The sequence below is a fragment of the Schistocerca piceifrons genome, unplaced genomic scaffold (assembly GCF_021461385.2).
Source record: "Schistocerca piceifrons isolate TAMUIC-IGC-003096 unplaced genomic scaffold, iqSchPice1.1 HiC_scaffold_906, whole genome shotgun sequence".
NCBI classification, from domain to species: Eukaryota; Metazoa; Arthropoda; class Insecta; order Orthoptera; family Acrididae; genus Schistocerca; species Schistocerca piceifrons.
In genome coordinates, this window is record NW_025729175.1 from 445,892 (window position 1) to 517,980 (window position 72,089).

Sequence of the window (72,089 nt, forward strand, 5' to 3'; positions counted from 1 at the left end):
TAGCTGATTATATGCTTTACCATTTGACAACTTAATATATGCTCAATGTAGGAGTTTTTACTTCTAGGTATTTCATTTGAAATTGATCTACCACTCTCTGATGACAGAGTGTCATACTTTACATACAAAATTCATGTTACTAATCAGTACATACTTAATTCTTTTCTAATTTGACATGTAGTTATTCTAATTTGACATCTAGTGACGTTATTCTACTTATGCTTGTTCTTTCCAATACTGCCAGGTTCTATCTAAAAATATTCAATAATTCATTCAATATATCTTTGATTTATTTTCAGAAACACATCACAAATCAAGTAGCACACACTCCAGGCAAATGCCGGGATGGTTTCTTTGAAAGGGCACGGCCGCCTTCCTTCCCCATCCTTCCCTAATCCGAGATTGTGCTCCGTCTCTAATGACCTCGTTGTCGACGGGATGTTAAACACCAATATCCTCCTCCTCCAAGTAGCACATCAGAACAAGTACAGGATTCCACAACCAAACGTTCTCTGCCACCACCCTATATTTTCTGGGATGGTTACTAGTGATAGGCCACAGCCAATACCCAAGATCATTATTTTATTTTACCATCTGTGCAAAATTAATGTGTCTGGTAATATATTAGGTGTGTACACATAGCCCGTTGTTCTCATTGTTCATTATTCTATCTCAAGTTGTATTCCAAATAAGTCGGCAAAATATGGTATAAAACTATGTGTTACGTGTGATAGAAGAATTTTTACCACTTAAATCTGGAAGTCTATGAAGGCAAACAGCCTGCTGGTCCACATTAAGTACCCACTGACACAGAGAATGTATTGTTACCACTAACTCGACACACTGACAACACATGCAGAAATCTGATGATGGACCACTATTCTGTACGTAAAGCAGTCGCTAACACTGATCATCGACTCACAGAATGGGAGATAAATTCCACCAGAACTGCTGTCAGTAAAGGGTAGGATGGTAAATATTAATATTTTATCATTAGGAGGGAAACCACGTAAAAACTTCCTTCATTGCTCATATGTTCCAAACAAGAAACAGAAAATGAATTTACTGATGGTACCTGCCACCCATAACAACATGAGTATAGTCACTGAGAATGATGAAGTGAATAAATGTGAACTGATTACCTCTACATCCCCACAAAAGGTGATGTAGATGTTATCTCTAATCTGAATACTCTGTTTCAAAACCAAGCAATTGATGGCCTGTTAAACTGTTTTTTAACAGAGCAACAAAGGCTCAAGTAACACACAGTGTAAATATAAATGACTTAATACCAATGAGAAGATTTCTTACAGATCTGAATATGGTGCTTACAGAAGCATATGAGTGTGAGTAACCATACGTGAATTACTAGTGCACACCATAACCTGAAGGAGAAAATACGAGGTTTTGTAGATATCCACATCAAAAGGAGCAAGTGAATCAAGATAATAACAAGAATGTCACTACTGCTGTAACAGGAAAAACATATACATACAGCATTGCTGCCATCTTTCTTGCAATCTTATTTGTAAGAAACATACAGCAATGAGTGCCCCTACTCTATATGTGAGTATGGCATAAGAAACTGGATCTGACTGTGGTTAGTAAAACACTAGTGAAGTTAACTTAAGTTGATCACTTAGTATAGATGGGACTGTAATCATACTGTGTGTAACCAATGCATATTGAAATATTTTTATGTTAAGCAATATATACACTTAATTTTACATTTATAAGTATTTATAATGTCTTGGAAATAATGAACTAATAATTTGCTTCATGAATGTATATTTTATAGAGCTTACAGCTAAAAAAGAAAACGTTAAAATTGTTTTTGTCACAAACTATCTGACATAGGATTTATCGTGTGACAACATCAGACGCGTGTAATTGTAGGTTCAAAAAACAGTCACACTGTTACCACAGAGTATGTACAATAAGCACACAGTCTGCCCCCCTGTGACAGAGAGTTCATTTTGCTGTCGTATATGAAACAAATCATACATGAAATTATCGAAGACATCTCATGAGATGGAGTCTACCAACTTGGAGTGAAAAATTATTAATGCAGTTGCTAGTTATCGCCAATGTATTTGAGTAATATCAGAGAAAGATTTGTCCTTTCCCTGAGTTAATACAGTGACAAAATGCATTGTGGTAGGTAACTATGAAAGGACATTGAGTTACTGAGGTGAATCCGACATGTCGCTTTCGTCATAGGCTACTAAAATCCTTCCAAATACTAAACAAAGTTGTAATTCTTATTCGTGAAACATTATTGACATACATATATGTTTGTCTATGCAGTAACTCATTTGTATATGACCTTTATAATGAAAATCTTTGATTGTCAGAGGAATTGTATCTATTATGTACCGAAAGTTTCAAAACCCAAAGTGGTAGATGAAGCTGTCATACCAAGCAACTCAGAAATATTCAACAGAAGGGAGTGGACCATGCAGCAGAACCAGTCCATGGGTGGGTAGCTGCTGCAACAAGGTCTCCTGGCTCAAGGTAACGTTATTGGCTGACCACAAAGCTGTACCCAGCATGAACTGCAGTGTACACACCTCTAGCAGTCAAAGTTTCAACCGATCATCAACACCGTCATATGATTAGTATTGTAATAGGATGACCAGAGCAGGTGACGCGGTTGGGGTTGTAGGGTGTGGGTGGGTAGAAGGTGGTTGCTTTTAGCAATCTCCTCTTTATTGTTGGTTCTTCCAACACATTTTCCGGTAGCTCAGCCCCACCGCTCGTGTCGTGGTGGAGATGTGTTGATGCGCACAGCCCGGGGAATGCGACGCCGTGCTCGGTCAGCAGCTGCGCAGGCAGTAGGAGGTTAGCAGCATGAGGTCTGGCCTAGCTCGCCTCCTGCAGACGCTGCGGTTAGTGACGATGCCGGGAGTCACCGGTGCAGCAGTGGGCAACGCCCTCCGCCAGCCAGTCCTCGGGGACAGCGTCACTGATGACAACGACGTAACAGCGACTGAACAACCAATCAGTCGAAACGATGCCGACACCCACCTCTAATGCCCTTCAATAGTGCAGACCGCTGCTGAATCCGCTGGTTACATAGCGCTGTGTTTATTAGAATGTTCTCGATAACTTGGCTAACGCAACCGCACCGGCCCGCGCCTGTGTAATTCTGCTAATGCTGCATTCTGACTGTTGATGGCTGCCGAGCACGTACACACATACCGATGCTCGTTGCAAAACTGTGTCACCTGCATAACGCCCCGGCCAGCCTTCATCTGCCGTCTGCCACGAGGCTGGCGCATAGCGCACTGAAACACACTAAATCACAATTTTGCACCATATTTCCTAAAAATAACCCCTTGTCCCCTACAGTATGATGAATGAATTCAAGAGTGAGGTAATCTTTGTTAATGCTGTCACTGTAATTATCTTGTAACTTGGGACTTGCAGTGACTATCAGTGGTAAGGTTCTTTGCTTTCTGAGAGTTAATTATTGTTCTTTTCAGATTCTGGAAAGATATGTCCGTCTTATGAGGCATTGATTGGGCATTGGAGATCTAGTACATGTTTGGCTTTGAGGTAATCCGATGTCAGCTGGCACTGACTGGGGAGCCTTAGCAACAATACTAGGCTCACAGCAGACTAGGGCCAATAGATTACGTTGACCGAGATTTGATAGTAGGAATGTACCTTATTTGGGTAGAGTGTTGGATTTTGTAGTAGTATGGGCCACTGTCATTGCATTTGATTGTATGATAAGTATAGAACATTTATTTACTCTTCAGAAATTGTGCAAGAGTATTTTATTTTATAGTGTAAATGAATGTTTCTCATGAATGATTTTTTAGTTTTTAAAGTGGACTGATAGGATATAATGTTTTTCATTTCATGTTTTATCTTTTTTATTTTTTGTTTTAAATTCTTATGCTTGCATGTAAAAACTTAATAAATGTTTAGTTTTAACAAATGTTTGAAAGTGCTATTTTGCCTTTTGCAACCTAGCCCTCACTTAGCTGCCCACTTTTACAGGGGTTATGGGTGCAACATCGTAAGTTCTCCGTGGTCCCTGTCTCCCCTCTACAAGATGCCTAGACATACCTTTGAAAACCCACTCAAATTAAAGTGTATGATTACTGATAGATCCTTTATCACCTGTAGAAGATACAGTGCACACAGGAGAGGACTGTACTAGAGACGTCTGCACTGAGAAGTGATCACCAGTAATTACGTAAACACTCATTTAAATGCACCATTTTCTAACTGACAACTGTGGACTCTCTTTTCTTGGGAGGGAGAGGGAGCAGAATGCATATGCCTTTTGTGTACAGCTGTGTCTGGTGAAACATAGCAAAGTGCAATAACGCCATTTCCTATAACTCTACTTCTTAGATAATTATTTTTCTTTTCTTTCAGTGGCTTACTCTGAGAACTATCTATGACCATCTGTTTTCTTTTCCTTCGAATAGAGTTTTGTGTAGATATTTCCTTTGCAAACATCAGAGGCACGTTTGCTAAGGGAATAAACAGTCACAGCTTAGAGTTCATCCACTGTAGTGTCTGATGTGGTTTATCCAAACTATAAAAATAACTAATAGAAGAAGCTAATCATCATCCTTATATGTTTCAGCACTAATAAATGTGAAGTAATCTCTCATTTAAACAACACTGTTATGTCCATCATTGAACTATTAGATTACAATTCCAACCAGTTTCAGAGAACAATGCTTCAAAAGTTCGGTGTTACAAAGGAATACCAGCAGTATAACTGTGTCAATAACTTTTCACAGTGTCCTTAACTTTTCACTGAACAGACAACTGTAGAGTTCCTAATGATGAAATAAGGCTTTCTGGTGAAGCACTAAATATTTTATGGCTACCCACACAACTAAGGGTGAGAGAGGTAAAAAAGATTTTTGTAAGAAACTTCCTGCTCAGTTGGAAAATAGGACAACCAAAACTGCAATACTGAAATGCCTTACTGTACAATATGTTCATTGACATTTAAGTGTTTGTTTTTATTTCATGATGTGATCAATTCACATAAGGTATAAGTCAGTTCTGTAAAGACTTCTCTCCCTTATATACCAGTTGTGCCTGTAGAAATAACTGTTAAGGCATTTAGAAGTTTATCATTAAGCCAAAGTGAACAACTTAAAACCATGAATGGGAACTAAATATATATACACAATCATAATAAGCACACATTACAATGAATTTAATAAGTTTGCTACATACTAGTGGTATGAGTTCACTGAGGCACCGAGTCCAAAATCAATAAATGAATTTATCCAGTTTCAAGTACAGGAAAACAATTCCCTGCATATATGTAACACTCTGGTTTAAAACAATTTTTCTGAAACAAACTGTCTTCATTTTGTATGGTGTTTTTTTTTTTTACCAGTTTTGTACTTTTATTTTCTGCATGCACCAGCATTATAATTATTGGGTCAAATATAATTCCATCCTTTTGGCAAGATATTTATATTCACTGTAACCTTTTACTTTCTGTCTACCATCCAAATCAGCCAAATGTATCTAATAACATACATGATGATAATATCATTAATTCAGAAAAACAAAATTTTATGAATGGGTGCACATGGTGCAACACACTGCCAAGATATCTAAAGAACATATAATTGAAATTTGTTTTAAATAAAGTTACACCACACAGGAAATGAATGCGTAGCATAGTCCATAATACAGGAACTGCAGCATTGCAGTTGTGAGGCAACAGAATCCAGAAATTGTATCCTACAAAATCTGCTAACGGCAAGAAAATAGTTGCACAACTATTCTGGTAGAATATCAAATTATGGGCAGCTAAAATAATCATACAGAACCAACAAAATTGTTTGAATAAACATTTAGAAATACCTCTTGTGAAATGGGAAGAATAATGTTTACATTTCAACAGTGAATTTAGAAAATGCAAAGAGAAAGAGGCAGGTAACAATCATCTGGTATTAAAATGTCATACCATTACTATCAAAGGAAGTTTTAATCAAGAAAACATGGCCAAGAGGCAGCTGGACAAAAGAGCTGTTGAGCGTACTACCCAGGATGATGTTCTGGACTTTGACAACTTCTTAACTGCCTGGACCTTCTGGATTCTTTCCACCCACACCAGTTTTTCTGGACTGGACAGAGGGAACTCTCCTTGCAACATTTCTTTCATTCTCTAAATTCCATTGGCCTCAACCTGCACTACTCTGTGTCTTTCACTTGCCTCTACACCTTCTCTGCTCCCTTTCCAGTCCCAACACACCCTTCTGTTCCACAGGTGCACATGTACTGTCTGTTTCGATTTTCTACTTTCTCTGCCCTTGCCCAGCCTTTCCCTCCCTCCCAAAAAATAATCACCAAATGGTGCAACTTGTTACTCACTATCCTATTTCCTCAAAATTCCTGGATGCTCCCATAGGCAGCACTAGTAACTTCCCCCAACCCTAGATTGCTATCATTTGCACTCCCCATCCCATGCCTATCGCCTGCAAGTATGTGTATGAGTGTGTGTGTGTGTGTGTGTGTGTGTGTGTGCATAAGGAATTGACTAATTTGAATGACAGGTTCCACCTATTCATCCTCTGTAAAATTACAGAGTAACAGCACTCACAATCACACAGTTTATGGGTGCTTATTTCTTGTAACTTCTTATTAAAACGACTACAATCAGATATTTGTAATACTTTCCTTTGAAAAGTTACATTTTCCTCTTTCAAGAATTTGTCTATGGATTTTTATCAGCAATAAAAAAATGAACCAAGTATGTGCAATACTTGCATCTCAGTCACTGCATAAGATGCAAGCAAACAGTGATATACTGAGGTCTTGCTACTTCCCCAGAGTGATATTCTCAGCTATTTATCCTAATATAAATTATAAGTTCTTATTATATGAAGTTAAAAATCACATAGTGCCATGACCCCTTGCATTTTTATAATATATCTACAGTATCTGTACATGCAGTGAAACATTCATTGGGGAATTATGTATCTCAATTTTTCTGCCATTTTAGTTTTTATCCCAAAAAGTGCATTAAATACAGTATGAACATATAGAATATGTTTTACTATATATAAATTCGTTAGATCTTGAGCAAAATACTTCGGCACCTGCAACAGGAACTCAGTTCATGTTCTCACTGCTGGGCATGTCTACCCATTTATTCCAAAGGGTGGCCACCTCAGTTTGCAGTCACCTGCTGACTTGTGTGCTTCATCCACTACCAGCAGCTGTGCCAGTATTTTCATATGCTGATTTTATTACTTGTCACACTAGTGAAAGGCAAAAGACTTATTAGTAATACTAGGATAACCTGTTAATATGAACATTCGCTAGCTGTAGCTTAGAAGTTATGTTTGTGAATAGGCTTCAGCTGTTGATATGCACTTCATCTACTGGGCAGTGATTCCACACAACCAAACCCTCATGACTTCCATCACCCACTACTATACCATAATATCTGTGCAGATGTAGGCCACGTTATTTCACTTTACCAAATTATCACCTACCAGCCTAACCTGAACCTTGGGCTATGCTACAGATCAGTCATTCACCATAACGAAATGCATATGCAATTTTGTTATGGTAGTGTACAGTTATACAGACAAAATAGTTGTGTTAACACATTGGCAGTTCATATGTGTAAGGAAGTAGCTTTTGAAATGTAATTTTAGAGATAAGTGCTGAAGATTATATGGGTAGATCAGTTAACTAATGAGGTGCTACTGAAGATAGTTGGTGAGAAAAGAAAGTAACAGCACAACTTTACCAAAAGATGGGACTGATTTATAGCACGCAGCTTTAGGCATCAAGGAATCATCAGGTCAGTATGGTAATGGAGGGAAATGTGTTGGATAAAAACTGTACAAGTACACCAAGGTTTGACTACTGTAAGTAGGTTAGAATGGATATAGGTTGCAGAAGTTTAAAAGATATGTAGAGGCTTCCACAGGGTACACCAGAGTGGACAGTTGATCCATTTGGTCTTTGGATTGAAGAAGATGGCACTAATGACAACAATAACATCATCTGGAAATTCTACCATTTACAGTTTTTTCCAATTCACTGAATTCTTTTCTTCCTCTATGTGGTTTGTACTTCTGCTGAAAAGGTAGGCGGAGGAAAGTGGAAGAGCAAAGACATGTAAATTTGGCAAGAATGATACTGACAAAAATTAATTTTTTGTTGACAATGATGCAGATCCTGTTTATGCACAACGAAATTCATTGGATGTTGATAATACCCCAAGTGTGGCTTAGCACTGTTCTACCATCAGCTAACTTTATAAGAATTACAGATAGCCCTAGCTACACATTGCAGAGTCTTTAATGGTGGCAGTTTAAAAATTAAATCTGTATCGACAAGCACCTGAAAGGTGGTTACAGTCACTGGTTAGTTTTACTTTGTAACAAAAGGAAATCGAATAATAAGTCTGTTTAAGGGTTAGCAGTTTTTTACCCTCATGTTGAACATGGGGCATTAGCACTGTTTTTAGCCTACTTTATTTCCCTATAAATGTTTTTGTGTATTTATTTTTAGCAAGGAGCACAATTTACATTCACTGAAGGAGAAGTTGGAAATACGTGACAATATACATCTACATCTATACTCAGCAAGGCAACTTTGTGTATCAGTGTCACTTCTCCCTTTTTCTGTTCCACTTGCACGTGATTCATGGGAAGAACGATTACAGGTTTGCCTTTGCGTGGGCTCAAATTTCTCTAATTTAACCTTGACAGTCTTTTTGTGAGATAATAGGAGGAAGAAATATTTCAGCTGGCTCCTCCAGCATGTACACTTCACACATTCTCCCAACTCTAACAGTGAACTGTGTCGTGATGCTGAATACCTTTCTTCCAGCATCTGCCAGTATAGTTTGCTGAGCATCTCCAAGGTGCAACCGTGCTTACTAACTGAACCTGTAAGAAAATGTGCTACCCTTCTTTGGATGTACTCTATCTTCTCTACCAGTCCTACCTGGCACAGATATCATACTGTTGGTTCAAGTATTGTTTAAATAAGTGTTGTGTAAGCTGCTTTCTTTGCTGATGGACTAAATTTCATGAGGATTCTTCCAATGAATCTCAGCCTTGTATCTGTCGCACTTATGATTAATTTTCTGTTGTTGATGCATTTCAAATCATTTCATACACATACTCCTAGATACAGAGGCTGTTCAGAAAGTAGGGAACGTTTCCGTCTGATGCCACAAAGTGCTCGCCGATCTCGTATACTGTAGTATGTGCGTGTTCGGCAGCTCAGTCGGCATCCATCCGTGAGAAAGGGAACGTCTCTGCATGTCTGGTTTTTTTGATATTCGAATTTGAAATGTGTGCTGCAATCGAAAATACCCCCAATTGTGAGGTGCAGTCTGTGATACGGTTTTTGTTGGCAAAACACCTAAAACGTATAGAAATTTATCGTGAACTGGGTGAAGCGTATAGAAACAACATAATGAGTGAATGTTCCATCCAGAAATGGTGCATTAGGTTTAAAAGTGGATGAACCAACATTCATCATGAAGAGAAGAGCAGACGCCCAAGCATTGTGACTGATGATCTTGTCACTACAGTTGATGAAACGGTTCATGAAAATTGTCACTTCACAATAACGGAGCTTTTGCTTTCTTTTCCTCAAGGTTTGTGGACTTTGTTGTTTGAAACTGTCACTCAAAAGCTAGCCATAAATTTTGTGCATGATGGGTGCTCAAAATCACCATGAAGGACAGCAAATGAGGGCAACGTTGACATTTCTGGAGGCCTATCACAAACATGGTAATTCATTTCTAGATCGGATAGTAACCGATGACGAGATTTGGATGAAACACGCCAATTGCAAGACAGGTGCAAAGAAAGTTGTTTCATCCATCATACTGTATCGAAAATCGAATTGGTGTCCTGTCAAGTCCAGAAAAATTTCTCTGCTGAATGATTTCAGTTGCTTTTCTATCACTTATTTTGATATCTGTCATTTTTGCAATGGTTTCAATTAAGAACTAGAGAGTGATCTTCCTCTGAGAAACAGTTTTGGACAAAGACATTCAATATTTTGAGCTTTTCTGTGCTGATTTCTGTTTCAATACAGTTATGGTCGTAGAGTGTGTGCACAGATGGTTTTGATTCATTTACTGATTTAAAGTAAGACCAGAACTTCTTAGGATTTTCTGCTAACTTGTTGGACAGTGGTTTACTTTCATATTTGTTGATGCTTCATGCACAGTCCCCCTTACGCTAATTTTGGCTTTGTTAATGTTTATTTGTCTGTGCATCTTTGGCTTCATTTAAATCTGTAGCGAAGTTCTCTTTGCTTTTCTGACAACCTCTTAACAAAGTTGTCAAACCATGGTGTGTCTTTTCCATCCCTCACAACTCTGCTTGGTACATGCTTGTATAAAGTATAATACATGATGTTCTCAAATTTTGTCCACTGATGCTCACTGATGTCAATGTTGGGAATGAAATTTTAATGGTGATTTGCCAGGTAATCTGAAATTTGTCTCTTGTCGCTCCTCCTACACAGAAAGATCTTCCAGCCTTTCATGCTGTAATGGCCTTATGATCACTAATACCATGTTCTACACTAAATGAGTTGAAACGTTCTGGACTGTTTGTCACCAGCAGGTCTATAATATCATCCCCATGAGTCATTTCTCTGATTTACTGCTCAAATTAATTTTTGGACTAGGCACTTAGAAAAATTTTGTGTGATTCTCTGTCTCTACTACTCATCATAATCACTAAAATTTATAACATGACCATGGAAATTATACATAATATTTTCCAAGCGTCCTCTCTGCTGTTCTGCTGAAACTGTTGCTGAGGCATGGTGTCTATAAAAGTGTCATATAAGCATGTTTGATCCACCTTTAACACTTATCTTCACCCAAATTATTTCGCATTCTCAGTGTGCTAATCTCATTAGATATTATCATAGTCAGTATTATGTCAACAAAGGTCAAGCATCAATTTAATACTGATTCTTTAAATGTTTCATTAAGAAAAAAATGCAGAGAGATATTTCCTACAGCTTAGAATTAATGAAAAAATGTTGAAAATTAATGTCCCTGAATTGTTTATATGAAAATTCTTACAGGTTTTTAAATAAAACAAACATCATTAACACTCTGAATCTTTATTTTCCTTGTCTACTTATTTGCAGCACGCCTCTGCTACAGGGCTCCAACTTATGGTGTGTAATGTGGCAGTGTGTATTATACATAACTATGTCAGTTCATAGAGAGAACATGCTGTAATCAAGTTTCAAATGCAAAGAGTTTCTACACACATGGAGCTCCTTCTTCTTCCACATGACAATGGCAGGCCACATACGAGCAGTGCAACATTTCCAACAGACCAACGCCTTTGGGTCACTGCCATCAATCATCGTCCACACAGACTCCACTTTGGCCACATCTGATTTTCAAAGTCAGTCTTTCTACAATGACGGTATCAACAAAACCTCATCTCTGAGAGGAATGTATTCATTGCATGGTGACTATGCTGAGATATAAATATGCAGACATGAAGAATAAAGATGTGCTTTATAGCAATATGTAATAAAGTTTTCTGAATACATTATTTGTATTTACAACCAGGGCTTGTAATTCATGATGTCCTTATCAATTTGCTTGTCAGTACCAATTGCTGGGTTCTTCCTAAAGGATACCAGTTGTACAAGCTGTCTCACAGAAAACCAATACGCCTCACGTCCCAGTTAATCATGTTGAGTCAAATTGCTTGGGAAGTGGTAACACTGTCTTGAAAGTTTGCTACACTGCATTTTATTGGATAATTGAGTGCAGCTGTGTGTTCATGCATCAGTTGTGATGAGCTTGTAAGGTTAAGTTGTCACAGAAAAAGGCCAGTTTCCATTAGAACAGTGAATTGATATTATGGAGTGTTAGATAAAGGCAGACTCCATCAAGAAGTCTCAAAAAGTGTTTCAAGCAAAGTATCCTGGTAGAAAATTTCCCACAACAAGAACTATTCAAGATCTGTACAAGAAATGGACCGCTGTAGGATCTGTTCAGAATGTGCAGAGCAATAGGCAGTTCACAGTAATGACCCCTGAAATTATAGACAGAATTTGCATGGTCATTACGAGAAGTCCCCACATGTCAGTAAGGAGGTTATTACATCAGGTCAATGTATCTTATACATCACTTCATTCTGTACTGAAAGATACAAAATCAAAAGCCTATTCTGTGAGTGTGGTGAAATAGTTGAAATCTGATGATCAGGGAACAAGAGGTCATTATTGTAACTGGTTGTTAACATCAATTGCTACTGACTGCTGGGACCCCTTGCTTTACTTCATGTTGGATCAGGCCTGGTTGCATTTCTCAGGCTGAGTAGACTCCCAGAATTTCTGATTCTGATCACAGGACAATCCACATTTTCTGTGTGAAGAATTTCTCTATACAGGTTGCGTTGTCTGGCATGTACATTACTGGATACATATTTTTCCATTACACATTAAACAGTGCCAAATATCTAGACATCTTTTGACTGTTTCTGCACACAATTAACAGATGCAGAGATGCTATATGCAGTAACCAACAAGATGGAGCAGCTGCCCACACATCAAAATGAAGTATGGCCCACATCACCAGTGTGTGCCCAGAAAGACTTGTCAGTAGAGGCCACTGGCCCCTTCGGTCCCTGGACATAGCATCATCTGATGTTTATTTATGGGGAACATGGCATGCCATCTGATAATGAGGAAACTGTTTTGTTCAAAGTGAAAAAATGCAAAAAGGGAGTAAAAAATATCACGTACAAATGAAAATACATAAATAAAGCAAAAGTAAATGGTTTACATCAACTATTCTTCTATGGTCATCTCAAAGAAGATAATCAGAGATGTGTGCAAGTGAGTATGGTGAAGTTTTACTATCAGTTCATTGTGGGGAATATTAACTGCTGAAAACAATGCTTCGGTATGGCAAAAACTGTATCATTACTATTTCCTTATAGGTGTATAAGGGATTTTTATGGAGTTGTGTCAGAGAGGGATCTCGAAGAGATATTCACAAACTTTTACAGCAAACAAATGAAAGACGAACAAGATATATATATTCGCAAGTGCTGCCACAGTTTTACATATTATATATCATCAACTTCCTGAAGATGTCAAGTAAATACCAGGGCATTACAAAATATTCATGGCATGACAAAAATTCGTGTCCACCATATTACAACTTGTTTACTTTAGAAATTCTCCAAAGGACATGAGATATAAAAATAGGTCAGAAAATGCAACACCAGGGCACATATGCACATTAGTTGAGGACCACATACACCCATATCCAACAAAAAAGGTAAATAATACATCAAGAGATTTACAATATTTCAGTGAGATGCTTAATATCAATATAACACATGACATGTTCATGGAAATGAGCCTGAAAAATGGGATTCCAACTTTGTGGTTAGGAAGCCACAACTGGTACTACTGCACTTGTGGGGAGTTATCAGAACAGTTGAAAAGTCAATCACTGAATGTATGTGAAAAATGTTAGCACCAGCAGAGTATATAGTCCATAAGAGGAAAACAGGAAGTTCACAAGCAAAATGGAAACCCTGTGTAATGTCTGTAAGATGTGCAGATTATATGGAGAATCTGCAGCTGTCAGAGATACCAGCACAGGAGGCATTCTACTGCAGGCAGCTCACCATTAATGTCTTTAATACCCACATCAACATGAGGGACAATACTGCTAAATTTTGATATATCATGAGGCAGACTAAGGAAGATCTCAATGAAATTTGCTCTTTTATCTTAGATTACATTACTAGTGCATTACCAAGTTCTATTAAATACCTACATATATTTTCTGATGGGTACCCAGACCAGAAAAAAAGATCACTGTTATCAGATTTTTCTCAAACCTCGTTACTGCTGGAAGATTTCAAAATGTACAGAAATATTTTCTCGTATGTGTCCAGTCTTTCGTGCCATACAGCGATGATTTTGATTATCGAGATGATGTGTAGAATTAATAGTAGCTTCTATCAAGACTAACATATTGACTTTTAACATGGTATGAACAGCAGACGTTTTTGATTTTCCTACTTGGTGGCCAAAGTACTTCAATAAATCAGTACTTTCAGAGGAATCTGTGGGAAGCAGAGTAAAGAAAGATGAGAAAGTAACAGTCCATATCAGTAAATTTATAGAATTTCAGTGTGAAGAGGATCATGTCATAGGAAAGAATTTCACTGATGGACTGTTTCCTCATTATTTTAATCTGTTGCTTTCTACAAACAACAGTCCATTGTTGCCATGTTCTCCTGCTTACTCTCAGAACTATGTGGAAGTATATGGAAATTAATTAGTTGACATCAAGAAATTGTACCCATACATACCAACAGAGTATCATGACTTTTATAATCAACTACCAACTAGATCCTCCACAACAGCTGGTGACTAGTTAAGTTGATAAATCTCCATACACAAATATAAGAATTTTTTATGCCCACATCTCTTATTGAATTTCTAACATTTGTGTAGCTTTAGGATGCAACAGATGTGCCATAAAATTAACATCTTTTTTCTTCAAACACAATGTCCTGTGTCGAAAATTGTGAGTCATAAACAATATTAATTTCTTTTGTTACTAAGGGTTCCTGGCACTGGGCGGAAATTTAAAACTTTTTTGGTAGTATAATATAGAGATTCTAAATTCATTAAAGGCTACTAAAAGCGATTTACTGCTTTTTTTCTAAATTATTACTGTTTATTGCAGTAACAGCAGTCTCTTCTATTGGCCTCATGTTATCGAACAGGACATTAAAATATTTGCACTCAGCGGTAGATAAATGAAAAGCAAATTCATATTTCTCCTCACTAGATTATCCCCTACACAATCCCTTTTATATTTACTGGTAAATGTGACTGTGTGGAGAAATGTTGTTTCAGAAATAAATGATTCAGATGTACTGTTTCGTTAATATCAGTTGTTTTGTATATTCCTTTTTGTAATTATGTGCTGAGCATGAGTGTAGCCATGGACACCGTCAGGAGTGCATGGAAATGGGCACACATTGGAACTTTGAAGGCTGTGGGCAGAAACACTTTTGAAAGTGTATAGACAACTGAGAGGAGAAACATGAATGAGAAGTGTATGAATATTATGATTACTGATACATTTCTGCATTATAATCGTAATAACTTTTTGTCTACAAGAAAAGAGTGTTCAAGCGACTGAAATGTAAAGTAATATTCCAGGAAATCACAAATATTATGTACCTTGTTTTATTCAAAATTTGCGTTTATTGTTATGTCATGTTATGGCCAGGGAATGTTATTTTGAAATATTTATCGCATGAAGTTTTGAATATCAGTTTATGTAAAATGCTACTTTCAAACTGGAACTATTCCACTTGTTTTAACTTCGGCTCCTGATAATGGCCATTTTTTACTTATTTTTCAAATTCTGTACATTCTTGAAATAATTCAAAATGTTAATCATGCTTTAGCACACTTAAATTCATTACTCAGGCTAATATTTTCAATGTGACAATAATGCTCCATTTAATTTCACTGTAAAATCCATTAATCCAAAGATATAAATAATTAAAAATAATAATACAGTTCACCATGTGAAATTTCTAGTGAGACAGTCTGTGTATTTATACAATGATATGTAGACAATTAGAACGACTGGCATTCCAACTTTGCAATAACACATTCCAATTTTCATAAAACTAATTAACTTATGAGACAATTAATACTGAAATTCCATATCATCATAATTTTTCTTAGCATATTACACCACTGGGCATGTTAAATTTCAACTTGGACCACTACATTTTTGTTTCTCCAACTTTTATGAACCGTTAAATGAAACTGATCAATGCTGCCTGCTGAATGTCTGTAGGCCTAAATCAAAAACCAAGAAATCTTTCTGGCTGTTATTATTCCAAACAGGTATCAGATTGTTGGTCAAATAGTCTAAGATGGACTGTTTAAATCTGCACAAACTAAAAGCAACCATTCAGACTTTTTTGAAAGAAAAAAAAAGGTGCCACTGATAAGTTCAAAAAACACCAAGTCCTAACGTAATGTGCTGACATAATGAGTGAATGTAAAGAAAATGTCCATGGTAATGAGAGTGAAATCTGTGAAGCTGTATGCAAGAAACCATCCCAAGAAAATAGTAGAAGAAGTGAGGAGAACCAGAAATACAAGAAGGGCCACATTCTAATATATGGAGACAGTAATGCTCACAGATCAATGCAAGACAACATAAGTATCCAAGATGACTTTATACTTGTGGCTTACATCCAATGTGGAGCCGTCCTTTCTGCTACTGTGAAGCTGTGTACACAAGATAGTGAATCTTTCTCATCAAATAATTGCTTCATTATCATGGGAGGTGTAAATTATATAGCTAAAAATCCAGTAAATTGTGCAATCAGACACATGAAAGTGACAATTAATATATTAATTGGCAGTAACATAATTGTTGTTAATATTCCACAGAGACATGATATAATGGAACAATCTATTGTGAACTAGGAAGTGCATGAAACAAATTATAGGCTTAAAAATAATACATACTAAATTTCACAATGTGTATCTGGTAAATATCAGGAAACTAAAAAGGGACATGCACACAATTCATGGTATGTACATAAAGAAAAGAGGTAAAAAAGGTTGTCAGAAAATCAGTTATTGAGGATGTTAGACAAAATTTTGCACAAAATGGTGTAATAAGTCCATTGCCATGGAGTTGCACAACCCACCCAGGTAGGATCTGCCACACAAACAGTCATTGGTGGCAGCAAGGGAAACTTGTAAAGGCTGCTGGACAGCTTAGTAGCACTAAATCATCCTGTGTGGTTCAGCAGGAGAAATCATAATTAATATAATGTGGTAGAATTTTTGTAGTCTTAAAAACAAGCAATGTGGAAGAGTGCCACCTTCAACCAGTGTTCAGCATTCCAAACTTAGATTCAAATTAATTCAATGACAGTTTCAGAGCCTTAGCAATAAGTACAATAAGTTGGATATCATTGCAGTGATTGATAAAAGTGATGCTTCAGTTATAAGTGAACAGTGGTATACAGATGACCTAATCAGTGTACATCAGCCACTCTAAAGGAACTTTTCCTCTGCCCTCAGCAGAAAAGAGAACGGTGGTAGTGGGTTAGCTGTCTTTGCACCAAGATGTAATAACCATAATGTAACCAAAGTAAGTACTTTCAGTACAGAGCACATAATAGAACTAGCAGCAAATAACTACAATTTGGGAAGAGAACTCAATTAGTGTAGGCTTATGATGACCTCTAGGTGGTAGCATAAATATACCCTTTGAAGTTCTTAATTACCTGTGTGTTGGCATAGACAGTATACATTACAATAAAAATGGATGAGTTAACAACATACTAAAAACACTGTCCCTACAGGTCTTGAAGGTCCAACAGTATTGACTGGCTGCCATGTCACCCTCACCCGTAGGCATCATTGGATGTGGATACAGAGGGGTATGTGGTCTGCACATGGCTCTCCTGACTGTTGTCCATATTTGTGACTGGTGCCACTACTTCTCAGCCAAGTAGCCCCTCAATTGGCCTTATGAGAGCTGAGTGCATCTTGCTTACAAGCAGCATTTTGCAGTCCTGGATGGTGATTCATCCAAGTACAAACCAAGCCTGATAGCACTTAACTTTGGTGATCTGACAGGAACCGGTTTTACCACTGCAGCAAGGCTGTTGGCTAACATCTTACCAACTGGAGGTTTAAATACTGACTGACTGTCTAATGACCCTAGCTCAGAAAAACTAATGCAAATACTAGCTAAACTTAACTTAACTTACCTGATAAATGAACTCACTAGAGAGGTCAATAGCATCAAATCATGAGTTGACAACATTATAACTAACATGTCTCACTTTACTTCAGTGCATTAGTTCTGCAGCTTGCCATTCTTGACCATCATGCTGTACAGGTATAAGCTTTAAATGTTCACATCAGCAGCAAAAAGAAACAATTTAAGACAAGAAGAACCACTCATGATGACTTTATTGAAGGGAATTTTCATCAGATTTTTATTTTTGCTTTGATGTCTCATGTCCAGAACTGACCTTGCCAGTGAATGACTGGAAAAAAAGTTTGAAGAAGCTGCATAAGCCCTGAAGTGAACAGCGAGAGAAACATTTAGACTTTTCCAATTTGTAATGCTAAGGAATAGCAATAATAATAGGTAGAATTTAAGAACTATCATCATCAGTGCAAAATTCTGCTGTTGTAAACTAAAACCAAATATCCAGTCACAATGTTAAGAAACTCTACTGACACTGGCTTAGCTCTTTATAAAGATATAAACAGCTTTTAGCTTTGGGGGTTATAAGGACAAATCAACTAGTGACTATAGACAGAGTATTATCAAATGTCAATATCAAATCACAAATGTTCTTAATGAGTGCTTTTCTTACATTGTAAAGTCCATCAGTAAACATATCAACAATCTTCAGCATACATACAAGGACATTCCATTCAAACAAAGCATTTACTTTGTCCCAACTAACAGCAAGGAAATAAAAGACATAGCATGGTCACTAACAGATATAAAATGGACAGGCTATCATGGATTCTCTACCCACACATTAAAAAATGCATATAAAACATATCTGAAACGATGGCCAAAGCAGTAAATAATGAAATTGAATCAGGTAGTTCCCAGACGATCTAAAGATAGCACAAATAACTACCATTTTCCAGAAAGATGATAAATCTAAAACTGAAAACCACTGAACTATATCAAACTTGGCTGCTTTTCCTAAGATAATTGAGAAAGTTATTTATACTGGCTTAATGACATTTCTGAGCCAACAAAATCTAATATCTGAAAATCAGAATGGCCTTATGAGAAACATGTCAACTTAAGTAGGCACAGCACAATTAACAGATGAAACAATAAGTGCCATAGAGAACGAGTAGTATGTTACAGGAGTGTTCCTTGATCTACATAACAGTGAGTCTTTCAGATCCAAAAATTACTAGTATCAAACATAGAGTACCTCAAGTTGCTGTGTTGAGATCTTTGGTGACAAATCTAGAGAATCATTGCAGAATCTGTTCCCAAAATAAAGTGTGCTCAACATTATACGTGTACATATACACTCCTGGAAATTGAAATAAGAACACCGTGAATTCATTGTCCCAGGAAGGGGAAACTTTATTGACACATTCCTGGGGTCAGATACATCACATGATCACACTGACAAAACCACAGGCACGTAGACACAGGCAACAGAGCATGCACAATGTCGGCACTAGTACAGTGTATATCCACCTTTCGCAGCAATGCAGGCTGCTATTCTCCCATGGAGACGATCGTAGAGATGCTGGATGTAGTCCTGTGGAACGGCTTGCCATGCCATTTCCACCTGGCGCCTCAGTTGGACCAGCGTTCGTGCTGGACGTGCAGACCGCGTGAGGCGACGCTTCATCCAGTCCCAAACATGCTCAATGGGGGACAGATCCGGAGATCTTGCTGGCCAGGGTAGTTGACTTACACCTTCTAGAGCACGTTGGGTGGCACGGGATACATGCGGACGTGCATTGTCCTGTTGGAACAGCAAGTTCCCTTGCCGGTCTAGGAATGGTAGAATGATGGGTTCGATGACGGTTTGGATGTACCGTGCACTATTCAGTGTCCCCTCGACGATCACCAGTGGTGTACGGCCAGTGTAGGAGATCGCCCCCCACACCATGATGCCGGGTGTTGGCCCTGTGTGCCTCGGTCGTATGCAGTCCTGATTGTGGCGCTCACCTGCACGGCGCCAAACACGCATACGACCATCATTGGCACCAAGGCAGAAGCGACTCTCATCACTGAAGACGACACGTCTCCATTCGTCCCTCCATTCACGCCTGTCGCGACACCACTGGAGGCAGGCTGCACGATGTTGGGGCGTGAGCGGAAGACGGCCTAACGGTGTGCGGGACCGTAGCCCAGCTTCATGGAGACGGTTGAGAATGGTCCTCGCCGATACCCCAGGAGCAACAGTGTCCCTAATTTGCTGGGAAGTGGCGGTGCGGTCCCCTACGGCACTGTGTAGGATCCTACGGTCTTGGCGTGCATCCGTGCGTCGCTGCGGTCTGGTCCCAGGTCGACGGGCACGTGCACCTTCCGCCGACCACTGGCGACAACATCGATGTACTGTGGAGACCTCACGCCCCACGTGTTGAGCAACTCGGCGGTACGTCCACCCGGCCTCCCACGTGCCCACTATACGCCCTCGCTCAAAGTCCGTCAACTGCATATACGGTTCACGTCCACGCTGTCGCGACATGCTACCAGTGTTAAAGACTGCGATGGAGCTCCGTATGCCACGGCAAACTGGCTGACACTGACGGCAGCGGTGCACAAATGCTGCGCAGCTAGCACCATTCGACGGCCAACACCGCGGTTCCTGGTGTGTCCGCTGTGCCGTGCGTGTGATCATTGCTTGTACAGCCCTCTCGCAGTGTCCGGAGCAAGTATGGTGGGTCTGACACACCGGTGTCAATGTGTTCTTTTTTCCATTTCCAGGAGTGTATTAATAATAATGTTGCTTTTGAAACAGTAAATTCAAACTTAAACTGTGACATAGACCAGCAATATATAATAGGAATAAAAAAGTTTGGGTTTGAGGTTGTTCCTGCAGGATGTATGCAACATAGCGTGACTCTGATGTGGGTATATAACAGTTTTCAACAGGACCATAAACTATGGTGACATTAATTCCAACTGCATACAAATGAGACCAACATGTTTTCATTCTGTTTTGGACTGCTGAAGGAAAAACACTGGTAAACATCAATTAGAGAATGAAAAATGTGCATGCAGCAGCATGTTGGTCAAAAACCAATTGTGTGGCATGGTGTGCCATGTTCTATGCTGGTCGCAACTTTTCACAAGACGCCAGTCAGTCTGGGAGATCAGCTTCATCCATCACAGACAACTTGGCATCTCCATTACTGGGGACTGGCACTGTGCAACACTGTAGAAATTACAGCATGCAATTAAGGTGAAACATTACGGAAAATTGCAACAGGAGGTGCTGCTGCCTCATGACAACACACATCCCCATATTGCAAATGTCGTAATGCAGAAGTTACGCCAACTGAAGTGGGAGACACTTGAGCAGTCACCCTATAACCCCTTAAAAGAGTCCTTGAAGGGTTGATAGTTCTGTTGGGGAAGGATGTGCAGCAGGCAGTTACAGACTTCTATATGCAACCGGACAAAGCATTTTGGCAAATGGGTGTCTTCAATCTGGTGCATTGGTGGGATGATTGCCTCAGTGCTCATCACAATTTTGCCTCATTGGGATACTGGTTCTAGACTGTACAGACCTTGAAAGGAGATAACAAATAATTAGCCACAGAACAGATTTATATGAAAAAAAGCACTTCACACCGGGATGAAGCTAGCAAAGTCTCACATCCCTTTCCACTAGCAAATTAAAAGCCACCTATAAAGAATTTTAACTGAAATGACGTGACTGGTTAGGCAGGTAGGGTACCATATTAAGGTCCCAAAATCCCCGTTCCTCTCCTATCCTAATCAGATTTGCACTGGTAGCTTGTGCATCGCAAAGGAAGCTGCTGGTTTCAGACGGTGTGACTGCCCAATGATTGTTTCTTCCAGTATTGGAACCAGAAATTTTCTCTACTGTGGCTTCTCCAGTGGCTGTTACAATGCATTATAGGAAGCAGAATGTTGTTATACACAGAGCTTGAGTGTGATGGTCTTCCAAAAGATTAAATACATGTGGCAGATCCATGTTACAGTGAAATGAGAAAATCTCAGTGCCTGCACGATCTTAGGTGGAGAGTTCCATACACTGGGCAGCTTGTGAACCGGTGCAAGAATATTTCTGTTCTAGCTCACCCTCATTTGATTGTCATGTCATTCTATTAGATTCACCATGGCAACAGAAGTAATATCTCTATATTGCAACAGCTATCTTTAATGCAATTACCCAAGACCATAGGTCAATCATCATAGAAACAGCAGTATGAGTCTTTGTCTTTACTGCAAGAAATGCAGTATTTGTCTCAAACAGGGGAATGATTTACTTGCACAAATAAGTACTTTGCTGAGAAAATTTTGAAAAAGATGTGTTCAGTTGTTGGTTAAAACTGTAACATTTAATTTTTAATTTAATGAATATCGTGAAATTATCCTAATAATATTCACTCTAGTCATTTTAAAGATACCAAAATTCATAAATATATTTTGTAGTATAGTATAATACTATGTATAGATTGCAGGGAATTTATAGAAAGACACTAAAAAAAAAAAAAAAAAGACTCGCCATAAATTAATTATCCCAATGGGGTGGAAATCCGTGGACGTGATGTACATGTACAAACAAATGATTACAGTTTCAGAAAAATTGGCTTGCTCAAGAGAAAGAGCTTCAAAAATTGAGCAAGTCCATAACATGTTGGTCCACCTCTGGCCCTTATGGAAACAGTTACTTGGCTTCACGTTGATTAGTAGAGTTGTAGGATATCCTCCAGAGGTATATCGTACCAAATTCAATATGTATGAAGATGGTATCTGTTCTTTCGGACATGTCCAAAAGAACAGATACCATAGCTGACCGTGCAGTTCATTAGAATGAAATTACAATTAAATCAATACAATGACATGAATACCCTTAGCTGCATACAGATGTTGATATACATCAGCGTAGACAGCTGAAAATGTGTGCCCCGGCTGGGACTCGAACCCGGGATCTCCTGCTTACATAGCAGACACTTTATCCATCTTTTTTAATTATTATTATTCATCTGAGCCACTGAGGACATAGAGGATAACGCGACTGCAGGGACATATCTCTGGTATGTCTCCTGTGAGACCCACATTCCCAACGTATTGTCCTGTACTATATTCGTAGTGCCCCTGCCCATTACACTCATTACTCGCAGCCTTACTGCTTCCCGTAAGAGTTCGGGCAATGCTTGTGCATCTGCACAGAAGATGGTCAAATGGACAGTGAGCCTTAACTACATATATATGAAGATGGTATCTGTTCTTTCAGACATGTGGGTCTCACAGGAGGCATGCCAGGGGTAAGTGCCTGCAGTCGCACTATGCTCTGTTTCCTTGGTGGCTCAGATGGATAGAGAGTCTGCCATGTAAGAAGGTGGTCCCAGGATTGAGTCCCGGTCGTGTCATACATTTTCAACTGTCCCCCATTGACGTACATGAACGCCTGTATGCAGCTAAGATTATTCATTTCATTGTATTGATTTAATTGTAATTTCATTCTAATGAGCTGCACAGTCACCGATGGTTTTTTTTTGACATGACCGAAAGAACAGATACCATCTTCATATGCATAGTTAAGGTTCACTGGCCATTTGACCATCTTCTGTGTGGATGCACAAGCATTGCCAGAACTTTTATGGGAATCAGTAAAGCCACAAGTAATGAGTGTAATGGGCAGGGGCACTACGAATATAGTGCGAGACAATAAGTTGGGAATGTGGGTCTCACGGGATGCATGCCAGAGATAAATCCCTGCAGTAGCACTATCTTCTGTGCCCTCAGTGGCTCAGATGGATAGAGTGTCTGCCATGTTAGCAGGAGATCCCGGGTTCGAGTCCCGATTGGGGCACACATTTTCAACTGTCCCAGTTGATGTATATCAACAGCTGTATGCAGCTAAGGGTATTCATTTCATTGTATTGATTTAATTGTAATTTCGTTCCAAATTCTGATCACTTGGTGTGTTAGATCTTCAAAATCCTGAGATGGTTGGAGGGCCCTGCCAATAATGCTACAACCATTCTCAGTTGGGGAGAGATCTGGTGACCTTGGTGGCCAAGGTAGGATTTGTCAAGCACAAAGACAGACAGTAGAAACTCTTTACATATGCAGGTAATCTTTGTCTTCTGAAAATATAAGCCTAGGATGGCTTGCCATGAATAGCATCAAAATGTGTTGTAGAATATCGTTGACATAGCACTGGGTTCTGTAAGGGCACCACGAATGAAAACCAGAGGTGTCCTGCTATGCAGGCCTGGGTCTAAGGGCATGGAGGAGGGGGGCAGGCAAACCGGAATGTCTGCCCTGGGCTGCAATTTCAGAGGGCATCAAACTCATATTCTAGTAGAAAAAAAACCTTGTTTCGTAAAGCGCCTAGCATCCAAAGCACAGTGATCTATCGATTATTCATATTATTTTAAAATGCATCTGTATTGGTTTTAAACATATTTGAGCACATTCAAAGTTAACATCTGAATGAATCATAAGTAATTTTTAAATATGTGCATAGTGTACATGATGCTTCTGCCTGGGGCATCCCTGTCATATTTAGAAAGACATAGCTTTCCCACAGACAAAAGAGGACAGCGTAACACGAGCTGCACCGAATAAACCTGAACGTGTGAATGCCAGTTGCTGTTTGTTTATCTGATTGACTGGATGTACGAATGGTAAATGTTGTTGTAATTATTAGGGAAATCCATAGATTCAGACCATCAGAGTGGAAATGTCAATAAAATGCAGTGTAATTTTTGCGTGATGCGAATTTTTCATGTCTTTGTTATGTTCATACTATCGAATCTTTGGACAGTACAACGGTGGGTGTTCGTCTTTGTCACAAAACTGAACGTCTGTGTGTGTGTGTGTGTGTGTGTGTGTGTGTGTGTGTGTGTGTGTGTGTGTGTGTGTGTGTGTGTGTGTAACGGTTATCTGTGAGGAACCATGGTTTTGTAAATCTTAGGCCCGTTTCACACTGGGACACTGGTAACAGTCACCAGAGCCCGTCACCGACAGAGGTACCTTCTTTTGAACTGGAGCGTTCACACCAGGACACTACGCTGCCTCACGGAGCCACTGTGACCCAGCAGTGACTCACCCTTGCCACATGTGACAGACAACATCACTGTACAGCAGTCACTGCCAGACACGCATTAATTTGAATTGGAGTTTTCACACTGGAACACTGATCACAGACACAGTGCTGCAGATTTGCCAACAGACAGGCAGTCATTTCTGAGACAGTGATGCAAAATATTCTTGTACCCTATACTGTACAGACTGTAGCCATGAGTTTAGGTTTGATTAACACGGAAGATTTTGCAAGTGAAGCAGAAAAGCTGTCCTATTTGGGATGTGAAAAGTGATGACTATAGCAATAAAATGATGAAAACTAATGTGTGGCAAGATATTATAACCAAGTTTGAGCCTGATTTCAATGAGAAGAGCATGGATAAGAAAAACAACATTGGTAAGTTGTACGTTCTTTTTTCAAATTTAGTACCTTATCTTTTGGTCCATAAAAGGCTAACGAAATTTAGTTGCTACTCCTGTATGAGTCCACTTCACTAATTAATCAGTTGGCAATACCTGCGGTGTCAGACACCAGTGATCCGAGAGTGTTCACCACAGTCACCGGTGACCATCACTGGTGACCATCGCCAGTGTCCCAGTGTGAAACAGGGCTTATGCTATTCGCAGTCTGGTTTCAACAAATAATCTTGACAGGTTTTGGGCCCAGACCACATGCCTACAACCACGAAGTAACTGCTTTCGCTCATGACTAAAATAAAGTGAATTTGTCAGTTATTTGTGTGTTCGATGAAAATGGCAAAAAATAAAAGTGGAAAAACTCGAAGCACCTGAAGACTGGGCGGAGTGGAAGCGGCACATGTCGATGCTGTTGCGAGCATCTGCACTTGAAGACGTGGTAAACGGTACGTACAAATGCCCTGAATTGCCACACAATGAAACCACGGAGCAAAAGGCAGCACATCAGCAGTGACTGGAAGACAATGCGAAAGCAGTAAGTTTACTAGCAAGTGCGTTAGGAAAATCCGTTGCCGAGCTCATGTAAATGTGCACCCACGCAAGTGAAATTGAGGATAAGTTACACGCACAATTCGAATGAAGCAGTACACAACGTCTAAACATGTTGATAGAAGTATTTTTTCGTGTTCAACATGACGCCAATGAGGACATTAGCACACACGTCACGAAACTGCAGAAGCTTTTCTGGGTAGCTCAGATGGTAGAGCACTTGCCTGCGAAAGGCAAAGGTACCGAGTTCGAGTCTTGGTCTGGCACACGGTTTAAATGTGCCACGAAGTTTCATATCAGCCCACACTCCGCTGCAGAGTGAAAATCTCATTCAGAAAGTAGGTTGTTGTAAGGGTGAATTCAAACAACTTTGTTAGCTTTGCCGCAAATTTTTCTTCTATAATACTTAGGGAGTCTCTTAGATGCACCCTCGTGAAGAGAGATTCCCCCTCTAAGCTCACCTTGAGGTCTTCTTAGTCTAGTTGAAAGTTCTGCAGCTGCTGAATGAAATATGCCAAATTTTGTATGTGGTGTAGGCATTTTCCCACAAAGGGGATGAGCATTGTTCTCAGGTATTTCGCTAATTCATATGTAGGTATGCCGATGTTGTTAACACCTGGACGAAGAAATATTTGTTATTTGTCGACTTTAGGTAGTGCATAAGTCTGTTTGGCACAGCTGGTCATGGATGAAGTTTCTTCACTGTATAATTGTCTGGGAATATGTGTTGGAGAAGCTCAAGGGTCTTCCTCTTCACCCAGTTACTAGCAAAGTCTTCAGTTCTCCTGTATGCGTTGTCCTCTAATAGGGTGTACGACTTCTGTTTGTAAACGTGACATGATATACAACACAAGAATTCCTCTCACTCCACCCACAGTTGGCGTCGACATAAGATACAATGTGCCTTAATATCAAGGGAGCGAAGACCCCAGCCTGTCAAAGTCAAAGATAAAGTGATTGTGATGGCCGTTATCACATATGTCGGGAACACATCAGCAAAAATTGGAAGAATACTCCAGAAACACAACAGCAAATGCCTGTTCTGTCCACCAACCAAGACAAAAACTTTATTAGGATCAGTCAAAGATGACCCAGAACTCCAGAAACTGGGGGGGGGGGGGGGGGGGGGGGGTTCTACCACATACCTTGCCAGTATGGGAAACTGTATGTAGGCCAGACTATCCAGACAGTACAGGAGAGATGCACTGAGCACAAATTCCTCAAAGACAGCATTCAGCTGACAAAATTCGCTATGGGAGAGTACTGTATCTCCCATGAACGTACCGTTAATTGTGACGACACCAAGTTGTTGCAATCTTTTGGAATTGTATTCCCAAACATACTGTAGAGATACAACTAAATGACCGATTAACTGACTAATAAATTAGTACAGCAGATTTCAATTAAGCAAAGGCCTGGGACCCAGCCTTGAGCATGACCAGGCCACAGTGGCAGTCTACGTTGATGCCCACTCCCATCATGATAACTGAAGAGGACAAAAAAGTTTTGACAGCATGCCAGCAGAGATCCAAATATAGCCCCACCCATGGCGCTAATGAAGGCCCTGCTTCTTCCACTTCCACACCAGGAGATGCCAGCAGGAGGTTGGGGAGAGGGCTTATAGAGGTGACACCAAGCAGATATCACCCATCTATCAGGAACGCCTGAAGATTGGAAGAAGTTGGCTTGCCAAAATATTGCGCCTCTTAGACAATGTCAGCAAGATTAATACCTGACAACTACTCAAAATCTTTTTGCAGAAGTAGAAAATCGCTTGGCCAAGGCCAGCAGTGGACTAAACCGTATGAAACGAATTTAATAACGGGACTGTGATACAATATTAAAATAATTTGGGAAAGTGTTTATGATTTATTTGTCCATTTATAAAAACACAATAAGTATTGTGTGAGGACTGTTGCTGAGAAACCATGAACATGAGAAACAATAAGCGTTTTACACTGACCAAAAAGCTCATTTAGAGAACTCAGTACTGTACTGAATCCAATACAGCTGCTTCTACTTACTCACATTTCATTTTACTGTTTGTAGTTAACACATTATTATGTCCAGTACTATGGTGCACAAACATAGTACAAATCAGATGAATAATATTATTACAATATATTGTCATGATTTTGTAAAGAAAAACTAAATTATTCTGCAGTTCACTCCTTACATTCATACCTATCTGGATGTGGTTACTGACACAAATTAGTGTAGTGGCACTCCATTCAGCAGTATCTGGTTTGAATATTGGTTGCTGAAGAAATTCTCATCAGTGTTTATGTATTATGATGAGTGATGGTTATGACAAATAGCTCCTAATCACAAGATTGTTGGACAATGCCATGCATGAGATTTACAATCTCCCATTATAATTTCTTAGACAGAAAACTTCAGACACTGTTAGTGATAAATTAGCTTTGTGGACACATTATCTTTAGTGGCACTGTTCAAAAGGAGTAGGTTTTGTGCTATCACTGGATTTCATTCTCTACCTACCTCTCATGTCATATTCTACAATAGAAATTATGTGACACTGTAGTCAATATACTCTGATCATTGCCATCTACAGAGAACTTTGATACACAGTCTGCAGAGTTCAGTCACACCAAAAGGCTTGCCCTGATCGAGAGTCATACACTCATCACATAATAAGTAAATTTACTTCCGATAATAATACACTAAAATTTTAAGAAGAAGTTAACAGAGTCCAACATGAAAATAATTAGCCAAAGAAAATGGTTGGAACTAATGTCATTTAATTATAAGTTACAGGAATTGTGGCACCAAGCAAGAAAATTGAAAGTTGATATACTATAATCAGTATGTAGCTCGTGTCAAAGTGGTAGAAGTGACGTTCTGACAGCAAGATGGATGGGGACCTCTGAATTCAAATATTTCAAAGAAATGTGAAGCAAGAGAGCAAAAATAATAATATGGAGATAATTAGAATCTTAAATATGATGAAACAATATATTCATTCCAGTATTTGAGAAGAGCCTAAGACGTGCCGATGAGTGAGTGTATACTTCACTATGCATATATTGTATGGATTGTGACTTTTCTTTGAACACATAATTCAAAACAGTCATGAACTGCACTATGAAGACTAAATGATATGTGAAGAAATGAGACATATATGGCTCAAATATCACACTTATTTCACACAGAACTATTTATGTACTAGGCAAATTAATGAGAATGATTGTAGATCAGTGTTCACTTAGAACTAGAATTTCATGTTTGGAGATGTATGCAGTGGTATCCAGGTCACTGTGCTTACCGCCAATGCTATAATAACTTCCGTAAATTATCATAAGCACAGAATTTACACAAATCTAATATACACTTTCTAACCATATGCAGTATTCAAAATTGGAATGTGCATAAGATTTAATGGCACATTACAATTGAGTGAAAACCTCAATCTATCATTCAGCAGCAACATCGTTGAAATTTACGTATTGTTTCTTATATCACAATGCATTGTTGTAATTCTCAAGTTTGTTACATTATCGTTAACCTATTACTGTGTAGTGTGTCTGCATTAGGTAATCACAAAATGGGTGGCAGTCAGAGCAGAACACCATATAATGCTGCTTTCAAAAGTAAAGTAATTCTTCATGCTGAAATATATTGTAACAGGAAGGCATGATGGGATTTCAGTGTAGTTGAGAGTACTGTTTACTTATTTGCAACTATCATTACTACAAAGAAATTCACTGGCCCTCACAAAGGAAGACATCCTGACACTGAAGCAAAAGCTTGGAATTTGTCAATGAAAGGATGAAAAATGAGCAACCTGTGATTAGTGACACCACAAGATATAAATCAAAAGAGGTGCAAACTGTGATTAGTGAGACCATAAGGCACAAAGCAAAAGAGGTCTCTGCAGTTCTGAATATACCAAGGCAAGATTTTAAGAATAGCTGTAGATGGGTTGATAGCATTATGAAATGGGCAGGCTTAACTGTAGAGTGCTATACAACAGTATGGCATAAGCTTCCACAGGATTTTGAGAAAAAATTTCAAGAATATCAGCACTATATCATCACACTTTGGAAAGAGAATAAGTTTTCGATGAGCCGAATAGGCAACACTGATGAGGTAGCAATTTGGTTTGATATGGCACCTAACTACGTGATTGATGAGAAAGGGACAAAAAAGTTACCACCAAAACATTAGGATCTGAAAAACAGTGCACATCAGTAATGCTGACAAACACAGCAACTGGGCGCAAACTTCTCACATTCTTAATCTGCAAGTGGAACACAAGCTCCAAGACCTCTAAAAATGAAAAGCTGTACCATGATGATGTCATTGTTCAAAATCAAGAAAAGGTATAGGTGACTGAACCTTCAATGCTTGACTGGGTCCCAAAAGTATGAGAACTCTCTCCTGCTGGGCTTTCCAGACTACCATCAATGTTTTGTTTTGCTGCATTTCACAGTCATCTCACTGTCAGTGTAAAAATGAAGATCCACAGCCTAGCCAGTAACCTTCCTAGACAAATGACTGCTGTGTTACAACCCCAGGACATTAGTATAAATAAACCATTTGAAGGCTATATTCAAGAACACTATGACAAATGGCTTTGTGAAGCAAATAGTGAACTGACTATGACAGAAAAAATTAAGCTTTCTGCATCCCATATTATTGCTCATTGGGTTTTGGCTGCTTCCAGAAAAGCATGAAAGTTCCAGTGATGATAAAATCATTCACAAAATGCTGTATTTTGAACACACTGGATGGCAGTGAAGATGATGTGCTCTAGAATGAGACCGACAATAATGCAGTAAGAGGAAATGAATCTGTTTCTGATGTAGACTCTTCTGAGGCTACCAGTAATGAAGACATTAATGAATAACGATGAGTAACATCTGGAATTTTTGGTATGTTTGCTTGCATGTCTTGTAGGTAATTGAGTTAGGTGTTCTTTTTTAATAGGGACTGTGTCACTTAACAATTCTTCCTATTTTGGTCGTTCATGTATTCACCCACCATTGTGTAAAATAAATTTAAATTTAGTCTGCCAGTGAAGTGCAAACAGACTCTTTTTTTATGATTTTAATTTTTAAAATTGGAATATACATTACATTTAATGGTGGATTAGCTTCATGTAAAAATGGTATATGACTAGTCCACAGAATATTATGTGATTATGTTTGTCTGCCATATTGTGCAGTGTATTTGAAGAGCTTTACACTTCTCTTTGGTGATTAATAACGTGATTTTATACCCAAAATTATATCTATGAACTGATTATTCTAGTGTCTACCTACTGTATCTAAAATTAGTGTTACATTTTTGACTGCTCTTGTGTGGTGAGATTGTCTTTATAATTTCACAGCTGTCTTTAAACTAGCATTTTAAGTTACATATACTTATCTACATTAAGCTTGTGGTTTAAGATATTTCACCATAGCATAAAATGTCTGTTGTAAATCAATAAATATATTATTCAGCAGTTAAATATTGTTGGAAATCATATATTTTTCATCACAGATGCCACATTGCTGTTGAAAACTGTAAAAAAACCTGACTCAATGACACTTTGAAACCCCTGGGCCATACATAATATTGACAGCTAGGGGACTAAAGAAAGTCCACCACATCAAGATATGCCGAACTTGGCCACTCATGTTATGATTCCTTCACCTAGATGTTACTGTAATGGAAAATAAATGGCACATTTACATGAACTGAAGGCGATAAGCAAGTACTTGGTATGTGCTAAGGCCACCTCCTACATGTAAAGAACAAAAACAGCACGCTAATTGAGAAATTTAAGTTTCTATTACATTTTAAGTGGATTCTCTAAGACATTCTGAAGGAAACAACTTAATTAATTTTAGTTAAAATATTATTTATTACATAAATAAAATCAATACATTATTTGTAAACTGATATAAATAACATAGTTATTGACACACATAAATCTTAAATACTGTACATTACTAACAAAGAACAACAAAAAAATAACTTAGAATATTATAATCTAGTCTTGAAGAACTTTAATGCAGTACTTAAACATCCAGAAAAACATAAAGAAAACACATAAAGTTAGAATTTGGAAGTTCTTTTAACAAAACAGTGGCAGTAGTTTAACTACTTTTATTCAAGTAATTATTGCAATACAAGAAATTAGCACGGTTATGCACTCAGAAAGGTGGTCGACGTAAAAAGTATAAAACTTGTACTGCGCTGCATGCTACAGTCTAAATTTATTTTCACTTTTAGAGAACACTGTTCTTCAAGTTTATGATTTCCCCTTCCCCAAAGGCTGCTTCTAAACTGATGTAATTACAATTTATTCTAACAAACCACAAATGTTCATAATGATCAACTTTTTAGCTATAAAATACATAGAATGTTAAATGGCTCATTTGTTTCATGATGGAAATACATTTTTTTAAAAAAATAGACACACGATACGACAATCACAGTCATTTAGTTCTGATGCCAAATCTCTCTACATCTGTTGACTTTCATTAACAATTAAATAAAATATAATGCAATACTTAAAAACAAAAATTGATAAATATACTATTAAACAATATATCACATGGATTTTCTTACAGTTTTTTTCCATTGATTAATTTTAGATATGCAAAATATATTGGTTGTTGGAAAAAGCCAGTTATTATACAGCATTCACCGATGGAATTACTCATATATGTTTTCAGGGATGTACTAAGGTTTCATTTATGCTATATCTGGTAGTAAATATTTCCAAAAAGAGACAGGTAACTAAATAAGGTTCATATTGTGATCTCACTAATTACCTATACCAACATACTGGTACATTCTAACAAGACATGAATCAGCTACAAATTTCATATATTTTCAATCCAGTTAGTCCAAGTATTTCATTTAAACAAAGATATATGCACTTTTATTCATTCAATATCAAAAATACCCTCCAAATGCTCTCTCATTTTAGCTATGCCTTTCTATATATTTTCTAGAACCAACATCGGGTGTGCTGTCTGGAGAATGTTTCAGCAGAGTGTAGTATGGTAGTACATGTGTATATCACAGAGGTAGTTATATGCTTAGATTTTCTGTAAATTTGTTACAGTCACAGAGAAGTGAATGGAAGAGACATGGACAATTCAAAAAGTTCAACACATTTTCATTTACAAATTAATACAATAGCTGCCATGAACATGTAAATGAAGTGTAAATTATTCCTTGGTTGTTACAGCTATTTCCCTTTCAACGACAGTTACTTACAATATTTACTTACAGTAATTGAATTGGTCCACATAAGGCCTTCAGAGGTGAAATGATACATATAACTTCATTACATGTTGTTATTATCACTATGTATATCTATAATACTTATTTATGATGATAAATGCCCCTGTGGATTAGAAAGAGTTGGCCAAAACTAAAAAATATAAGGATCTCTTACACTGGTTGTGATTATCCACCAAACTTTTTATTATTTCCGGTAATCAACTTCTAGTAGATTTCTGTTATTTTGTAGTACTTATTCTATGAACTGAGCTGTTGGTTGGAAACTGGAATAAATTATTTCTGACATTTACTTTTATGAAAAAAAGCACTGAAAGTAGTAATCAATACACCCAATCTTTTGAGCAGGCTTATGTTGCACACTATCCAGTCTAAACAATCCATAAACTGTATTACATGCTTCTGGGCTTGGACACATTTAAGTTGAACTGGATGTCATGCCAAGACACAATACAGTACAGCATCATGGAATAAAAATGAGGAAAGTATCACATTGTTTCCATTATGCCCCAAATGTTTATTAAAACATACATTGAAGGTAAAGAATTTTTTAACATTTCAGCAGAGAAATTATGAATACAGTTTCAGTTTATGTTTTGTGTATTGTGTGGCAAACAACCAACACTGACTTCTAATAATTTCCGGGTATGCAGCCGGATCCCGTCGACATTCTGCCACGATATTTCAGCCCAGAGACATCCGGCCGAGAGAAGTCACATCAAACCAACACTGAATTTGCTTACGCTGAACTCTATGTGCAAGTATCAATCTAGATCATGTTGTTGTAATTGAAGCAGAAGTAAAGCACATTTGAACGCCGGCAGGGTGGTCGAGCGGTTCTAGACCCTACAGTTCGGAACCGTGCGACCTCTATGGTCGACGGTTCGAATCCTGCCTCGGGCATGGATGTGTGTGATGTCCTTAGGTTAGTTAGGTTTAAGTAGTATTAAGTTCTAGAGGTCGGATGACCTCAGAAGTTAAGTCCCATAGTGCTCAGAGCCATCTGAACCATTTTTTTAAAGAAATTTGCAATTCCATTTCCCTAGCCAGAAGCTCAGTTTTGAAGTACAGTTTACTCTAACTTGTGGTATGGGCAACTGAAAACGTAGGAATATGTTCTTGGAATTTGTGGGGCAAATAGAAACAGTGATTGTCAGTTTTCTAGGAACCACACTATTTGGAAATAGTTGTGACTTTGTCCTTAGAGAAATAATAAATAATCGTGTATTTATTATATGTATTTATATGCAGTAGATTAGTAGGTAGTGTTTGTTATGGGCGTTCCGTCTATCATGTCAACGAAGTAAAGGGCAGTTAGTGGAGGTCACTAAAATCATGACCGAAAAGCGTAAAGAAGCTGTGATCAATATAAATGGCATTAGTGTAAGAAAACTGTTAAAAAAATTGGACTGCATTCTAGTATTCACTACAGGCTCTGGAAGAATATTGCTTGCATGAAATCAAAAGTGGACAAAGGGCTCTATAAGAAAACATTTTTTAAACTGAATCCAAAACTCTGGTGATTGGGGTTATCCTATAAACTCAATTACAACTATATTAAGTGAATTTTTGGATTGCCAAGATAAAATCACTACAAAATATAAAGTAAAGCCCTGCACAATGAGGTACTGTGAACATCAAGTTACCTTCCATTTGGAAAGTGGATGCACTCAGCGACTGTATGTGGCTTATAAATTATAGAGTGCAGCAATTAGTCGTCCTTTTTAAATTTTATTATGCAAATCCAGATTTTGCTTAGTAGCTAGCCATTCTCAATTCTCTATATTTTATTCTCAATGCGTGTAACTCCGTGTTGTTTGGGCATCAGTCACTGTTCTTTAAATATTGAAAGAACTGTTACTGACGGCCCCCCACAAAAAAAATAAGAAAAAAAAGTACCTTACATGCATTGACATAAAAAAATAATGCATTGAGAATGGCTAGCGCCTAACTGAAGTCTGGATTTGCATAATAAAATCCAAAAAGGACGACTGTTTGCTGCACTCTACAGTTTATAAATTCAGTTTACAGTTTTTATAATGTCATAAGAATGAGGTAGCCTCAATAATACAGCAAAACGTACAGCAAGCAACACTAGCAATGTCACCTGGCATAATTATTGCTTATTGTATTGAGCTGGAAAAGGAACTAACTACAGTGCTATACTCAAATATAGTCCATTTTGATGAAACAAAACTCACCAATGACACTGGTTGGTGAAGGGTTTTAACTACGAGAGGATGCAAGTTTCAAGAAAGAATAATGACTTTTACGTCATCATCAGTTTCAGTCATATTTGCAGCTGCAATAAATGGCACCATAATACATCCTTGTGTAATTTATAAAACCCAGTGCCTGTATCACAGATGGATGGAAGTGGAAAGGGTTATGAATTTTTAACATTTCAATAGTTGTGCACTAAGTGCTGTCTAAATGACTTCATTACAAAGATGTATTTGAAAGAGTTTAACAGTGTCACACCAACTTCTTTTCTCCGGGTAATTATCTCTCACAGATTTTGAACTGTTGTAAATCCTTTCACAGTTTAGTAATGTTTTAGGGACTAAAATAATTAACATATAAATAGTGATTTTTTCAAAACTATGCTCATTTCTTTAATTAGCACAACATTCTCATGGTCCATAAATAAAATGAGGTTAGTCAATGACAATGTTACTAAGCATCCAAGTAGTAAAACTGACAACAGCAATCTACAACATATAAGGCTGGAAAAAACATGGAAATACCAAGAACACAACACATTAGCATGTCTAATATGTTGTAGCAAAACTATTGGCATTCAAACCAGCTTCCAGTCATATCATAATGGACTAATACTGGTTCTGTTTGGTTTCAAAGGAAATAATACATCATCCTTCCTGCAAAATAGTGGCAAGTTCACATTCCATGATATCTCTGCACTAAGTGGCGAATCTCCCATGTGTGTCTGTATCAAGCACATTTCTAAAACTGTGACAGGCCTAAACCCAACGTATAGCACTGAATGACAACATTCATGAAACATGATGTACTCACAAAAATGAGAGAGTTGTTAATATGAGAAACACTTCAATATCTTAGAACAGCTCTCATAACCAAACAAGTAAGAAGGGGAGATGGACAACATGATCAAGAAATATTAACGTATAGGTCTGACAGCACACTAAATGTATAACTTTACTGATCTGTTAATGTTACCAAATGTTTTGTGCAATGTAATATGTAGTGAAGAATAAGAAATAACATACTGAACATCACTAGATACTCTGGCACAACAAAGGGACAGTATGGTTGAAAAGTCTATATAGTGAAGAAGTGAGTAACTTTGCAGTTTATATGTAAAAGTAATGTGAATCTTAATTGTATCTGGCCTACTTTAGGCACTCATTAATCACGTGAATTTGAAACAGAGGTAAAAATCAGCAAAATAAATGGAGTAAATGAATGTGTTACAGCAGTGGAACACGACTTCTGTGTAGAAGCTGTTGTCATGTTTCTTACAAGGTGCTACCATGACAGAGAAGTATTGTGAAACTGGGTGAACTGAAACAATGGGGTCAACAGTTCTATGCTACCATGTAAGAAGGCATATGAGAACATTAATCAAAATTAGTTTCTCTAGGTTAGTCGTAAACTAATTTAGAAAGGTAATTATGAACATAGTTTATGTTTATCCTGTGGCAAATAACCAATGCTGAATTTGCTTATACTGAACTTTTATCTGTAAGTATTGATCTAGATCACATTGCTTTAATTTAAGGAGACGTATAACACATTCACAATTCCTTGTCACTAACCTAAAGCCAAGTTTTCAATTATACTTTAACTTAACTTGTAGTTTGGCCGGCTGAAAATGTAGGGATATGTACTTGGAATCTATGTAAAGAATAACGAATTTTCCATCATCATCAGTGTCAGTCATATTTGCAGCTGCAAGAAATAGCACCATAATACATCCTTCTGTAATTTTTAAAGCTCAGTCCCTGTATCATGGATGGATGGAAGTGGAATGGATTATGAATTTTTAACATTTCAATAGTAGTGCACTAAGTGCTGTCTAAATGACGTCATTACATAGTTTTACTCCAAAGAGTTTAATAGTGTAACATCAACTTCTGTTCTCTGGGTAATTATCTCTCACAGATTTTGAACTGTGGTAAGTCCTTTCATAGTTTAGTAATGTTTCAGTGACTTAAATAATTGCCGTATAATTAGCAACCATTTTCAAAACTATACGCATCTCTTTAGTTAGCACAACGTTCTCATGATCTGCAAATAAAATGAGGTTAGTCTCTGACTATGTTACCCAGCATCTAAGTCTTAAAAGTGATAACAGCAATCTACAACATATAAGGCTGGACAAAAACATGGAAGTACCAAAAGCACAACATATTAGCATGTCTAATATGTTGTAGCAAGCCTATTGGCATTTAAACCAGCTTCCAGTCATGTCACAATGGACTAATAATGGTTCCGTTTGATTTAAAAGGAAATCATATATCATTGATCCTCCAAAATAGTGGCAATTTCACATTCCATAATACCTCTACACTAAGTGGCACATCTCCCGCGTGTGTTTGTATCAAGAATATTTCTAGAACTGTGACAGACCTAAACCCAATGTTTAGTGCTGCATGACAATATTCATGTGACATGATGTACTTACAAAAATGAGAGAGTTGTTAACATGAGAAACGCTTCACCATCTTAGAACTGCTCTCATAACCAAACAAGCAAGAAGGGGAGATGTACAACACAATCAAGAAATAATAATGTATAGGCCTGAAGGCACACTAAATGTATAACTTTCTGATATCTTACTGTTACCGAATGTTTTGTGCATTGTAATATTTAGTGAAGAATAAGAAATAACATATTTAACATCACCAGATGCTCAGAAACAACACAGGGGCTGTATGGTTCAAAAGTCTACACAATCAAGAAGTGAAGTGACTTTCCAGTTGATATGTAAAAGTAATTTGAATCTTAATTTATCTGGCCTACATTAGGCACTCATTAACAATGTGAATTTGAAATAGAGATAAAAACCAGCAAAAGAAATGGAGTAAATGAATGTGTTACAGCAGTGGAATGCGACTTCTGTGTAGAACCTGTTATCATGTTTCTTACAAGGTGCTATCATGACAGAGAAGCATTGTTAAACTGCGTGAACAGAAACAATGGTGTCAACAGTTCTATGCTCCCCTGTAAGAGTGCCATATCGTCGATGAAGAAACAATACCACGTAACAGAGAAATTGCCGATTTTTCGTTTTTCAGTGAGATGATGTCATTGACTGTACACACATCTGCTCTTAACGCCATAATGCCAAACTTTTACGTATTTTACATGAAAAAATTATCTAAAACAATACCGCACACAGCAAATAAATAGATGGCAATACCGCCGAAGTATAGAGAATTTAAATACCGTGTATCTACAATCTATGGATACTGTAAACAATACCACGTAAATACAAAAGTGCGTGCAGCCACAGCACATTGTTACTACTTTATTATGTATTTCACAGTGCTCGACCGTGGTTCCATGCTTGTAGCTTCATTCGTGATAATGGACGGCGATAAAGATGACGATCTTTTTACTGAAGAAGAAATTGTTTCTCAGCTGAAATTGGCTTATGAAAGCGATGAATCGTTTCTGAGAGTGACTGACAGTGGTAAGAAAATTGTTTTATTATTCACCTTTGAATGTTAGTAGCACCGCAAGTGTCTTATTGTGATATAAATGAGAACTCCTCCACTTCACTCATTCTGTGCTTCATTCATTTCTGCCAAAGATTTCTAGACTGTCCACTTTCTTGTAGAATCTCCCATAAATGCAGAACAAACAACAGGTGAGAAAAGTCGTAACGCTGAAGTTACAGTTACGGAAGAAAAATTAATTTCGTATATGGGGTTCTCAGTTACTGTTCCTGCAACATCTAATGACGCACGTAAATTTCCTTGGGATTATTGTTAATAGTATTACTCATGCTGTTGTTCTCATAAATACTTGAATTTGAGCTTGATCTTTGTCTGCTTAAATTAATTTATACATATTTTTCCATCTAGAAACTTCAGTGGTTGTATCCAACTATGCTCAAAATTAAACCACAGCCACTAGAGACGACAGTACTTCACACTCATTGCTATGCAATGGTGCTCATTGTTTGCCAAACACTCTGGATAAATTATCAGAAGATCATGGGAGTAATAATGATGCTGACAGTAAAGGCCAAGAATTTTATGGTGATGTAAGCAGTGACAGGAAAAGGAAGTCTAAACTACATCCTGAAGATTGGACGAAAAATGCCAATAAAATTCTGAGAATGCGTGGACAGGCGTATATTGGATACAAAAGAAGTCGAATTGGTAAAATCTCTCACGATACTCCAAGAGAGGCACGAAAATTAGGTCCAACATGTACTTCGAAGATGTGCCAGAAATCCGTTCAAAGGAAGTGTCACCAGTTTTCTGTTGATGATAGGCGGGCAGTATTTAACACATTTTGGGAAACAATGTCATGGGATCACAGGAAGGTTTACGTTATCAACCTTGTGGACGTAATTCCAACAAACATTCAGGGAACAACACTGGCAAATCCTGTAGAAGAGGGATGCTCATTTATCAATTGAAAAATGAGCTGAGGAAACATAAATTATGCAAAAAGATGTTTTTTCAATACTCTTGGGATTAACGAATGGACTGTCCGATATTGACTGGGTAATTCCACACATGGAATGAGTCCTGAAACAGAATCGTCACCACCTCGAATCAAACAGATGAAGAAGAAAGACGAGAGAACCGTCACGAAAGAATTCTGGACACTCTTCTGAAACTTCCATCGCATTACTGCAGGAAATCCTTCTTGAAGTCATACCTTGGGCCAATTCTATAATCCAAGCAACAGCTGTATGGACTCTACGTGGAAAAATGTCATGCAGAGAAGGTTTCACCATTAAGTCGGGTTACCTTTAACTTGATTTTAGAAGATGGTAATATTAGCTTATTTTCCTCCAAGAAAGACCAGTTTGACTTGTGTTGTAGTTACAGGCTTGGTAACTTGAGTGAAGGCGTTTGGAAACAATACACAGAACAGAAAGAGCAAGCAAGAATGCAAATAGATGCTGACAAGGAAGGAGCGCAGCAGAAGCTCTGCACAGTGTACACCTTGGACATAAAGGCCGTGAAGGTAGCTCCATTTTTAAGTGCAAGTGCAGTTTATTATAAAACAAAGTTGGCTGTTCATAACTTTACAATGTATAATTTATAAAGTCGTGATGCAGTATGTTACTGGTTCGATGAAACGCAAGGTGATTTGGTTGCATCATGTTTTGCCTCATCCATCGTGGACATTCTATCCATTACAATTAAGGAAAATCTCGTTCAAGTCATTCTGTATTCTGACGGCTGCAAATATCAGAACATAAAAATGATATTATCAAATGCATTTTTAAGATTAGTAATTGATACTGGAGTATTGATTACACAAAAGGTTTTGAAGAAAGGCCATACTCAGATGAAATGTGACTCAGTTCACAGTTCCACTGAGTGCAAGCTTAAAGGAAGTGAAGTTACACTTCCTAGCCAATACACTATGATATCTAAAGAAGCGAGCCACAGCCATACAAAGCCCATTATCTAGATTATTCCTTTTTCATCAACTATGCAGAGAAAAGTGTGTAGCTGTATGACTCAATTAGACCTGGAAGAGCTATATAAAATGAGCCTACAATTATCAATCTGAGGGCTCTACAGTACCGCCCAAATTTACTACAAGTGCTCTTTCAACGAGGTGTGGCAAGAATTATTGAGGCTTCCGAGGAAAATTCTTGGAGATGTTTGCTTCCCAAAACTATACAAGGAAAGGAAGAAAATCAGGAAATCAAAATGGGACCATCTACAACAACTTAAAGCTGTTCTTCCTAAAGAATGTCATAGTTATTATGACAACATTCCTTATGAATGAAAATTATCGCGGAGGTAAATGTATGGCAAGTAACAGCGCAGTGTAATTCTCTGTTGCTGCTTTGAGTGATGTTTAGGATTTTTCTTCAAGAAACGTGCAGACATTAGCGGAACTATGAAACAGTATATTTATTTAAAATGGTTCTGTGAAATCTTTCAACAAAAAATGATTAGAGCTCCAAAACGTGTCCTCACTAGCTTTCTCAGCACCAAATACCAATGTAAATGTGTCAAGTCATGCCGGGAGATTGACAAACACCGCCTAAGAAACAGAACATGGCATAAATACCGAGACAATTCCGTGTATGTGCCGTAATTAAGCTTTCTAAAGCGTATTTTTTTTCACAGTTTTATTTGATCCGATATTTCCTTGTAGTGTTACAATGAGAATTTAGCGCCGCTGTGTATATCTAGAGAGTTTTTTGTCTCTCGTGTAAAATACTTATTTTGCTATTTGGGTGGAACTGTTTCTTCACCGACGATATGAGAATATTATTCAAAAATTAATTTCTCTATGTCAGTGGTAAACTAATCTAGCAGGGAAATTATGAATACAGTTTGTTTATGTTTTGTTTATCCTGTGGTAAACAACCAATGCTGAGATTGCTTACACTGGACTCTGTCTGTAAGTATCAATGTAGATCACAGTGTTTCAATTTAAGCAGATGTGTAACACATTTGCAATTTCATTTCACTAACCTAAAGCACAGGATTCAAGTATACTTTACCCTAACTTGTAGCTTGGGCAAATGAAAATGTGGGGATATATACTTGGAATTCATGGGAAGAAGAGGCAATGGTTGTCAGAATTACTAGACACTACACAACTTGCCAATGATTATGTATTTGTCCATAGAGGAATAATAAATTATTATATATTTATTACATGTATTTGTATGCAGTAAATTAGTAGATAGTGGCTGTTGTGGGCGTTCCTTATATCATGTCAAAGAAGTGAAGGGTAGTTAGTGGAGGTCGCTAAAGTCATGATTCGGAAAAGTGTATAGAAACTGTGATCAAATCGAATGGTGTTAGTGTAAGAAAAAATGCTAAAAACATGGAATGCATTCTAGTGTTCTCTACAGACTCAGGAAGAACATTGGTTGTATCAAATCAAAAGTGGCCTAACCATTCTATCAGCAAACATTTTTTAAATTGAATCGAAACCTTTAGTGATTGGGGTTATCCTATAAACCCAATGACAACTTTAAGTAATAGTATTTTAGGATTGCCCAAATAAAATCATTACAAAACATAAAGATAAATCCCACAAAAATGAGATTTTGTGAGCAGTTTTTATAATACCATAAGAATGAGGTAGCCTCAAGATTATGACAAAACATACAGCAAGCAACAGCAGCAATATCACCTGACATAATTATAATATTGGGATGTAAAAGGAACTACCTGGAGACTATACTCAAATATGGTCCAATTAGATGAAACAAAACTCACTGATGACACTGATAGGTGAAAGGTGTTAACTACGAGAGGATGTAAGTTTCAAGAAAGAATGACGAATTTAACCTTCATCATCAGATTCAGTCATATTTTCAGCTGCAAGATATAACACCATAATACATCCTTCTGTAATTTATAAAGCCCAGTGCCTGTATCATGGATGAATGGAAGTGGAAAGGATTACGAATGTTTAACATTTCATTAGTTGTGCACTAAGTGCTGCCTAAATGACGTCATTACAAAGTTTTATTCCACAGAGTTTAATAGTGTAACATCAACTTCTTTTCTCTGGGTAATTATCTCTCACAGAATTTGAACTGTAGTAAGTCCTTTCACAGTTTAGTAATGTTTCAATGAGTAAAATACCTAACATATAATTAGTGAATGTTTTCAAAACTATACGCATCTCTTTAGTTAGCACAACATTATCATTATCTGTAAATAAACTGAGGGTAGTCTCTGACAATGCTGCTAAGCATCCAAGTCGTAAGACAGACAACAGCAATCTACAACATATAAGGCTTTCCAAAAATATGGAAATACCAAACACACAACTAATTAGCATGGTAATACATTGTGGCATTCAAACCAGCTTCAAGTCATCTCGGAATGGACTAATACTGATTTTGTTTGGTTTAAAAGGAAATCATATATCATTTTTCCTCCAAAATAATGGAAAGGTCACGTCCCATAGTATTTCTGCACTAAGTGGTGCATCACCCATTTGTGTCTGTATCAAGCACATCTGTATAACTGTGACAGACCTAAATCCAATGTTTAGCATGTGACATAATGTTCTTACAAAAATGAGAGAGTTGTTAATATGAAAAACTCATCACCATCTTAGAACTGCTCTCATAACCAAACAATCAAAAAGGAGATATGTACAACATGATCAAGAAATATTAATGCATAGGGCTGAAGGCACACCAAATGTACAACTTTACTGATCTGTTATTGTTACCAAATGTTTTGTACAATGTATTATGTAGGGAAGGATAAGAAGTAACATATTTAACATCACCAGATGCTCAGGAACAACAAAGGCGCTGCATGGTTCAAAGGTCTATATAATCAATAAGTGAAGTAACTTTGCAGTTTATGTGTAAAAATAATGTGAGTCTAAATTTTATCTCGCCTACATTAGGCAATCATTAATCATGTTCATCTGAAATAAAGATAAGAACTGGCAAAAGAAATGAAGTAAATGAATGTGTTACAGCAGCGGAATGCGACTTCTGTGAAGAAGCTGTTACCATGTTTCTTACAAGGTGCTATCATATCAGGGAAGTACTGTGAAACTGTGTAAACAGAAACAATGGGGTCAACATTCTACGCTCCCATGTAAGAAGCCATATGAGAATATTATTCAAAAATTAATTTCTCTAGGTTAGTAGTAAACTAATTTAGCAGGAAAAATTATCAATACAGTTTCAGTTTATGTTTTGTTTATCCCGTGGCTAACAACCAGTGCTGAATTTGGTTACAATGGACTCTATCAGTAAGTATCAGTCTAGATCACATTGTTTTAATTTAAACAGATGTGTAACACATTTGCAATTCCATTCCACTAACCTGAGCCCAGGTTCAAGTATACTATAACCTAAATTGTAGTTTTGGCAGCCGAAAATGTAGGGATATGTACTTTGAATTAGTGGGATGAAAAGGCAGTGATTGCCAGATTTTGTAGGCACTACACAATTTGCCAGTAATTATGTATTTGTTCATAGAGGAATAATAAATTACCAAATATTTATTACATGTATTTATATGTAGTAAATTAGTAGATTGTGTTTGTTATGTTTGTTATGGGCATTCCTTTTATCATGTAAAAGAAGTAAAGGGCAGTTAGCGGAGGTCACTCAAATCATGATTCACAAAAGCGTAAAGAAGCTGTAATCAATTTGAATGGTGTTAGTGTAAGAAAAAATGCTATAAACATGGAATGCATGCTAGCATTCCCTACAGACTCAGAACGAACACTGGTTGTATCAAATCAAATGTGGACTAACCGTTCTATCAGCAAACTTTTTTTAAATTGAAGCCAAAACCTTGGTGATTGGGGTAATCCTATAAACTCAATTACAACTTTAAGTAGTGGTATTTTAGGATTGCCCAAATAAAATCAATACAAAATATAAAGATAAATCCCACAAAATGAGATTTTGTTAACAGTTTTTATAATGCCATAAGAATGAGGTAGCCTCAAGATAATGGAAAAGATACAGCAAGCAACAGTAGCAATGTTACCTGGCATAATTATTACTTATTATATTGAGATGTAAAGGAACTAGCTGGAGTTCTGTACTCATTTTGATGAAACAAATTTCATTGATGGCACTGCTAGGTGTAAGGTGTTAACTACGAGAGGATGTAAGTTTCAAAAATGAATAACAAATTTACCCTTCATCAATAGTTTCAGTGATATTTGCAGCTGCACAAAATGGCTCCATTATACATGCTTGTGTAGTTTATAAAACCCCGTGCCTGTATCACGGATGAATGGAAGTGGAAAGGATTATGAATTTTTAACATTTCAATAGTTGAGCACTCAGTGCTGTGTAAATGATGTCATTACAAAGTTTTATTCCAAAGAGTTTAATAGTCTCACATCAACTTCTTTTCTCTGAGTGGTTATCTCTCACAGATTTTGGACTGTGGTAAGTCCTTTCATAGTTTAGTAATGTTTTAGTGACTAAACTAATTAACATATAATTAGTGACTGTTTTCAAAACTATGCCTATCTGTTTCGTTAGTACAACATTATCATGATCTGCAAATAAAATCTGGTTAGTCTGTGACAGTGTTACTAAGCATCCAAGTTGTAAAACTGACAACAGCAATCTACAACATGTAAGGCTGGACAAAAATGATGATGATGCCTAGCATATTGCTTTTGTTACATGGTGTGAGACAAAGGGGAGATGGTGAAGCACATAACAGTGGCAGCAGAAACAGACAAGGAGAGTGGATTAATTGTCTATGACAGTATTCAGGGCTTTGGGCATCCCCAGAGGATAACAGTGGAAGAGGGAGACTTCAGGCCACTGAGTGGCCACTTCAAAGTGGTGCACGGCCAATGACCTTCAACAAGAAATTGGAGCAGTGTGCTGCTTCACTGCTGCAATTACCCAGTGTGGTGCCATACCAAGTCACAGGTGAGGGAGATTAACTGGCAAATCACAAATAGTGAAGTGGTTGTTTGTTGAAGAGCGTCATGCCAATCCATTGTGTCTCCCCATGTATGAAGTTTTCAGTGAAAAGATGTGCTAATGAATGTATGAAGTCCTTAGTTTTTCTTTCTTGTAGTTCCTCCAAGCAGTACTGAGTTCTCAGAAAAACTGTTACAGCAAGGAAGGCTGCTTAGAAAGCAACAGATTAAAGTACTTTGTACATGATTGAAAATACTTCAAGATTAATGTGAACCTTTTGATAGCTTTTCTAATTCAACTGTTGTCTGTTTCTGAATTTTGATATATGTGTTTAATGTACTATTTTCTTGCTGCTTTGAAATGAATATTCCAAGAGATTAGGAAATGGACTGAAACTAAATATGACTGTAAGATATCATACCTTTTCATAAGCAATCTGTGTCTTCTATAAACAAACTCTGTAAGAATTACAAATTGGTAAGTATGGATGGGTTCAGTTTGTGTACTGTTTTAAGATATTGACATTCAAGATGAATAATGTGAAAAATGAACGAGCCATTGCAACCTATGATTAGATTTATATTTCTGGGGTCTTTTCATTACATTTCTGGCAATTTTTTTTTTGTTTTGTTTTTACTCTTATCGTTAAATGTGGGGAACTTTTATTATATTTCAGAAAAATCTTTATTTCTTATGGATTTTGGAAACATTTAATGATGGATTTAAGGTTACTAATATCAGTCCCATCCAAACAGGTCAAACCTACTCTAATACATCTTTCATGTAGTGAGTTAGTGTTTCTGATGGGAAATCTCTTTGTATTATAAGGGTGCTGCATGGTGACCGTCATTTGCATTGATGCATATGTGAGTCAGCCCGACCTGACAGTTCTTAATGAGACGATTGTGAGTGTGTGCACGGTACATGTTCAGGGATAAAAGGCATTAAGGTGTGGAACTTATATTTTTCAGACAGGCACGTGGTGTTTTTAAGCTATGGATGACTGTAAGGAATTTACCAACAATGGAGAATTTGAATCAAAAGAGTTAAGTGCATGAATGAGGATGCAAGGCGAATGTGATTAGACTCACTGCTTGTGATTAAAGAGGAAATAGTTGTCTTCTATCAAATCAATGTGAACTTCATTTAATCTCTTCATATTAATGACACTATTTTGATGAGAGTTCTGATTAAGATTATGGGAATAATAAATAGTGCATGTTTCAGCAAACATATGGTTGACAACTTTGTCAAACTGGCATGTGTACCTTTTGAGTAAGTTTGCCCACCATGCTGTCATGACCATCCAATTACCTCTTAAATTTCAAACAGTCAAAATATGCAAGTTAGCTTAAATAGAAGAAGGCTCAGTTTCCAAAGTTTACAGATTAATAACTAAAAATATGGAGCTAGAGGAGCAGATTAGCCAGTGTGATGATGGGCAGCTATGCCAAGGGTAAATGTTAGTGTTCAAACTGCTCTTGATGACTGAATAGGCCTTAAAAATCCCAATATTAGACCTAAGCCATGAGATGCGGATGGGTTATCTCTTCTGTAATTTTAGTATAACTGAGATGGATGTAAGTAGAGTTTCTGGCTAAAAGCAGAGGGAGCAAGACGCACGGCAATCAGATGAGTGGCTATGATTAGCTGAGCTTCCTGCAGGAATGAATTTCAGATCTCGTAGTACAGCAACAAGAAGCAAAGCTAGTCAGTTACTGCAAACAGTTTCCAAGCCGTTAATTTTGTTTCTTCATTCTCAGGAAAATCCACAGAGAGTGTTGATACATTTTTGCACAATGTCTGTGATGTAGATTGCATTTGCTCATGGCCAGAGAGTTTTCTGCTTTTTGTGGTAAAGCAAAAATTGTCCAAAAATGTGCACACCTATTTTTAGCCAGTTAAGATATTAAATAAAGATGACAAATTTGAGATCCAAGCACAGGACCTATCAGAGTAGTATTAAATAATAATGGCATCAGTTGTTTCCATAAGCAACTTTCTACCTTCAGGCAAAGGTCAGGGGAAGATACTGAACAGTTTGCCAATTGAATCAGGGCTGTCTCCTGTGAAACCTACACGTTGCGGAGGATTCTGACCCAAAATCAAGTGCTCCTAGAGGAAGCAGAAGAACATTCAATTGATATTTTTATTGATGGTACAAATACACAACGAAGTTGTCAGGTGAAAGTGGCTTCCCCAATGTTGCTCCATGAGGAAACCCACTTGCCATGTCGTGTGAAGTAGCAGGGCAATTTGTTGCCTCCTCTGTGCTGTAGAATGAAGTATCCCCCCCCCCCCCCCCCCCCCAAAAGTTTACCAGTGACTCAGTTTACAAAGGATGTAAGTGAGCCACTCATAAGCCAACAAACACTTGTTATCTTACTGTCATAATTGCCAGAGTTTTGGCATCTACAAAAGCATCACTCGTGATCCCAAAATAAACAAACTCATGGCAACCATGGTTCTCCCAATTACAGAGGGAATGGTCGCTTCCATCACAGAAATGGCAAAAGAAGGTATAGCCACCCGACCTTGCCCCAGTAAAAACAGTAAATGCCCTTCACTTACCGAGGTTTAGAGGAGCTGACAATTGTGATTGTGAAGAGAGAGATGTAAGAGAAACTGGGCTGGATTTTGGTGGATATGGGCACATATATAAGTTTAAGTTTTCTTCCCTCTGGCAACAAGCAGCCACTGAAACTACCCCATTTACATATTTGTGTCCTGGGTGTCAAAATAGCAAAACCCACAGTAGCAGTTTGCACATACATAATACAATTCAAGTTGGAGGTTATAAGAAAAAAAGGCCTGATTTTGTCTTCGTACTATCCTGATTTCCTGTACTGGTTCCATGACGTGATTGATTACTACTGGTAGCTTAATGTCTCATTCTGTTGAGCAATCCACCATTTTGGTGGTGACAGCACCTCCCAGACATAAGGAAATCTGGGGAAGGGCACCGTTCGTCAAAATATTGATACACCACAAATCTCAGTGTTAAGGGCAAGCATCCCTGCAACCCTAAAAGGTGGCATTGTATGAGTTTTCTGGTTGACTGTCAAAACTGAAGAGCGCAAAGGAACCATCTATTTGGTTGACTCACTTACTGAAAATGACATTCTTAATAAAATGAATGTATATGTCTAGAGAAGTTTACATAATGCAAAAACCATGTCTAGACAATTTTAGTATATTAGACATAGTAGCACCATGAGGAACCATACTGTATGCAGCATTTAACCATGGATGTGGAACACTTCCCTGAAGAGAGACTTGAGAGCAGGAGCAGGCAGAAGCCAATAACTGCTTGAGAAGTACAGGGTGATAAAAAAAAATTATGAACTGACATGGGACACTGGCCATACAACAAGGATCAGTAATCCCTGTAGGACCTGGAGATCAAAAATGTTAAGAGAGGGTGCTACAGTCATGAAATAGCGGTGACCTATTAGGCATCAGAGTGAATTTGTTTTTATTATTAACATTTGAATGTTAGGAAAAGAGCATCAAATTGTTCAGGCTTATATTTGGAATTGAACGTATTATGATGAGATAAGGCATGTGTATTTTAGGTCAGGGAAATCATTAAGATCCCAGCTGTACTATGCTTTGAAACCAAGGGGGCCACCCTGTCACTCTGACCAAAACACTGGCAGTGTGTTATTGCACATATTCAGATGGCACCAGTCAAAGTAGTAGGTAGTGATTCAACCCCCATAATAAATAGGCTGATCTGTAATATTATTTGTGTAAAATGTAACAGAAATATAAGAAATGGTAACTTCTGTGATTTGTGCAATCACTGGAATCACTTTGCTTGTGCAAATGTAACTGAAAATGACCTACCTGCTGCAAGTGAAAAGTGGATTTGTCTATGATCTCCTGATGTGATAGGTAACATTGTAAAACTTGACACAGTATCTGATGAACATAATAACTTTTTATTATCAGTTACTGCTGAGCTACACAAGGACTTAAAAATACTGAGTGATGAAAACAGAAGACTCAAGAAAGAGAGTGATCATCAGGTATGTGTCTATATTTCTAAACCAGAAGGATTGCCAAAAAATGAGTTAGGACTTTAATGGCTCACAATTACAGGTCTAGCACAGTATGAAAAGCTGTGAAATTGAAGAGGAGCTCTTATGAACTCATCAAAAATAAATATTGGCAGGATTTTGTTCTACCTTTTAATAATAAACATAATTCATTGCAAAATACAGATGATATAGAAATTGCATCAGAATGCTCATCTGACAACACAGTACAAGAGACTCAGAACTTAGTAAATAACAAATTTATATACAAGAAGATACATAAAATCAAGATTTACACAGACAGTTATGTGTGAGGATTATCAGTTATGTTAATGGAAAGTAGGCCTTCTGTGATGGATAAGTCTGAAATAGAAGGAATCATGAAGCCATGGGCTGCTTTATGAGATGTTTCAACGTATACTGAGGAAGACACCACAGCCCTCATGGACAAAGCCTTCATAGTGGTAGCTGTCAGTGCAAATGACAATGAAGAAGACTTTTGAAATATTAAGCCACATCAATGTGATCGTCATCATTGTGCCTCATTGACATGGTCTAGTGTGAATAAGGAAGTAGAGCAAACCAACAGGTAGTACAAAGTGATCTGTAAGCACTTTAAGAATGTTTCCCTAGTTAACACCAGTAGTTACAGCAGAGAACGGCATACCAAGTATGGCCAGTATCTCAGCAAACTAGGTAAACATGTTTTAAGTGACACAATTCTTAGAGTAGTGTTGGATAAGCTTAGGAAGGAAGAAAGATCAGCACTCTGTTTGGGTTATGTTTCAAATGTGATGACAAAAACTTGTAGCATTAGACCAGATTAGATATTCAAATACCATAAGAGGACATAATCTAGTCAACTTCCCCCCCACCCTGGTGATCGGAGGTTTGAGTCCTCCCTTGGGCATGGGTGTGTGTGTGTGTTGTCCATAGCATAAGTTAGTTTAAGTAGTGTGTAAGCTCAGGGACCGATGACCTAAGCAGTTTGATCCTATAAGATCTTACCAGAAATTGACAAAATTTTTACATGGTAACATTAGCTCCATCAACTAAGTAACACGCAAAAAAGTAATGCCAAAAGCAGAGTTTGAAGTAGGCTTCCTAAACATTCAGGATATGGTGGAATAGTTAATGAATCTTCAAATGAAAACATGTTGGTTCTTTTATGTTTACGTGAACATTGGCGTAATGAAGAAGAGCTTGGATACAAAGTACTGAATGACTACACATTACTTAGTTGCTATAATAATGGACATCTCTTGCATGGGGGTAGCAATATATATAAAAACATCTCTTGCACCAAATTGTGGTATGTTAGATCTCAACACACTTAGTGTTGAAATGCATTTTGAAATACCAGGTCTAGTATTTGAGAGACTTAAGCTACTTGTAGTAGCTGTAATAGCAGTGTACAGGCCACCTGGTGGTGATCCCCATGCCTGTCTTGAGAAGCTTGATGGTTTCTTAATGCACATCGGTGCTATACCAAAATGGGAAAAGTACAATACTGTCATTGGTGGGGATGTCAGTTCATGTTTTGATGTATTACAGGACAAAACAACTGCGACTGAACTAAAAAACTTGCTTTGACAATTTACCTCTACTATGCTGACTATAAACCCATGAGAGTCTCTGCCTGTCTTGATAATATATTTGCAAATATTAAGAGAACATGTATGTCCTTTGAAGTAATTAGTTTCCCTTTATCAGATTATGATGCAGTATTTGCCAGTCTTAGTATGTAACTTCAGACTGTTCCAAACCAAAATCTAAAACTGTGACTAATAGACTGATTAGCAAAGATAACATGGGTAGGTCTAAACATGTCCTCAGTTGTTACAAATGGGACTCCCTTTTCAGTAGGCTTCAACATCGTTTCTCTGATATTGTTTTCAGTGAGTTTTTCTCCACATTTTTAAACATGTTTGAAAGCAGCAACCCCCTCAAGAAATGCACAATAACTATTAGTAGTACCCAAAAAAAAGTTTGCTGTATTCTGATCTGTACAAAAAAGTAATTCTGAATTGTATAGGAATTGTATGATGATAAAGCTGAGAGTAAATATAGGCAGACAATCAATGAAGGAAAGAAACTACATAATATAGAAACATGACAGAAATGCAAGAGAATTTAAGGCTTGCAGACAAGAACACCATACAAGTTATGGTTAAAGGTTATGTATACATTGCAACTGCAGCCATTGACATGAATCCCATAATGCTTAAAAATACTTGATATGTTTCAAAACTCAGAAACAATTTTGAGACCTTTATAGATGACCACAGCAGATGATGTCAAATCTATTTCCTTAGACATAATGTAAATGTTGTTTACAAATTTGTTAAATTCAAAAATCTAGTGGAAAATCAGACTGATCATAAAACTAACCCCTTTCAGTCAGATACTGGTAGCACTGCAATGAATGAAGGACTCTAATCTCAGCACAGCAAGAATATAGTGGTGCCTAACAGTTTCATACACACCATTTCAGAATTGTCACCAAACAAAAGAACCATTCAGCGGTTGAAGTCAGTACTACGACCATCATTTTGGGCTGAAGTCAGTACCACAGTTAACTACATCTGAAACTGTCGCTTAACTAAAGGGTTGTCTGATAGAATGCCATATGAGAAGCAGTTGAAGAGAAAACCCAATGTATCATTCTACGTCTGGTCCAAAGTTTGTCATCATGGATAAATTGCTGAACAAAGCAAAGTTTGATCATAAAGGCAAAGAAGACATATTTGCAGGCAATACTGACTGTACAAAAACCTATTATGTGTGGGTGCCAAGGAACCATAATATGTGAATCTCCATTAAAATGAACCAAATCATAGCCCAGTAGAAGGCATCAACATGAATTCAGTTGGAGGATATTTCAATGGTGATACAAAAATTGAATCAGAGACCATCAGATGATGAACTGTTCCACAAATTTGAATATGATGGCCTTACAATTACTATAGGCCTAAAATTCATCCCTGATGATGATTTATCATGTGATAAACACATTAATTCTTCAAATGTCATATCTGCACTACAGTTATTGCCAGATATAGACTCATCAGATGTTTTACATCATGATATTAACTTCAATGGAAATACAACAGAGGTCAGTGTCAATGATGCATTAAGTTGTCCATTTCATCAAGAGTGGTTTGAGGTTAGATACAACTAGTGTTCAAAAAGTAACACAACACATTTTTTTTCTTCCCAATTTTGGCTGTATACATGCAGAATGCTTTGTAATACATTTTGGAATATACCCACTTCATCTCCTATGGTTTTATGAAGATTCAATAGATGGAGGCACTATACATAGCCTTCAAAATGGTGTCTGTAATGGAAGTGCAATCCAAGTAGAGAGCTGTCACTGAGTTTCTTGGCTAAAGCATCAGGTATATTCATAGGGGCTAGCAGAATGCCTATGATGGCCTGGCAGTGAACAAAAACATTGTGAGTTCTTGGGTAAGGTGTCTGTCATCTTTGCAACACAGTCTCGCAAACCTTCCGATATCCTGCGTACTGGATGTCTACACACAGCTGTGACTCCAGCAGTGTTAGAAAATGTGGACACCTTCATTTGAGATGACTGATGGATCACAATAAAACACCTTGCTGCAACACGACATCTCTGTTGGTAGTGCTGACACATTCATCCACCATTTGGGGTTCTCAGAGGTGTGTCCCCACTGTGTTCCTCACCACCTACCAGAACACCATAAAGACCAACAAAGAATCATCTGTACATAGTTGCTTGTGCATTACAAGACTGATTACAACAATTTTTTGTCAAACAATATCAAAGGCAATAAAGCATGGGTTCATCACTTCTAACCAGAAACAAAACAGCAATCCATGACTCTGAAGGGATTATTCTCTTTGAAGTCCTTCCTCATGGGGCAACCATCAGCTCAGTATTGCATTGTGTTACCACCAGGAAATTCAAGAGAAGTTGTCAGCATGTTAATTGCCACAAAAATTCAAAATAACTTCTCCCTCTTCATGACAACTCAAAGACTCAGTCCTGTCTGTGCACCCGAGAGGAGCTGATGAAACTTCATTACACTGTTCATCCTTATCTACCCTACAGCCCAGAACTCATCCCTTCTGACTTGCATATGTTTCACCCAATGAAGGATATACTCTGTGGGAAGCAGTACATGGGTGATGTGGAGGTTATTGATGCTGCAAGACGTTGGCTCCCATGACAACCAGTAGAGTGGTATAATGCAGGCACACAGGCCCTTCCAGTAAGGTGTGTAAGGCTGTCATACTGAACAGATACTATGCTGAAAAATAGGGCTTTGTAACCACAAGAGTGCAGAAGAATATGGTGTACTGGAATACTGAATAAAATTAATATGCTTTCCAAAAAAATGTTGCATTACTTTTTAAATGTCCCTCATAAGCTGAAATGTGGTCACTAGAGAGAAATGACACCGTGTTCACTGCAGACAGACCAACAAATGACTGAGTTTTTTGTGGAATAAATACAGAACTGATGGATCTTTGGTGAGGGAAAAAGCAAGAGGATTGTTGGCTTTGATGAAATGTAATTTCCAGTTGCAGGAATTGAATTATTTAGTCTACACACAATGTTCTGTCAGTAAGATTTGACCTGTGAATCTCAACCTGATATATGCAGTCAGTAACCTAAGCCAGTACAGCAGAAGCCCTAATTTTGCTCACAAGCAAGTGGATAAGTGGGTTCTTATACACCTTAAAGAAACCATAGGCAAGAACCCTACTTTTGCTGAGGATAAGAAAAGAATCTTCAGTTTCGCAGATGCCAGTTGGGGAAGTTCTGATGCTGATGGGAACTCATATGTAAGTTGCTACTTCACCTCATTTGGATCAGCATTCTCATAGTGTTCAAAGAAGCAATGTTTCATCATCTGAAGCTGAGTACATGAGCCTCACCAAAGCAGCAAAGGCAGTGATTCTCCTCAGTTTAGGAATTCTCTCATACAGCCCCATTTCTAGTGACAATCACTAGTTTTCCACTGAATGATGAAGCACATGCGTGTAAAATATCACTTCATGCACCAAATTTAACTAGAATATCTGCTCAAACTGGAATATCAGCCAACAGAAGATATGGTGGCAGATATACTAACAAAGGCTCATCCTATACTGAAACATTAGAAATGTGTTGAAGGGCTTGGACTTCAATCCTACAGCCAGAAACTTAAGCCTCAAGTTTTAATATATAACTGTCTGTTAAAATAAAGAGGGCATTTTGAGATTCAAATTTTATCATCATGTGACATTCTTGGTATCCACAGACGTCAGTGTGCATTGTTCTTGGTTCTGTGTTATCCTCTGTACAGTAAACTATGAATAAAACTGTGTTTCTTGAAGCTTTCCTGGTGGCTCAAATATTCCATCTTTTTTGGGAGTGCATCCCATATATTATTAACACATGTACTGATATTATGGCTAAAAACCTTCCAACCATTCTCTGGGTGAGTCATTTACAAGATTTTTAACACATTTTACACTGTCCTCTCAAAGGAAATATTGTTCCAGTTCTTTGACACATGACATTATAAATATGCCATCCATAACAATCAACCAAGTACTTTCTAAGCACCATGGATTCACAGACTCTCTGCTTAGTTTATTTAAATCTTTGAGGTGTGAAGTTTTGTTTATGACTGAGACTCTTGTTACCAACAGTATTATTTTTTATGCATGTACATTTACTCTACAGCATGAAGTATGTTAAAAATCTTGCAAGTGACTCATCTTAAGAATGGCTGAAAGGTTTTTGTGGTATAACTTATTGATACCTCATAGCCATGGAATTGCAAGTTTTCATGAAACGCTGATAGCAGTTGTGTGGGATCTGGTGGACCCAATGGAGCATGCCCCTGAGCCATGCCTCTAGTGGCTCAGTAACTCAAGCACCCTCTGCCACTGCAATATAGGATGTCCATTGGCTGCACTCAGAGCTACTTGTACTCTAATGCACTTTGCAATGGGATGCAATGCAGATGTTGCAGCTGGACTCCATTCATTGCTGCACTGTCTTCTTCTGGGTCTTCATATGTTTTGAGAAATACAAGTTATGTAAATCTTCTGTTTGTTGTGTTAGCTTGTTCACTAATAATTTCTGCTTCTGTCCAGCTTTCCTATCATGATGGTTGCTGCACCACTCTATAGCCCACCTCTCCTTACTGTTGTATATAAAGGTATACACAACAGTTGTCAGCCAAAATATCAGTACATAAAATCCTAGATGCACTCCAGAAAAGTGATGGAATACGAATAAAATTGTTTGGTAATTATGTGTCATGCCTTTCTTTTCAAACCATGTCCCAACAATAACAACAGTAGCATATAAAATGTAGTGTGTTTTACAAACATGTATTTTTGTTTATTATTATTGCGGGTATGTTAAATTATGTTCTGAAATATCCAGTTACAATGTTGGAGCATATGCCTCATTTAAAGGTATTTGTTTTGGATCATTATACTATGAACAAGGTTTAGTTGCCCAGAAAATCTGATTCTCAAGGTGGAACACTTTACCATGAATAGGCATAGTTGTAAAAATATTTCCTTCCAAATCAGATTCTCATGGCGGAGCAGTTTACCAATTATTGGGATGGTTATAAAATTATTTCTTTCCAAATGATTTTTGTAAATACTGTAACTACAACATTTACACATGTTTCCCGAACTGTTTAAGTAGTTCAACACTATTCAGAGGCCCATATGGTTTCCAGTTTAAAAATCATAGGGTGCATGCACGAGCAGCTACAAATCATAGTGTGTATGCACAAGCAGAAACGGATATGTTTATGAATATATAATTAATACTGGAAATGTTCTTCTGGGATATATTTTGCAGTTTGCTGCCCTACAGAAATAAATGTATAAATTTTTAAGATTAATTTCCATAAATACTAGTAGTATTTTCCATAAATACTGGTAGTTATCTGTAACCTTTACTGGTTTAGTGACTTTCATATACCCAGTTTGAGGATAGGATGTGAAGCAGTATGTTTTCCATTATCATAAAAAGGATGTTACAATTATTTGTCATAGTACAAATAAATGTCTGTCAGCAAAATGAATCTTAGGTGTAATTAACATGTCTATACCTGTGTGGGAATAACACAGAAACTTTGCCCAAAGTATTCCTGTGCGTTATGATTTTAGTTAACTGCCGACTGTTAACAGTTCCAAGCTGTCTAAGAGGTACTGAAAAATTTTCCAACTAATAAGCTATGTGAAGTTGTCTGTTCAGTGTTTGTAAGATGTAAATTAATCTAAATTAAGTCTTACTTTGAAGTCACACAGTTGTTTACAATATACTAAGTTATACAAGTTGTGCTGCCAAAAATGTGGCCCATGGGGTTTAGGGGCAAGAAAGCATAAAGTAATTACTTTCAATGATCCTCCATCATAATAGTGAAAGAGTATCTGATTCGTGATAATCATTTGTATTAAACATTGTCCCAACAGGCCTCGGAAGGACAAATTGTACTGACTGACCATCATGTCATCCTCAGGTAGATCCATATGTCGAGGGGCATGTGTTGGCAAACTGATCTCCCAACTGATGTCAGTTATCATGACCTGAACTGCTATTTCTGTCAGATAGCTCCTCAATTGGCCTCACAAGGGCTCAGTGCACCATGCTTGCAAACAGCACTCGGTAGACCCAGACTGTCACCCATCCAAAAATTAGCCAAACATGGCAGAACTTTCAACTGCTGCAATCACATAGGAACCAGTGTCATCACTGTGGCAAAGCCATTGACACTCTGTGTTAAAAGCTTTCACTCTCTTATCCAACAACATTGTGCCAGCATTACATCAAAAGTCAACTTTGGCAAGAAGTATATAATACACAGGTCATGAATGATAATATAACGCTTATTGAACTATCGTTCATTACTTTCTCTGACATCTATCTCCCACTGAATCACGACCAACAGAACAAGAGAAGAAGTAAGGAATGTGTTTGGATAAATAATGCAATTTAAATATGCTGATGAAGGAAGTGAGAGATCATGATTCCATAACCAATAGCTATTGTTCAATTGATGGAATTAATTGCAGAGAATACTGCAAACAGGGAACTTTGAAATCCCTACCTTACTATGAACAGTAGAGGGTTTCTGTACCTGCCATGGTTGCAGCAGGTAACAAGGTATAAGTGTATAGTTCCTGAGAAGAAGCATGAGAAACAGTTATCACATCAATAAGTGTATAAATTACATATTACTACCATAAAGAGTTACTGATACAAAAGTTGAGATAAAAAATATGAAACATCCACTACACATCTGCAAATCATGTCATAAAATTTTCCTGTCAACAACCATAAAACAAAATTAAAATTTAATCTGTAAAAGCAAATATAAAGAAGATAACTGAATCAGTTATAAAATCAATGAGGAGTCAAAACTCAATTGCGTATCACAAAATATCACTTAGGCTTACGAAGATCTACACACCATATATTAATGCTGTATTCTGATATGTTTTTAAGATATATTCTGCTTCCAGTCATAAAACATTCATTGCTACAATTACTTTCTAGACTAACAGAAGCCAGTCATGTAGACATCTATACGTCTACTGTCTCATTACCAGTGATTTTACCGGCTTTTGCAAAGGTCAGGAGCAATAAAATATTAGAGTATAATTAAGTTGTTGTTTTGACTAGTACTGGCATGCAGAATCAAGCAAGCAACATTACAGAAAATCCAATTTATTGACTGTATGTGGCATACTTTCAGAAAAAACTCTTATGTTGGCAATAGCAACCATCTTCTTTGATATAAGATTAATTATTGCAGTGAAGAGTCCCAATCCTAGTATTACATGTTTTAAAACATGTCAGAATTACAGGAAATCCACATGAATGAATCCTTTGTTAATGCTTTAGGAGTAAAGGAGACCACTCACAAAACAGCATAAGTGTTGAGTCATCGACAGTCACATATTAAAGAGAAATGTAACTTGCTTCCTTTTGGAATAACTCTTTTGTCAAGCTGGAGTACAAATATACATACAAAACACTCACACACTGGTGTGGTTTCATTCCGCCAGCTGTGTGTGCAGCCAAGAAAATGTAGGGACACAGGTGTGTACGTGTGTGTGTGTGTGTGTGTGTGTGTGTGTGTGTGTGTGTGTGTGTGTGTGTTCGTGAGTGGTCTCCTTTACTCCATTATTTACAAGGGAATTGTTTATATGGATTTCCTGTGATTGTGATGATAATACTCGTAGATATAAAAAGGAAATGTGAACAGTCGAATGAAATAATTAACATTATATCAAAGAAGAATGACATTCCATTGGTGAAAATGCCACATTCACCACCTTATGAAGAAACTGATAGCTGCTACCTTCAGCTTGAGAAGAACCTATATCATCACTGGCCATAAAACACAAAGTATCAATTACTTTCCCCCTTTGCCTTTATTCTGTCTTGTGGTACCATCTTCTTAATGATGAAAACTGCACGGCAGAATAACAAGAATATGGAAGGAAGAAATCGCTACTCACCGTATAGTGGAGGCAGTGAGTCAGAGACAGGCACAATGAACGATGCTAACAAAATATTAAAAGGTCTGTACAAAGTCCTTTTCCTGCACTTTCACACAAGCACAACTCACAGATACATGGCCGTTGTCTCAGGGTGCTAAAGCCCAACTGGCAGTTGGCCTATGGCGCCCTGAGACAGTGGCCATGTTTCTGTGAACTGTGTTTGTGTGAATGTGTGTGCAGAGAAAGGGCTTCAACCAAGAGATTTAATATTTTGGCAGTCTTTTTCATTGAGCCTGTCTGTGGCTGAACGTCTTCTCCATATGGAGGGTATCATATATTGGTTGGATTCTGTGCTCCAGTACCTTGATTTGACTAAAAAAATGTCTTATTGTATCATATTTTGGGTTGACTTTGCGCTCTCTGGAGGATAGTCTCAATCCAGAATTAGGGTAACACATGGTATGTAGTATACATTTAACATATAATGGGTTTAAAGAATCTCAGAATTCTAATCCCACTTTCACTGTGCAACCAGATACTCATGAGGTTTTTAGTCAATAATATGGACCTACTAAGGAATGGAGACTAAGAAAATGATTTAGGAATTTCAGAAAACATGCCAACAATGAATTTAGTACTAAACCAAAAGTTAGTAGTGAAGTTAATTCCTTTAAAAAAAATGAGATGGATTTTAAATGGTAAAAGAATGGAAAGATTCTGCCCTTGCTCCAACAGCTCAGTTCAGGCACTTTGGCTGTAATACTGTAGGCATCTGATGAAGGAACTTTAAATTTTCGCCACAGATTTTGGGAAGAAGTATTTTCTTATGAAAGTTTTGAAACTATTTCAGACACAAATATAATGGTCATAAGTACAACATTAAATCTGAAATGGACTAATTTTAGCTCAGAAAGGAGTTAATAAACTAGTAAAATCCTTTTTTCAAGTACCTATCAAATAATGGAGCTATAACAGAAAGTAACATAAAAAATGAGTTTGGCGAACTCTTTCTGTCCCGTAGAATAACAGTGTTTTACATATTGCTGGCTTACTTAGTGTGGATTAAGTATTTATGTGTGCCTATTACTAAACTATTAAATATACTTATATTACATAAACTCATCAATATGGAATCACATTTCTGTATCAATATTTTTGAATGCCTTGCAAAAAAAAAAAAAAAAAAAAAGTAATAATAATAATAATAATAATTTGTTCACATTATTATTTTGTATACAAGGGGCATTTGAAAAGTCTGTCCAAAATAAAAACTAGTTACGTGTTTAGGGTAAACATTTTCTATTTTTTGACATAGTCTCCTTTTAGACTTATACACTTGTCCAACACTGTTCTAATTTGTTGATCCCTTCCGAATAAAATTAATTGTCCTAGTCTGCAAAATAGCTATTAGTTGCTGCAATCACCTCCTTGTCTGAATGAAATCTTTGTCCCACTTGCCATTTCTTCAAATTGGGGAACACATGGTAGTCCAAGGGCGCCAAGTCTGGAGAATATGGGGGTGGGGATGTGAAACAAGTTGGAATCCTATTTCCATTAATTTTGCGACCACAACTGCTGAGGTGTGTGCTGCTGCATTGTCGTGATGGAAAAGGACATTTTTTTCGGTCCAATCACCGGCGTTTTTCTTGCACCTCGGTTTTCAAACGGTCCAATAATGATGAACAATATGCACCTGTAATAGTTTTACCCTTTTCCAGACAATCGATGATGATTATCGTTTGTGAATCCCAAAAGACAGTCGCCAACACCTTTCCGGCTGAAGGAATGGTCTTCACCTTTTTTGGGGCAGATTCTCCCTTGGTAACCCATTGTTTAGATTGTTGTTTGGCCTCAGGAGTATAGTAATGTATACATGTTTCATCCACAGTGACGAAACAATGCTTAAAGTCCTGCAGATTCTTCCTGAAAAGCTGCAAACCATCCTTGCAACACTTCACACGATTCCATTTTTGGTCAAGTGTGAGCAATGGCGGAACTCATCTTGTGGATAGCATTCTCATGTCCAAATGTTTATGCAAAATATTATGTACCCATTCATTTGAGATGCCCATAGCACTAGCAATCTCATGCACCTTAACTCTTCTGTCATCCATCATCATATCATGGATTTTATCAAGGATTTCTGGAGTCGTAACCTCCACAGGGCGTCCAGAACGTTCAGCATCACTTGTGCCCATATGGCCACTCCAAAAATTTTCAAACTCCTTATAAACAGTTCTAATCGAAGGTGCAGAGTCACTGTAATGTTCATCAAGCTTCATTTTAGTCTCCTGAGGCGTTTTGCCTTTCATAAAGTAATGTTTAATCACCACACGGAATTCTTTTTCATCCATTTTTTGACAATCACTCAACTTCCTTGATTCACACGAATGTCAAACGCAAAGAAATAGACCAATATAGCTTAAACTTGGTGTACATTCTTTCCAAAGCTGCTACTAACTAAACATGACCTTGATATGTGCTGGTGGTGCCATCTATTGGACTTTGTACGGACTTTTCAAATGCCCCTTGCATGGTATATTGTTCTACAAAAGGTCTATATAGCATGTCAATGACTAGACTGAGTCAATCTGAAGGGTCTACTTGCACTGAGTTAAAGAATGACTATATATATGATGTAACTGAGATTTCCATTCAAAGTGGAAAAGCTTTCTTGCAGCAAACTCCTCATACAGCAATTAATGCCCAAAACCTTTGGCACACTGTAGTCAGCATATGTAGGCACATCATAAATCTCTTGATACTTTTCTGTTTTTTCTCTGTGTCCAAACAGCTTTAGTAAAGGTGGTGACAAATTAAATAAAGGAATAAAACCTAGAGCGTAGTCTGCAGAAAGATACATCACATAGTGCAATATGATTAACAATTTCTTCACTGCACAGTATCCTATATCCTATCTATGTTTCAAGACGTCCATCCATTGATTGAGCCATAATGTGGAAATCCCCTTTTAGAGACAATATACCAAAGTGAATTTAGTCAGAACTTTTACGTTGGGAGCGTTCCACTACAACAGACTGCAAATGATATTCTGAATATATACTTACATATCACCTATAACAGTAATCTGCACTAACAGTTTATGTGATTACAGCACATCTGCTGCATTGTAATGTGACAATACATATACCAGGAGTATACTTATCACTATGCAGCTCATTACAAGATTAGTGGTTAACATTACTCTCTGTTCTTCTCCCATACTATTGGTATTTGTAATACCGCTAATGGTTTTAGTAATACGCTATTTACCAATTGGAACAGATGGCTTCTTGGTAACTGCTGGATCATCTTTTGCTGTGAACATGGTGGTGTCATTTGGATGGCTGTTACAAGACAGTTAGGTTAATGGAGAATGAATTTGCTCCATATCTTCTTATGAGAGAGCACAACCCATGTCAAATGGTCATGGAGCAGCCGAGGCATGAACATATTTACAAGCAAGAATACACAGGGGTTCAAAATGGCAGAAGCAATGTGCCCTGTGGTGCCAGGTTGAGTTTCCATCCATGCCATCTGAAACAGTTCAGGAGAAAAATGAGTGGTGAATTTCAAAACATGTAGCAAATGAGTGACCATAAACTGCCAGCAAGTCCTTACATTATCTGCAAGTGAATAATAATCACCACCATACCAGGACTCCCCTCTCATCTTATGTAAGCATTATGCAATTATGATACCTGTACGTCCTTAAACTGTCTTCAGTTCCAAATGATTTCTGATGCATTTTTTATAGAGATGTAATATGTATTTTACTTAAGTTTTATCATCCTTCAGGCTTCAAGTCTTGAAGCACTAATGCAAATATCTGTGTGTGCTGAATGGTACAGATATGGCTCTGAACTGTATAGGTGTTCAGAAATATGTTGCATTACATCAGTTCATTGCTAAAATCAGAGCCAACTGATGGTAGCCAGACATTGGGATTTTCTGATCATAGCATCTGGCCTTGAAGGTGGCTATTTTACGCAAACTGAGAACATTACATCACACAACTGATACAGTAGCCTGTAGAGAGCTTAGTGCCTTAAAGACATTGCTGAAAGCATGCCATACTCAGCTAGCATCAATGACATAGCCATGATTAGAGGCAATGAGATCCTGTGATTTGCCATTTTTGTGTCACATACACAATTAACACACGATATGAAAAAACTTACTTATATTCCACACTTAATTATTTCCCAAGGCTACAGAAGTGTTATTCATTCAACATGATATCTATCACTAATACAGTTGCTGGTCAGTGTGATCAGAACAACAGAAACACTCTTTTCATTACATTACTTCTAAATAGCACCCACAAACTAAATCTTTTGTTCTATTATCATAAAGGTATTTGACATTCCATTCATTAGACACACTGATCAAATCTGAATGAGTGTTTTAACAACTATAAAAATGCTTTGAGAACTAAGTGTCTTGACAGAAAGAAGACTGATGAGACTGGAATAACTTAGTCTCATTCAGAATGTATGTTAAATGAGATATATAATTACCAAATCTGCAATACCAACTTTCACTGCTTAATAAGAAAAATAAACAATGGTGGAAATATTAGCTGACAATAATTTCAACCAGATGCCACAGAAAACAAAATTGTCACTTTCTAACAAAATAAAGGTGAAAGGCAGAGCATGTGTACTACTTACTGCTGAATATTCTCTTTTCTAGCAAAAGAATATTTGCAATTATCACTGGAAAATGACTTCACAGCATCATTGTGAGCTACTGTTTTACCCCACTAAAATTTTCATTATTATCATTGACTAAGAGTTATTTTTGAATTAATGCATATAGCAAAACTGATTACAACATTGTTATGGAATAATCCTGCTATGTAAAGAAAGCTATACTTATTTCACACCATATCAAAGAAAACTGAGCAAAATATGGCGTAAATTTCTCTTAACAGCATTCCAAAAGGAATCAGTAGAATCTGCGGGGTCGGACAAATACTCTTAGGTCTGTAGTTTTATTCAGTAACTGAGACATAATTTGGAACAAAATGATATGTCTTTGCTTGTGATGACACTACTAATGCACATTGTGGTAATTTATGCACACAGAGTAAACATGAGCTACAAAAATTAATGAAAATGTAGTTTTTGAGACAAACCCTAGATAAAAAGTTTATTATACTTTTTAATCCTTTAACAATACTGGCATACAAATCAGCTTTATTCACAGTGGCTGGTTAAAAATAATCTATACAATCCTTCCTTCTTTCCGAATTGCCTCACAGGCTATGACCAAATATGGTGATGTCTCACGTAACATTACCATCTTTCTTCTCTGAGGCACCACTCTCCATTATTGTATTCCATACAAGACCTATATGGAAAGACATTTCATGAAAAATTACAAAAGTAACCTTTGAGAGGACAAATAGAAAATTTTCACAGCAGAAAACTTTCAATTGTAAGATATTTTTGCTTTGGAGTTAAGTGGTAATATTCACATTACATATAGAAAAGTTTAATGTAAGTGGATAGATAAGAAATATAGTCACTTAACAGCAGTTGGAGAACACACATATACAAATCTCAAGGAAATTTGCAAACTTTGGCAAGGCTTAGAAAATGGGGATTGTGTCGAAAAGTCACCCAGAACTCCATGTCAGGGGAGACTTACCAAATGGGATGAGAAAGAAAGACTGATTGTTGGGAATTGCATTGGACTAAATTAGAAACCTAAGAGCTTGGAGATGGAAGATAGGGTAATAAGCAAAACAGAGAACATGGACAAAATATTGTGCAGGGGTTAATAAGAGCAGAAAGCTAAGAGAATTGTATGTGGTAGATATGGCAGAGAGGGAAAAAATGAACAGGTCAGAAAATAAAAGCTGTAGAAAACAAAAAGGGAGTGAAGAAAAAATGCAAGTAGTTACTGACAAGAAATGCTGAGAGTAAAGAAAGTAATGTAAATTAAGACCAAGTGGGTGGCAAGAATCAAGGTCATGCTGTAACGCGAGTCCCCACCTGCAGAGCTCTGAGAAGCTAGTGTCTGGGAGAATAATATAAATGGAATGTGTGGTAAAACAGGCTCTGAGGTCACAACTGTCATGTAGAGCATGCTCAGTATCATGTATCGGTGTAAACCCTCTGTCTATGTTCATTTATCTTGCCTGTTAAATTGGTGATAGTCATACCACTGTAAGAGGTCGAACAGTGTTAACATAACAGTTGATACACTACTTGTGTCATATCAGAAACACAGATATATCCTTTGATAGTATATTTTTTACCAGTTGCAGAGGTAGTATAGGTGGTAGTAAGAGGGTGCAAGGGGCAAATCTTACATTGGGGATGGTGACAGAGGTAGGGGCTATAGCATAGGGACACAGGTTCAGAAATATCATGAAGTGTGACCAGAAGACTGCAGTGATTGGAGGGAGTGGAGCATGTGGATGGGAGGCTGATGAAAAGCTATTGCAGGTGTGATGGGAAAAATATCAGGCAGAATTGACCCAATTTCAGGGTATGATTTTAGGAAGTTGTAGCCTTGTCGAAGTAGCTGATTAATACATTCAGGACTAGAATGATACTACATCATAACAGTCATGATATGGGAGTGTGTTTCACCACACATGCCATCTGAATTGTTCCCCACAGACACTAGCTTCTCGGAATTTCATAGGTTGGAACTGACATTGTGACATGTCATCGATTCTTAGCACCCACTTGAACTTAATTTATGCTTATTTATTTGGTCTCAGCATTTAGTGCCAATAACTATTTCTTTCTTCACTCCCTTTTACATCTCTATATTTTTATTTTCTGACCTACTATTTTTTTCTGCCTCCCCTTACCTTTACCTCAAATAATTCACTTAGCTTTGCACTTAATCTCTCTGTTGCCTATTATCCCATCTTCCAGCTCCAAGCTCTTAGGTTTTCAAATATCACCTGGTGCAGTCCCTAACAACCAGTCTTTCCTTCTCATCCCACTCCATGCATCACCAATGAACTTGGGTTCTGGGCAACTTTTCCATATGCTCCAAATTTCCTAAACCTTTCCAGTCCTTTTCCTTCATCCCTCTTCATCACCCTTACACCCTTCTGCCAGACGGAGGAGCAACTGGCTCTAAAAGCTTACAGATTTCCTTAACCTTGTTATGTAGGTATTCTCTTGCTGCCACTTGGTGATTAGATTTTTATCGATCCAGTTACATTATACGTTAAAATACTGATTATTTTTGTTGACATATGGTAAACTCTTTTATTCTATTTAACTCGTACTGTCAGACACAAATAAGAATATCCTTGCTTTGCTGTCAACAAGAGAATAAAGTTTTCTTCAGTATTGCCACTTCACTACATGAAATTAGTAAAATGTTTCATATGTATGCTCTCACAAGGTCATTGTGCAAGAAAGAAGATATATTCACATAAAATTCCTTTAAAAAACAACATTGTGTAAAATTTAAATTTTGTAAGTATTCAGTACAAGACATACCATGACCACATTATCACACAAATTAAAAAGCTGAAAATGAATCAAAGATACAGAATTACCATTTTCAGTTAATATACCCCCTCCCAATCCAGGGTGTCATAAAGATCTTTCTCATCAGTAGACTAAGACGAAGTGTGCTGTAACAACTAATTGGAGTTTCTGGTTCCACAACAGTATGAAGTACTGCAGGGAATTGATTTTCCTATAGCTTTTTGTTAATACTGGCGTTTCAAATTTATTTCATAATCTGTTTCATTTGCAGTGGTATGACTGAAAGATATAGTAGATTTCCATTTATTTTGTTACTACACAATTTAATGTAGCAAACACACACACATATCACCAGAAACAGATGTGAGCAATACCATGAATACAAATTGAAAATATCACAGCAATATGGAGAGTATGTTTGGTCAGGTGTGTATGCTAATGGAAGCGAGGAAAAGAGATTATTTATGTTGTTAGGAAGTAGTCCACAATTTTACAATGTTTGGTTAATTTTAAACTAATAGTGCTCAACAGACATGAAATAGAAGCAATCTGTGCAACATAGAGACTGGAAGTGTATCTGTTGCAACTTTTGTGTTTCAGGTACAAATGAAATGGACTTCAGATGTATCGGTAGTTATTTGATACTACAAACTTTACTTATTTCTTACTTATCAAACAAGTTGCAAATAACTGTGTATACTGCACTACTGACAGTACTGAGGTACTGTTTATATTATATAAAGCGAAAGCTTGGCCTTTGTCTGCGAAGGAGATGGTGAGAAAGATGAAAGAGCAAGCAAGCTCCTGGCCCTGAGAATATTTTTTGAAGGCCCAAAGAACATTCATGTAGGTTGCAACATGTCAATGAATTTTCTGGTTGTAAGTGATTTAATAATAATAATCATCATCATCATTTTGTACATTTGGAGATAATTTACAGTGATAAGCTATACTTAAGGTTTTTTGTGAAGGTTGTTGCATCGTGGTTCTAGTTGTTATGTAACTTTTATTCATGAATATGGAGGAAAACATAAGCTTTACAGAACTGGAAAATATCTTTGACAATACATTTTGTCGGCTAACTAAATTAATTACAGGGACCTAAATAAAAAAGTTATTGTGATAACATTACTAACAATTCTAAATATACCTTTATATGTACATAAATCTAAAAAAATTATGGAAATAACAAAACTTGTGCACAATGAACTTAGTGACATCAATCCAGAAACAAATCATATTTTCATAGTAAACGTTAGTGCCATGTATTGGATTAGGTAGTATGGCAATTATTTAATTTCAAGCAATAAAAGGTTTCTTCTTCTCCTTAAGTTTCAAGTTTTGTAGTAGAAATAACACTAACAAAATATTTTACTTCATAGCCATCATCATACATTTTAAAGACTTGAGCAACATATTAGTGACCTCTCATGTCAGTTTGCTGCTCTGGTTTAACTACAATGAAGTCCCCCTCTTCACTGTTTCATAACAGCACCCAAGTTGTTCCCAATTGTCATTAACAACATAGGCTCCAATGGACACACCTTGCAGTTTGCAGATGACATGACTTCATCCTCAAAAGGGGGGGAACATATTTCAAGCTGTTCATCAAGTAGATGTCCTTCTCAATTAGGACAAGGCTTGGTTCATCATGAACAAGATGGAAATTAATGAAGACAAAATGCTGAGGCTGATGTGCACACTAAATGATACTGGAGCACTGGGTGACACAGCAGCTGTTAAGCTTCTGGGTTTTTTCTTTGATACCAAGTTAATCTGGCAACAGCACATCGAACATTTACGTTTCAAACTCTTGTGGGTTCTATAACTTTTGACGAAACTAAAAAGTGCATTTTCACAGCAGTACCTACTAACAGTGTACTATGCAATGTTCCACGGCCACTTCAGCTATGGGCTGTTACTGTGGAGCCATTCTGCCGACTGCAAGAATGAGCGTTATTACTAAAGAAAACAATGAGGATCATTGACTCAAGTAAAACGAATTTTTTCCAGAATAGGCACTCTGTTTTCAGACAATAAATTTTAAGTTTCTTAGTTCACACAAAGACAAATCATGAGATATACAGAAAGAGAAATAAAGTTCATCAACACAGCACTCACTGTAAAGACAGTATAAACAGACCAAAATGCAAATTAACTACATGCAGAACAGTTTCCCAGTGGTGGCAATAAAAGTTTTTAATGCTCTACCTAAGGATATTCAGTCATTACCAATTGAACAATTTAGAACTAAAGCTCCTTGTTGTGGTCTTCAGTCCTGAGACTGATTTGATGCAGCTCCCCATGTTACTCTATCCTGTGCAAGCTTTTTTATCTCCCAGTACCTACTGCAGCCCACATCCTTCTGAATCTGCCTAGTGTATTCATCTCTTGGTCTTCCTATATGATTTTTATCCTCCACGCTGCCCTCCAGTACTAAATTGGTGATCCCTTGACGCCTCAGAACATGTGCTACCAACCGATCCCTTCTTCTAGTCAAGTTGTGCCACAAGCTCCTCTTCTCCCCAATTCTATTCAGTACCTCCTCATTAGTTATGTGATCTACTCATCTAATCTTCAGCATTCTTCTGTAGCACCACAATTCGAAAGTTTCTTATTCTCTTCTTGTCTAAACTATTTATCGTCCACGTTTCACTGCCATACATGTCTACACTCCATACAAATACTTTCACAAACGACTTCATGCCACTTAAATCTATAGTCGATGTTAACAAATTTCTCTTCTTCAGAAACGCTTTCCTTGCCATTGCCAGTCTACACTTTATATCCTCTCTACTTTGACCGTCATCCGTTATTTTGCTCCCCAAATAGCAAAACTCCTTTACTACTTTAAGTGTCTCATTTCCTAATCTAATTCCCTCAGCATCACACGACTTAATTTGACTACATTCCATTATCCTCGTTTTGCTTTTGTTGATGTTCATCTTATACCCTCCATTCAAGACACTGTCTATTCCGTTAAACTGCTCTTCCAAGTTCTTTGCTGTCTCTGACAGAATTACAACGTCATTGGCAAACCTCAAAGTTTTTATTTCTTCTCCATGAATTTTAATACCTACTCTGAACTTTTCTTTTGTTTCCTTTGCTGCTTGCTCAATATACAGATTGAATAACATTGGGGAGAGGCTACAACCCTGTCTCACTCCCTTCCCAACCACTGCTTCCCTTTCATGTCCCTCGACTCTTATAACTACCATCTGCTTTCTGTACAAATTGTAAATAGCCTTTTGCTCCCTGTATTTTACCCCTGCCACCTTCAGAATTTGAAAGAGAGTATTCCAGTCAACATTGTCAAAAGCTTTCTCTAAGTCTACAAATGCCAGAAACGTAGGTTTGCCTTTCCTTAATCTTTCTTCTAAGATAAGTCGTAAGGTCAGTATTGCCTCACGTGTTCCAACATTTCTATGAAATCGAAACTGATCCTCCCCAAGGTCGGCTTCTACCAGTTTTTCCATTCGTCTGTAAAGAATTCCCATTAGTATTTTGCAGCTGTGACTTATTAAGCTGATAGTTCGGTAATTTTCATATCTGTCAACACCTGCTTTCTTTGGGATTGGAATTATTATATTCTTTTTGAAGTCTGAGGGAATTTCGCCTGTCTCATACATCTTGCTCACCAGATGGTAGGGTTTTGTCAGGACTGGCTCTCCCAAGGCTGTCAGTAGTTCTAATGGAATGCTGTCTACTCCCGGGGCCTTGTTTCGACTTAGGTCTTTCAGTGCTCTGTCAAACTCTTCACGCAGTATCATATCAACCATTTCATCTTCATCTACATCCTCTTTCGTTTCCATAATATTGTCCTCAAGTACATCGGCCCTGTATAGACCCTCTATATATTCCTCCCACCTTTCTGCTTTCCCTTCTTTGCTTGGAACTGGGTTTCCATCTGAGCTCTTGATATTCATACAAGTGGTTCTCTTTTCTCCAAAGGTCCCTTTAATTTTCCTGTAGGCAGTATCTTATCTTACCCCTCGTGAGATAAGCCTCTACATCCTTACATTTGTCCTCTAGCCATCCCTGCTTAACCATTTTGCACTTTCTGTTGATCTCATTGTTGAGACATTTGTATTCCTTTTTGCCTGCTTCACTTGCTTCATTTTTGTATTTTGTCCTTTCATCAATTAAATTCAGTATCTCTTCTGTTACCCAAGGATTTCTACTAGCCCTCGTCTTTTTACCTACTTGATCCTCTGCTGCCTTCACTATTTCATTCCTCAAAGCTACCCATTCTTCTTGTACTGTATTTCTTTCCCCCATTCCTGTCAATTGTTCCCTTATGCGCTCCGTGAAACTCTGTACAACCTCTGGTTCTTTCAGTTTATCCAGGTCCCATCTCCTTAAATTCCCACCTTTTTGTAGTTTCTTCCATTTTAATCTACAGTTCATAACCAATAGATTGTGGTCAGAGTCCACACCTGCCCCTGGAAATGTCTTACAGTTTAGAACCTGGTTCCTAAATCTCTGTCTTACCATTATAATCTATCTGAAATCTTCTAGTATCTCCAGGGTTCTTCCATGTATACAACCTCCTTTCATGATTCTTGAACCGAGTGTTAGCTATGATTAATTTATGCTCTGTGCAAAATTCTACCAGGCGGCTTCCTCTTTCATTTCTTAGCGCCGAACCATATTCACCTACTATGTTTCCTTCTCTTCCTTTCCCTACTGTCGAATTCCAGTCCCCATGACTATTAAATTTTCATCTCCCTTCACTGCCTCAATAATTTCTTTTATCTCATCATACATGTCATCAAGTTCCTCATCATCTGCAGAGCTAGTTGGCATATAAACTTGTACTACTGTAGTAGGCATGGGCTTTGTGTCTATCTTGGCCACAATAATACATTCACTATGCTGTTTTTAGTAGCTTACCCGCATTCCTATTTTTTTATTCATTATTAAACCTACTCCTGCATTACCCCTTTTTGATTTTGTATTTATAACCCTGTATTCACCTGACCAAAAGTCTTGTTCCTCCTGCCACCGAACTTCACTAATTCCCACTATATCTAACTTTAACCTATCCATTTCCCTTTTTAAATATTCTAACCTACCCACCCGATTAAGGGATCTGATATTCCACACTCCAATCCGCAGAACACCAGTTTTCTTTCTCCTGATAATGATGTCCTCCTGAGTAGTCCCCACCCGGAGATCCGAATGGGGGACTATTTTACCTCCGGAATATTTTACCCAAGAGGACGTCATCATCATTTAGTCATACAGTAAAGCTGCATGCCCTCGGGAAAAATTATGGCTGTAGTTTCCCCTTGCTTTCAGCCGTTCGCAGTACCACAACAGCAAGGGCGTTTTGGTTATTGTTACAAGGCCAGATCAGTCAATCATCCAGACTGTTGCCCTTGCAACTACTGAAAAGGCTGCTGCCCCTCTTCAGGAACCACACGTTT